Genomic DNA, 60,948 nt, shown 5'->3' with positions numbered 1-60,948 from the left:
TGCAGCAGGAGTGACAACAAAGGGTTAGGAGAAAGAAAACACCTGGTAAGAAGACGCTTTCCTCCTATTCAACCCTGCTCTTCACTGTGTTTCCACTGAACAGCCTGAACCTTTCAGTCCATCCCCCTCTCCTCCGTTTTTCCAAATGTTTTGGCAGGATCCAAGGTAGCTGCAGCGGCAGGGACTGCAAGTCAGTGGTAGTGTCCCAACCGATGGTCACCGCTACGCAGCTCTGAAACGGTCCGTGCTTCACAGGCATGAATTTATTTTGGCTATACGTTATTTTTCATCCTTCCTTTAAGCTGGCTCCTTCCCACGTCTTATCTTCATCTCCAGTCAAAGCCCCGGAATTCACAAAACCCGGTTATCAACACGCTGTTTAATGTGCTGTGTAGTCCCAGATCTGCATCTAAATCAAGAACTCATAGATCAGTTTTAGGCTGACTTTTCATATTCTGGGTAGCACGTTGTATGATTAGGCACCAACAATCATTTTGGAGCCAATGTAATATAAATATTTCCCTTATTTTCTCATGAGGAACCAGACTTTTAAAACTACATATCTAAAATAGTGCAGCAAATCAGTGTCAAAACTCAAATGATGAACCACTTCTCCAGGCACAAAGTCTTTGTATTGCAGGGTATTCAGTAATTACTAGCATTGTATAGATCTTTTATTCATAAATCTCTAAGCATGGGATAAAGCTATTCAGTTATTTTTATGGAACAATATACTATTAAAATTTTATAAGTCAATTAGAAGTTTGATGTAACCCTCCATGTTTTACTTGCATTTATAATACCAGATCTGTAGGAGAAAATAAAGGCAGAGGAAAATGATTGCTTAAGGAATTATTTACACCTTTATCGCTTGCAAGCTTTTTACCTAAATATAATAGTACTTCTTGTAGCTACAACAACAGCGCTTTGAGAAGGAATAATTAGCAAAGCTACTAATCAGCAAATGAACAGGCTTGCATAAATACTAAGCCTACATTCTTTGCTTTTGCATTCTCTGTACTTCCAGAAGAACTCCTGCAGCTTCTGGCAGTGGTGGTGGCCACGTAACCATTGGGTACAGTTTAATTATGCCGAATGTCACTAAAAAAAAGCAATTGCTGTAAAATTTTGTCTCATCTTTGTGCGAGACAGGGGCTCCGTGGCTCAGGATGAGAGAGAGGTGGGGATGGCCAACCCCAGAAGTGGCCCAGAGAGGGGCAAAGACGTGGAAGATCTGACAAAAGGCCTGGAGGAAATCTCTGAGAGCCCTGAAGAGGAGAAGAGCGACAGGGCTCTGCTGCATTCACACCTGGAACAGCAGCATCACTTCATCTGTATACTGAAGAAAAAAGCAGACGACGCACGCAAACGCTGCAGAGGCCTGGAGCAGCTCAACATGGAGCTGGAGAACCTGAGGACAGAAGATGCTGTGAAAATGAAAAGCCAGATGCAACGGATTCAGTATTTGGAGAAGCGCTTCATGGATCTGGCCAAAAACCATGAACAAATGATCCAGTTCGAGAATGAACACAGAAAACAGTATATGCAGCTGTGAGAGGAGAATAAGCGCCTGAGGCAGGAGAATGAGACGCTCTTCAGCCAGGCTGTGCGGGAGAAGGAAGCCAAAGTGCTCCAGCTCACTGCCCAGGCCAGAAAGCTCTTGCAGCAGGTCGAGTCCCTACAGGAGAAATGTGCTTAGGAGAGTCACAGAGCCCAGGAGCGAGAAAACGAGCTGCTGGAAGCTCAGAGCCAGCAAGCAAGTGCCTAACGCCTGGGAGAAGCACCAACAAACTCTTGCATGGGTTGAGCAGGCACAAAGTCAGGAGAGGGCTTGGGGCAGCGAGCTGCAGGCCAAGCTGGAGAGAGTGAACGAGGAGAAAGAGCAAGATAAGCAATGGGAAATTCAGCAGCTGGGGAAGAAGCTGGAGATGGCAGAATGAGCCAGGCGGAGAGCAGGAAAGCGCCTCGTGACAGAGGCGGACAATGATCCGAAGGTCCAAGAGCTCCAACAACAGCTGGAAAGCAGCAAGCGGGCTCACCACGAGCTCTCGCTGCAGTTTGATGCTTACAGCAAGCACAGCACAGGTTTACTGACTAGAGAAAAAGTGCTGAACGTCAAATTCCGTCATTTTATTGCATAACTGGAGCTTTCTCTTCTGTTCTCAGCTCGGCAGGTTCCTCTATCACAACACACTACTGCGTTTTGTTCCTCTCCATGAGACTGTCTTCTGATTTCTCTGTTATTTACCAGCTAACATCCTTCTCCAAGGACTGTTTTGTAGCCTCTTTCTTTGTTAGACTTTTATGTAAGACCTACACTGTTAAATTTGAACACAGATTGTTGCACTAGTCAAACCTTCGATACGAAAGATTAGAGTGGAAAACATAAAATTTCAATTTATTTGGTCCTAACCTCTGCTGTAACAAAGATTTTATTTTTTTAAAGTTAAAACCACATTATTTTCCAAGATGGACAAATGCTCAAACCCTGAGTCTTTTGCGTTTGATTCTCCCTTGAAGTTCAACAGAGGTTGGGCATTTAAAGGTAACACCGAGGCTCCAAGAAAGAAATCCCACCTTGCAGTGTCTATGTCAGGAACAGCCATGATTCAGCAACTTAACAGGTCAAAACTAATATCATACAACACCTAGTGTTCAAACAAATTATTGTATATAGTTGTCCAGTAGTCTTGTGGGCTTCTACAGTTGTTTTAGTCTTGTTTAATGTTATATTATGTCCCTGTCCAGCTCAAGTAAATTGACAGGTCTTTTGAGTGATTTCAATAGTCTTTGAAACAGGTTGAGATTCTAGATGTTCCACCAGTTTAAGTGTTTTCTGGTTTTTAGGTGTTTCCTGTAAATAGCGGTGATGCACAAAATGGAAGGGTGTAAGTCTGGCAGTTTTTGACCAAAATCTTCCCCTTACCTGTCAGCAATGTGGGACAGAGGCATCCATCCCCCCCCTCTCTTGCCTTTCTCCCAGCAAAGGAAGAGATTTTTGGCTGCTGAATTACAGCTCCTGCTCTTTAACTCTCTGACAAAATACCTCGTGATGGGCCAAGTGCCATCATCCCCCACACGGGTTGTAGGCAGCTGCCTTGAGAGCTCTCCAAGTTCTTTCCCATGTGTATAAATCATGGGGTGACTTAATGCTGTGCCCAGTTGTTCAGGCGGCTCTCGGTTCTGAGCATCTCTAAAGCAGCAGCACCGTGTCAAACTTTGTATCTCAAGCCCCATGCTCAGAAATGGCCGGAAGATCCTGCACCTTGCGACAAGTTCATCTGAAGGACTTAACGAACCAGACATGGTTTCTAAGGAAGTAGTAACTATCAACAGACTCGTCTTCTGAACTTCTCCGAACTCTCCTTGAACCCACACAGCGCCAGGTGAGAAGTTCTGCTCCGCTCCCTGCTGCACAACAAACCACAGCCTTTCCTTTGACCTGGCTCCTGCAAGGGTCATCCCACACCAGTTTTATGGACCACAGCCTCCTGCTTTTCGATGGCCTTTTTCCCCCTGACAGGCCCACCCTGCTTGCACATTGAATTAATCTAAATGCAGGCACCTGCAGTGTCAACAGCAACTGACCCAGGCTACATACTAGGCCTGTGTCCTGAGAGGAGGGAACGCAGTAGGACTCGAGTTGGCCGCTCTAATTATTAAGAGTTGATGGGAAGTGAGGAACGCCCATTTTCCTCTGGTGACTACACTAGTGCCTAAAACCAGGTAGCTAAATAGTCTAAATCTGGGCTGGGGACACCCACTCACTGTGACAGAACAGTCCCACACCCCTCCAGCCCAGCCCCTGCTGCCGTCAGGTGGGAAAACCCCCAAAACACCACCAGCCCCATGGGACATCCCCGTTCCCTGGCTGCATCTGTGGGCGAGAGACCCCCCCACCTCCTCATCGCCCCACATACACCCCCCCAGACACCCCCCCACCCTCATAGAATCACAGAATGTCCAGAGTAGGAAGGGACCCACAAGGATCATCAAGTCCGGCTCCTGTCCCTGCACAGGACAACCCCACAGGTCACACCGTGTGTCTGAGGCCGCTGTCCAGTCTCTTCTTGAACACGGTCAGGCCTGGGGCCGGGACACCTCCCTGGGGAGCCTGTTCCAGTGTCCAGCACCCTCTGGGGGAAGAACCTTTTCCTCATGTCCAACCTGAACCTCCCCTGGCACATCTTCCTGCCATTCCCTCGGGTTCTGTCACTGGTCGCCAGAGAAGAGCTCAGCCCTGCCCCTCCTCCTCCCCTGGTGAGGAAGCTGCAGCCGCCATGAGGTCTCTCTCCCCTCAGTCTCCTCCAGGCTGAACAAACCCAGTGACTTCAGCCACTCCTCATACGGCTTCCCCTCCAAACCCTTCACCAACTTTTAGCCCTCGTTACATCCCCCTTGCCCCCCCCCCATACCTCCCCTCAGCCGCCGTTTTCCCGCGCGCGGGCGCAGTCGCGCGGCGCCCCCTCCCCTCCCCTCCCGCCCTCCCCGCGCCGAGGCCGCCGCTTCCCGACAGGCACCGCGGCGGGAGCGCCGGCCCGCAGCCTCGCGCCGCTCTCTCTCCTCAGGCTCCGTCCGGTCCGGTCCCGCCGGGCCCCCCGCCCGCCATGCGCCACAGCCTCACCCAGCTGCTGGCGGCCTCCTCCGGCGGAGCCAGCCCCTCGGGCGCCGTCTGGCCGCTGGCCGGCGCGGGGCAGGCCCCGAGAGGGCGGGATGGCGGCGGGGAAGGGGATCCGGGCCCCGCGCGGCCCAAACAACAGCAGCCGCCGCGGCGGGAGGAGAAGGAGCCGGAGACGCCCGGGGTCCCGCTGGAGGTGTGGGAGCAAGAGGACTGGTTCCCGGGGCTGGAGCTGGGAGACCTGCTGGAGGCGGCGCGGCCGGACTGGGACCTGGACGCGGAGCTGAGCGGCTGTTTCTGTGGGGAGCCGGAGCCGCTGCCCCCGCCGGGCCAGGGCCAGAGGCCGGCGGCGCCCGGGCGGCGGAGCGGCGGCACCGGCAGCCGGCTGAAGGCGGCGGCGGCGGCGCGGCTGAACCGGCTGAAGAAGAAGCAGTACGTGCTGGGGCTGGAGAGCCGCCTCCAGGGCCTGGCTGCCGAGAACCGCCAGCTCCGGGACCGCAACCGCGGCCTGAGCCGCCGCTTGCGAGAGCTGGAGCGGGAGAGCGGTTACCTGCGGGCCGTGCTGGCGAACCAGAGCGCCCTGGGCCAGCTCCTCAGCCGCTTGGCCGGGATCCGCGCCGGCGGGCTGCAGCTCAGCACCAGCCTCTTCAGGGACACGGGCGGCCCCCGCCTCCAGCAGCACCTCCAGCAGCACCTCCAGCCCGCCGGCGAGAGCAGCGACCACGACTACGCCTTGCCCAGCGCCCGGCCCGCCGGCCCGGAGGAGGCGGCGGGGGCGGCGGAGCCGGAGGAGGAGTGGGTGTCCCCCGGCGGGATCTGCCTCCACGTGGACCGGGATCAGGTGTCGGTGGAGTTCTGCTCCATCTGTGCTCGGCGAGCGGCGGCCTCCTTCAAAATGTAGGGTCAAGTACCTGCTGCAAGTACTCGTGGGGTTCTCGTCCCTACAGGGGGGGCCTCGCGTCGTGGTGGAGGAAGCAGGCGATGGTGCGGAGGAAAGAAAAAATAATAATAATAAAAAAAAAAAGTACAGTGGAGATGGGGTGGGATTGGGGGAGATGCAGAGGAGGGGAACCTGGCGCTTAAGTGGCCAGGGTGACAAAAAAATATCTGTCGAACGGCGCATTGGGAGCCAGGTGGTGGCCTTGGGTTAAAGGTCACGTACACCTGGCGTGCGGATTGTAGCGGTCTGAGCCTGTTTGGCGTGAGAGTCGTGCGGAGCCGCGTACAGCAGTGCGATAATTGTCGTGCAAACTGACACGCGCGTGTACACGCAGAGGTGCCGCCAGAGCCCGTTTGCAGCACTTGGGTGGAAAGATCATGCCAACCTGATGCATGAAGGTGTGCTCGGTTCCACTTCGCAGTTGCCAGTAAAGATAACGCTGACTACCCGGTCTTGAGTCAGATAATGTCTAGCCTGCTTATCCTGAGGAGCCGAAAAATGCTTGCTTAGAAAACCAAACCAAAAACTTCATTAAGACATCGTCACTGGACAGACTTAAGAAAAATAATAGTAATGATCGGCAAAAGAAAGCATGCATGTGAAATTGTACTGCATCTCAGTTATACATTACTATTAAAACCTCTCTGACAGTTTCTCTTTTAGGTGCTTGCCCTGCCAGGCTCCGTTGTGTAGGGGTTAAAGAACAGTCGTTTTCCACCTCGCAACCTGGTAAGGATCAATATATTCCCATAATGCGGTATCAGACAGTTTGCTTTGCTTATGCCAGTCTCTTGTGATGACTGGTTCAGGAAATGATTTCTCTGGTCCTCGGCCTACTCTGCCAAAATGTTTCTAGCTCTGGATGATAGCTAACAGTGAAAATTACAATCATGTCATTCTAATTAGCTGTTTTCCTCTTTTCCTTTTTTTTAAAATTAATATGCACATAGTAGACAATATATGAGCTATGTTTTGAATTTAAAAATAAATGCTTATGCCATTTGAAATAGGAACTTTTCCATTGAACTAAATATCTGATGAGCTGAAAAGGGAAAATATGCTAATAAGGGGGATGTGACATTTACAGCCTTTTATCATAGGACACTGTCCCAAGAGTGTTAAGTAAGTTTCTTTTTAAATGGGAAAAAAAAAAATAGAATTCGTGACCTGTTGGTTTAAAATACTGTCTAGTGTTAGGGATGCACGGTACCTTTAAAAAGGCTTTCTTTAGCTTGCTCTGATTCATGGCGCAGAGTTTTGCCTGATTAAACAAAACCTGAACACTGGTTTTATCTGTACAGTGGAATCCTAATGCAGAGGAGTCACTTTTTTTTTGCATGGACCTCTAACGAGAATTGCGGTTTGAAGAATGCAGTGCATCGAAGTAACTCGTTACTTTAGCTTCCCATAAGTAATCTCTATGCCCATGCACACTGAAATTCCTGTTACTTCAAAGTAGCTTTAAATTTTAAAGATATTGCATGTATATGCATGTGCTTAATTTTACTGTAGAGTTCTTATTTTAGCCTCTTACAGTATCCAGAAATCTATAACTTTATATAATTAGGCACAGTTTGGAGACGAGCAAATACATATCTCGAGGCTCATGATTTGAAGAATGCTCCATAATTAACTGAGATAGGAGGAAAAATAGTTTGACAAACAATAGCGTGTGTTTTCTTGTACTAGGCAGTGTTTTTCCCTATCACAAAAATGAGAGGGTTGTTTTTTCAGTTGTATTATAACGTTTAGGTTGTTTATATGTATGTCAGTTGGGGGAAGAAGGATTGTGAAAATGATAACATGTAAAGTGAGGTTTCACAAAGAATAGATTTTCCTAAAACAGTTTCATTTATTAACTTATTTAAAAAAAAACATTCTATTTAGTGTTTTTTGAAGTCTTTGTTTCTTAAAGCCTTAAATTTTGGGTTTAAGGCTAAGTAGAAGGTGAAAGCGTTTTCTCCCAGTCATTTGTTTTGTTGGTGCTAGACCCAATCAAGTGTTCATCAGTATAAGACGAGTTTGATTCTTTGTGAAACATCACTGTGTGAAAAAGTATACGTGTATTTAGCATCCTTGTTTTTCTTTATGCTAAAGTGGATTCAGCTGTGTTGGGGCAGAAGAGACGGGACCAGCTGCTGGCCACATTTCCTGCTTTATTTTAAAAGGTAGTATCAGAAATGAGAATAAAGAGGTAACAGGGCTTTTGCTGTCTTTGGTTTAAAAAAAAAAGTTGAATGCTGGGATCATTTACTGTCATCCAAGATGATGTTTTTAAAAGACAATGTCTTATCAAACAGGTTTTACTCCACTGTATGCAGAATTCCAGCTGTTCAGGGTATATCGCCAGCACAAAAGAGACTTGGTGGGGTCTGTGTTACCTTACGCCTCTGTGGTGGCATCAACAGGACTGTTCAAAGTTTCAGTCTTGGGTTGGGTAACCCTGCGTTAACCGACGGGTTATACCAGTGCCCCAGGGGTCAGAGTTAACCATCCCGACCTGTACTGACTGATACGCAAAATGGAAATAATTGAGTTAAATTCAACCTAGGCTCAGTCTGCCTAGCACAGGCTTCGTGAACATCCTTTATTTTGAAGTTTAACATGCTTGATGAAAAGATAAACACTAATGTAGCAAGTATGGGATGTTACGATGGCATTTTTACAGTTACTTCAGTGTAGAAGTGGTTTTTAAGTTAACTTAAATATGCATTCTTTCCTTTTGCATCACTGCTAAATGGTGGGGGTCAGGGACCTAGTTCTGGTCTCTGTTGTGAACCTGCACATCGCTCCAGTCGTGAAACTACCTGTGAGCTGTGTCTGAGAGTAGCTGATTTTCTGACATGCAAAATGATGTATACTGGTACAAGAACAGAGTCGAGTCCCAAGAAAGTAAGTGGCTGGAGGCATTTCTAGTGCCTACTGAATCATATTTAAACCAAATAGAGGAGAGGAAGTTATTTGAAACTCTAACCAACTGTACTATCTGTATGGTGTATTATTAATGTAGCTTTTTGAAGTGGAAGCCTTGAAAATGACATAACTTAATACTTGAAAATATATTGTAAATGTTTCTTTGTAAGTATGTGCCATCCAGATAAGAATACAATATCATAATAAAATCAGACTTGTTGATCTTTCCATTTATGGGCTCAAACCTTTTTTCATCTTTTTTTTCTTGCTTTAATTGAGTGGTTCATTACAGTAAATGGGAAAACAGAATGGGGAAAATGCTGTTGCTGCTGTCTGGGGGGGTCATCTGTTGGAAAACAAGATAAAATGGATCAGGATATGCAGGAGAAATGTTCTTACTCATCTGTCTTTCAAGTTAATTTTGTGGTGAGGACAAAATGAAGGCGTTATTCTTTGAACTGAAGATAGAGTTGTACTCTCAGAATCACCACTCCTTGTATTTTACAGTTGTTTTTCTTTCTTAATATTTTATTAATGTGGATGTCTTTGATCAGTAATCCATGGAGGTGTAGAATACTTAGATAAATGCTTCTGTGGTCTGTTGGCATCTTCCTCGTTTCTGTCCCATTTTTAGGTTCTGAAGTTTGATGCCTAGTTAATAATGTGCTGTTAAACCATAATCTTTCATCAGATTATTTCCACACTCAACACTGGAGTGAGTGTAACAAAAGGTTTGTGGATGCCACAAGGACAGGACCTATTTAAAACTCCAGAGTGAGCCGTGCACGGTAGCCTTTGATTTCCATTAATCTTAAATGCTGTATCTGTAGAGAGCAGTTTAAATAGTGCGCTGGCTTTCTAGCACCCAGGCATTCTAGTCAAAGCAGTCTGCAGCTTGATAAAAAGGAGCATTTCACAAAAAACATTGCTTAAAAGTACAAAAACATGCTCGCATGCTCTGCCTTTTTGTCCTCCAGTTGTAGAAAATACAGTTCAGCATTGAAATTTGGTTTGTTGAACTGTACGTACCACAGAACCAAGTGCCGTCAGGGTTAAACTGCGTGGCTGCGCTACCTCCATTTAATAGTATTTCTTCACCTGACAGCCACTTAAAGAATATTTAGCATTTAAATAAGAAACAATTTCATGCACGGTTCTCTGTTAGTCCTTTACACTTCAACTCCAGTGCTGTGACTCTTAGTAGCCCTGTAAATTAACTTCTCTCTCTTTCCCCTGAAGAGTGTAGCAGCATCAGGGAGGAAAAAACAAATTGCTGTTTCTGCGTCTCTAGCTGCCTGGAGAGAAGATCTCAAAGGAAATGTGGGGAACCATCTTCCAACGCTTGGCACCTCTTGGTACTCCCAGATTAACAGATTTCTTATGTCACTTGTCAAAACTGCAGTCAGTTTTCCCTGTGAAACCCAGAGATCTTTTGCAAAACCCAAAGCCTTTTGTAAATTTACCGTTTTTTTTAAAAAACTGATGTTCTCTAGAGCTTGCAGTTAAAGAGATTTTCTGCTAGAATCAACAACATTGTTGATAGTGTTGTGTTTGCTATTAGACCATAGATGTCTCAGGGATATATTAGGTATGGGAGTTGTTCAAACGGGCTCTGTGTTTAAAGGATGTCTAAAATTGTACGTTGACAGTAGCTCATTCTACAGTTTTTCATTCAGTCTAATGGGATACACAGATTTAGAGAAATAATTCTGCCTTTGCTTATTAGCAGGATGCCAGGAGCTGGACTGGGATGGGCACGGGGAGATGAGGGTGTCATTTGCAGGGGGCTGTGGAATACATTGTAACGTTGAGATTCAGCATCAAAATTGGTACATATAGATGATACAAGTGCTGGTCTCTTGGTATTCTTTTGGCAGTAGTTCAGACCTGGAGTAGTCAGAAGTCCGTCAGTTGAGGTTGTATATTAGACACATGCCATTCTTCAAAAAAATGCAGCAAAAATTGTGATACGTGGTCTGTGACTGGCTGGTTTTCACTGAAACGGTAAAGGATGCAACTGAAACCTGTTCTAACTCAGATTTTCCAATGGGGAGAGAGCATTTGTGAGCAGTTTGGTACAGCTGGTAGGAGGCCAACAACTTGTAAAAGCTCGTCCTTTCACTTGTTGAGCTGTACAAGGTGCATTGTGCTCAGCCTATGAAATGGGGAATGGAAAGAGCGTTTCCACGTTTCTGTGAGGGCGCTTCTTCACATGCCAGCGTGCTGGGATTTACTGACAGCACCTTGGTGTCCTGCAGAATTTTGAAGCAGTTTCAGTCTTTATTCTTTAACTTACTTTCGAAAACTTTTTCTTTTCCTCCTAGTTATTTAAGGAGAATTAGCGTACAACTGAAAAGTTTCCTTTTTTATGAACGCACCATCTTTCCTGCCTGAGGAGTCTATAGGTGACCTTTGACATGACCAATGCTGAATACTTAAAATACCTACTTGCAATTTGTGTATTCATCAGTTATGATGGAAACAAATATTGGTCTTTGCAACTTACTAAAATCTTAGTAAAAACACTGTGATAACAGTGTTCTTTCCGATGCACAGAGTGACCTTTGGAAGAGCCTGAATGGGGTCATCTCATGCCAGAACTTCTGTGCTAGCAGAATAAAGTTCAGGGAGAAAAACACTCAGATTTTGACAAATCTCTAGAAAAACCCTGCCTTGACCCCTCCACCCCCCTTTTTTTTTTTTTTTAAATCACTGTGATTTGCATTATGAAGTAAAGACCCTTTTTCAATTATACTCATTTATACAGCTTCTAAAAGATGTAGCATCACCTTAGAGCCAAACACTAAGCATGCAATATAAATGGGGTTTTTTTTTCCTCATTTCCAAAGAAAAAAACCTGTCCTTACAAAGCTGTTATTTGTGTGTTTACTCTAAACTGGACATAATGAAAAACTTCACTTGCATTTAAGTTCAGAACTGAGAAGAATGACAATGCAGAGTCTTTAGCTTTTGTTTTTCTATTAAAAATGACTGCAAGCAACAACTTCTTTCTTTGTTTATTATGGTTACTTATCCAAAGCGGCTTAACTTCATGCTTGTAACTCTTCAGGATCCCTCCTGGTGTTCATCTGCTCCAGTATTTTGACATATATTCCGTGATGTTTAGTGGCAAGATATATTCCAGTTAGAGCCTGTACAAGTACAGCCCAACTCATCTTTCTAAAGACAGGCTGAGCAACTGTGAGCCAGAAGCGAAATAGATTTTCTTTCCCTGGCAAGGGAGAGGACGAATACCTAAACAACATAAACAGTGGTAGAAACTTACTTTTTTTTTTCCCCATCCAATTTAAGCACAAATAGTTAACATTAAAGTCATTACAAATATTTAGGTAGCTATTCATTCTCTCCTTCCAAGTTAAATTCACCTGGTGGGACTGAGCTCTGGATAAATGCCATAAACCATCCTGACCACAGTACTGATGTCTCACCAGGTTTCACCATCCCCTCGCTGCTCTGACCCAATCCACAGAATTCCACCTCCCAGGGAGCTGGGCTGCTGGGCTCTGCCCTGGGTCAGTCATGTCTCTTGACTGAGCAGCCAAACAGCACTAAGCAGCAATCAGCACCACTTGGCAGGGCAGCAGCAATCATCTGATGTACCCAGGAGGCCACAAAAGGGATCAGAGGGCTGGAACAGCTCTGCTGTGAGGACAGGCTGAGAGAATTGGGGGTGTTCAGCCTGGAAAAGGCTCCAGGGAGACCTTATTGTGGCATTTTCATAATTAAAAGGGACCTGTAAGAAAGATGGGGATAGACTTTTTAGCAGGGCCTGTTGCGAGAGGACAAGGGGTGATGGTTTTAAACTAAAGGAGGGGAGATTCAGGCCAGACAGAAGGAAGAAATTTTTTTACACTGAGGGTGGTGAAACCCTGTCCCAGGTTGGCCAGAGAGGTGGTGGATGCCCCATCTCTGGAGACATCCCAGGCCAGGCTGGACGGGGCTCTGAGCAACCTGATCTGGTGAAGATGTCCCTGCTCATGGCAGGGGTAGCACTGGATGAGCTTTGAATGTCCCTTCCAACCCAAACTATTCTATGATTCTGTGATCACGGGTGGCTTGTCAGGTTCCAGCTAAACCCAAGTGCTTTACAGTGTTATCAGTTTGCAGATCTTGTTGCACTTTGGAGGCTTCGTGTAGCTCTTACTAACCCTGCCTTGTAATTACACGACCTTAATGCAAATCCCCGTCCATGTACTAAAAGCCTACAAGAAGATCGGTGTGCATCAACTATAAATCCACAGAATTTAAACTGAGAACTGAAGATTTGACCAACAAATACCCTTCACTCATTGCAGGTTGACAAGACGTACCTGGCTGCCAGGCTTGCGTTCATGGGGAGAGCCAGGAACACCGGGTAGAGCCCACCAACAACAGCCCCTATCAATCCTCCTCTGACCACAGCGCAGACCTCGCAGTTTAGCTCACCTGCGTGACAAGCGATAGTTCACTGTCAATATTCACACAGTTCCAAGCCATGAAGAATTTATCACTTCAAAGTTGACCTTCAAGTGAAATCATACAGATGGGGGAAACCCAACTGCTTTGTTGCAGTCACTTTTACACGTGAAAAATCCTAAAAATCGGTGGTGCATAGCAGAATTTTTTAGTAAACATACATAAATGCACATACGTGTGTCCTTTCCCACTCAACTTCAAGGACTCACTGCCGCTCCTTTTGTTACATAACCAGTTTTTCAAACCCTGCTTTACAAACTGCTGTTTTTCAAGACCACAGCAGTTCAAGGCAGCTGTTCAGCAGAGAGGAAAAGCTCCTCTAGTGTTACATTGTGTACAAAAGCAAAACCGCTTTACAAATAGACAAAGAATAAAGAGGTTTTTACCTGAAAATAAAGGTTCACGCACAAAAACTTCATAAACTGCTGCTGTTGAAAGAAACGGAACAACAGCCATGGGCAAAGCAGAGATGAAGGCAGCTCGTCTGACGTGGAGGATGTTCCTGAAGAAGTTATTTCCCACTAAGCCACATAAGCTTGAGTTTGCCGCAAGGAAGTATGATCCATGATTACAGAGGTTCCTGTGAAAGAAGGAAAGTCGCTTCAGCAACTGAGAACTAAAAAAAATATTTGGTTTACTCAGCGCTACAATTCACTTCTGAATATCCTACAGTAAGAGGTCAGGGGTGTAAATCTCTCACTGGAGCAAAACAGAGAGTAAATACTTTCAAAAGCAACCAGTACAGCGACCCTTCTATATGCCCAAGTTTACACACACCTCAAGAATGAAGTGACAGAAAGGCTAAGCAGCTTCTTGTACATTTTTGGTTTAATTATGGCTAATGGAAACTTCATGAAATCTGCTCTCCTAATTAGCAAGTTTCTAAGGAGAATGTTTTCCCAAACGAAATTTTAAAAATGTACATATGTAATCCTGTAATCATCCCTGTTTCTAGCCTGCTTATGCAAAAGTATAGATTTAGTTTCAACAGAAGAGCTTACAGAAGAGATCAGGTGGGACAACGGAGACCTGGCAATAACCATCTCGGGAGCTGCTGGCAGAGCATTTGTAGTGACCCTGCAGCCTTCCTCACATGCGTGGAACATGTGAATTTAAGGTCCTACCTTGCTGGGAGGTCACACCAGTTAAAGGTTACATGCTGGTTTACATAACTGGAGCTTCTCTTTTTCCCTTGGTAACAGAGTGACTGGATTCTGTTCTCTACTGTGTGTTTAACACTGTGTTTAGAGCAGCTACTCCTGTTGCGATCTGTCACACGGTGAAGGCAGAACAGAATGAAGCCTGGTCAGAAACGGTCAGCATTTAATATCTCGACAAACAACTTCCACTTGAGTACATTCCATCACAGCAGGTAACGCAAGACAGGGAATCACAAACCGTGCCAATTTTACAAGCCTGATAAACAGCTTATGGTTGATTCCATTTGCCTCGCAGAAGGAAGTTGTGCATTACCTGCAGCGTTATATCTGCCATAAATGGTTAGTGGAAACAACTCTTTGCTTCAGTTTTCCACAAATCTGAATTTCCCAGAACGATAACTATTGCCAGGCAGAGCCATTAACTGGAAGGCACTCCAATTCTGAGGCTGTGCCAATATTACTATGTGAAAAGTGTATTTTTAAAATGCATCATAAGTTGGATTTACCACTAACACCCCAAAGAAAATAAAATGCTTAACCGGTCACAAAATTTACACTAGGCCAAACGGCATATTTATTTGCAAAATTGTCAAATGTGACAATCGCTAAGCCATTTAGCAATCAAAATACCTGATTTTTTAAAAACCCACCTATTTAAAACTCTTCCACATTTTAATGCTTAGAGTAACATTAAGCACTGACAAACCATTTAAAAAAGAGACTTCAGAGACATAGGTGCTAATTCTGCAAAATCTAAACCATCAAAACCACATGACATCAGTGACACCAACTATTTCTCATTTTCAACAGGAAAATACTTTCATTCTTGGTTCACAGCAGATTTTCAAACATGAAAATAGGCTACCAACAATACCATTCTGATACTGTATAGCAAAAGAACGTGTCTGGTCAGATCTCTCTTGCCCTTTTTTTTTTAGGAGCCATGTTTCTTTCCATGGGGTTTTAAAAAGAAATGGGCTTTTTTGCTTTTCGAATCACCATTCTCCCAATACTGGCTGTCACTCACAGAAATGTCCCCAGAGTACGGATTCTGCAAACCAGCCGTTTCTTTCCATTGGTATGTTTAAAATCACAGGCAGTGAATTGCAGATGTGCATATAAATACGTGTAAGGGACCGCCACTAAAATTTAGCAGCATATCTGAGAATCTAAACTAGAGCACACGAATGTACCCAGGACCAGCAGAATCTACTCAGGGTTACTGATGTACAGAACTGCTACACTGCAGGAAAGAAAGGGAGGATGGAATGATTGGGTGTGTGTTTTTGTTGGTGGTGGGTTTTTTTTGGGGGGGGAGATTTGTTGGTTTGGGGGGAAGTTGTTTGGTTTTGCTTTTTTAAAAAAAAAAAAAAAAAAAAAAGTTTTTTTTTAATACAAACTCCCTAGTTGTAAAACCAAGAACTTTGGTGAGCAGGAGCTCTCAGCCTGACTGCAGGATGCTCCTTCTTCACTTTCATCCACTAGCAACCTCCCCTCTGGATATAAAAACTTAAAATCCTGCCACGGCAGTTTGAAATAAAGCCACACACCCCGGCACCTATTTCCTTCCAAAGCTCAGCAGTCCCCAGGTACCACAGCCTCTGCAAAGATGTTCCCACCTCACCACTGAGGAATCTGCCTCCCCGTGAGCTCCCCAGCTCTTCTGGGGAAGGGGAAGTGTTGTAAGGTCAATGTGAGGATGGCAGATCCTACACAAAGCTCTGACTGTAATGGGAGGGATAAAACCTCAACCTTACAGAACCAGCTCAGGTTCAGCGAGGTTTTGCGGTGAAATGCAGTATCACAAAACACAACAAGGCTGTTTGCGAGGCCCAGAAGGCATTTAGCTGTTTCTGTGCTGCGCAGAACCCTGCCGATGAGCCCGCACGACTCCGGCTGACTCGTCCACTGCCACCTGGACACCTCAGCCTCACCTTCCTGAAAGGGAGAGCAGCGCAGAACGAAATGCAGAAACCGGCAGGTTGATGCTTGCTCAGTTCTGGCCCCAGGCCAGCCCTGTGGGACACAAGATGACTCCTGCAGCATCACAAGAGTATCTGCCTTATGCTCTCCAACATTTCAGTTTCCTGGAAGATTTATCAGCTCTAGCACAGGGCTGTACGAATGCTCAGAGCCAGTCTGGGCTGATCAGCCATCCCAGGACCTTAAGCACTGGGGAGCATGTGCCAGAAACCAGCCGAGCAGGACCAGAGATAACAGTGAACTAACCATATTTAAAAACAAAACAAAACAAGTTTTCTGTTCTGGACAGAAAAATGCATCTTCACAATTATATATTTTTATAACTGCAAGAAAGATTTGCAATTCAAGAGTAAGGGAAAAGAAAAGCCTCCAAAAGACTTGAAATGTTTCATGCACTTATCTTCATTTATTTTACCAGCACTTACTGATCTGCTTTAGGAAGCTCATTGAATATCTTTTGTATGATTTCCATCCGCTTAAATCTTTCCAGAAATAGTCTTTGCTGCGGAGTATCTACTTCAAGAAATTCTCTTCCTGTCATCTTGAAGTCCTGGATCATACGGAACAAACAAACAAATGCAATCAAAGTTACACAGCCCCAGCACGTATCAAATAAATATTCAGACTTTTTTTGGCACCAGGCAATCTCAAATGCATTTCCTATTTTTCATGGCAGACTTTCCAGATGCAAAGGGCACAATCCAGCTACAGGAATCTATGATATTTATGACTACACAAACTCTACCAAACTGCTTCCTTCAGTGATGTTGCAGCTGTGGTTTGGCAGTTGCTCTCAGCCAACTTAAGTACACGCTGTGATAAAAACGGACCATCTAACTCTGCAGATACGCCTGCCCAAGCACCACAGCAGCTTGGATCAGGAAACACGAAGGTGAAAACTGCTCAGAGGAACAACAGGCACTTTACTTGTTTTTTCCAGCCAGATCACCTTCTAACAAAATGAGCCCTAATGCCAGCAGCACAAGGGAGGACACTAACAGGACAATGGCTTTTGGCAGTACTCCAGGTTTAAATTGAATTAACTGTCGAATAGAACCATAAGGAAAAAAAAATCCATAGTTTGTAAAGATTTAAAGAAATCATGAAGATATCTCCTCTGCTTTTATATTCCACAGCTAAGGACACTTTTTATTGGTACTCTTAGCCAGAGATATATTGAAGTCAGAAAGTGTACAGCTGTTTACGTGGCAAGGTTTTGGTAGCGGGGGGCATACATGGCTGGCATCTGTGAGAACATGCCAGAAGCTGCCCCCATGTCTGATAGAGCCAATGCCACCGGCTCCAAGATGGACCCACTGCTGGCCAAGGCTGAGCCCATCAGCGACACTGGTCTACCACTCTGATAAAATATTTGAGAAGGGTTAAAAACTGCGGCAGAACAGCAGCTGAGAGAGGACTGAGAACATGTGAGAAAAACAACTCCGCAGACACCAAGGTCAGTGCAGAAGGAGGGCAGAAGGTGTTCCTGGCAGCCCGTGGTGCAGACCATGGTGAGGCCGGCTGTCCCCTGCAGCACATGGAGGTCCATGGTGCAGCAGATCTCCACCTGCAGCCCAGGGAGGACCCCACGCTGGAGCAGGTGGATGCCCAAAGGAGACTGTGACCCCATGGAAAGCCCATGCTGGAGCAGGCTCCTGGCAGGACCTGTGAACTCATGGAGAGAGGAGCCTACGCTGGAGCAGGTTTGCTGGCAGGACTTGTGACCCCGTGGGGGACCCAGGCTGGAGCAGCCTGTTCCTGAAGGACTGCACCCCATGGAAGGGACCCACGCTGGAGCAGTTTGTGAAAAACTGTCTCTCTTGGGAGGGACCCCACACTGGAGCAGGGGAGGAGTGTGAGGAGCGTGAGGAGTGTGAGGGGTGTGAGGAGGAAGGAGCAGCAGAGATGTGTGATGAACTGACCACAACCCACATCCCCCATCCACCTGCATCACTCGGGGGGAGGAGGCAGAAAAATCAGCAGTGAAGTTGAGCCTGGAAAGAAGGGAAGGGTGGAGGGGAAGGTGTTTTAAGATTTGTTCTTGTTTCTCATTATCCTCTTCTGTTTAATTGGCATAAACTAAAGAGAGAGACCGCATCTGGAATATTGTGTCCAGTTCTGGGCCTCTCAGTTCAAGGACAGGGAACTGCTGGAGAGAGTCCAGCGCAGAGCAACGAAGATGCTGAAGGGAGTGGAGCATCTCCCGTGTGAGGAAAGGCTGAGGGAGCTGGGGCTCTGGAGCTGGAGGAGAGGAGACTGAGGGGTGACCTCATTAATGTTCATAAATATATAAAGGGTGAGTGTCACGAGGATAGAGCCAGGCTCTTCTCGGTGACAACCAATGATAGGACAAGGGGCAATGGGGACAAACCGGAACACAGGAGGTTCCACTTAAATATGAGAAGAAACTTCTTCTCAGTGAGGGTGACAGAGCCTGGCCCAGGCTGCCCAGGGAGGTTGTGGAGTCTCCTTCTCTGCAGACATTCCAACCCGCCTGGACACCTTCCTGTGTAACCTCATCTGGGTGTTCCTGCTCCGGCGGGGGGGTTGGGCTGGATGAGCTTTCGCGGTCCCTTCCAACCCCTGACATCCTGTGCTTCTATTTTCCCCAAAGTCCGGTCTGTTCTGCCTGTAATGACAACTGGCGACTGATCTCTCTGTCCTTATCTCAACCCACGAGCTTTTCTTCATCTCTTCTCTCCCCATTCTGCTGAGGGGAATCAGCAGCTCTGTGGGCACCTGTTAAACCTCCTAATTAGTGATTCAAACGCGTTTTTCTTGATATTTTCTCCCCAGATGAAGGTCTCCCAGATTTACTTTGCTAGTCATACTCGCCTCGAGTTCCTTTTACAACCCGGGGCCGGCTCAAGCCCTCAGCTCTCCCGCTTCCACCCTGCCCAGGAGGAGGGTCCCCAAACCTGCTCTTTACGTCAACCAGACGGACATGACGTCACGGGGCTCCCCTCCCCCAGCCCCCCGGGTTTTAACCCCCACCGACAGCCGTTAGCGACCGTTACCGACGGCCGTTAGCGACAGTTACCGACGGCCGCTGACCCCCTGAGCGCCACCCCCGTACCACGTTCGCCCTCACGGCCTTCCCGCCAGGGCCGGGCTGTGACCTGCCCGCCCTTGAGCTGTCCCGGCAGCCCCGCCGCTCCCGCCCTTACCGAGCCGCTCCCGCCGGAAAGGCCCCGCCGCCTACAACATGGCTCCTCCCGCCTCACGCCCCCCTTGTGGGCGCCGCCATCTTACCCGCCCACATGACCCAGAGCCTTCAAAGAACACCTTTGATTGGACTTCCCCCGGCGGCCCAGCATGGCGGCTCCCGATTGGCTGTCGGCCGGCGGGGCGGGAGGTCAGCGCCCGGCCCGGCGCTCGTTGCTAAGGGCGGCGGATGGCGGCGGCGGCTCCTCCATGGAGACGGGGCTGAGCGGGGACCCTGCAGCCGACGGCCGGGACGCGGGGACTCCCCCTAGCGGAGCGAGGAGCCTTCGATGGGGGGAGGCCCAGTCCTCGGGGTAACCCGCTGACCCCCTCCCCTCAGCCCCGCGCCCCTTCCCGCTTCCCCCCCTCAGCGCCCGCATCGACCCCTTCCCTCTCACCCAGCTCCTTCGTGCTCCCCATCCCGCCGCCATCGCCCCGGTCGTGTCTCCCTTCGCCCCACCTCCACCCCCTCCCTCAGCCCCTCAGCCCCTCAGCCCCTTCCCGCTCCTCAGCAACCGGGGGGGAACCGTCCGGCCCGCCCCCCTCCCCGGTTCCCCTCAGGCCTCGTCCCGCCTCGGAAAGCAACAGCCGGTCCCTTTCGGGGCGGGAGAAGCGAGGTGGGGAGGGGACAGACCCGACAGAACCCAACTGTGAACGGGAGAGAGCGAAACCAGAGCCGCCCCCCCGCCAGTACCAGTTCCCATCTCCTGAGGAAGACGATGCAAAGCGGAGCCCTGTCCTGCGCGGGGAGGGGAAGCCTGTGGAGCTTGTCCGCCTTTTTCATACTTTTTCTTAACGAGGAAAATCCAAAAAATCCATCCCGTTTCTGTTTCTCTTTTTTTTTTTTTTTTTTTTCTCCAGAAAAAGGGGGAGAGAGACTGAGAGAGGCTCGTATTGAAACCAACCAGCTGCGCCTCCGAGCGGGAAACCCTGGACCGATCTCATGGCTTTTTTTTTAAAAAAAATTTCGCTAACACCGCATTATCTCTGCAAAAAAATGAACGTTTTGTGAGGCTCGTCCCCTCACTCTCCTCGTCCCTCTTTCACGAGGTGGCTGCTGGGCGAGGGAAGAAATGGCACGAAGTAAATGATTCCAGCAGAAAGCAAATCTGCTTTGCCAAAGTGCCCAGTGAGCAGCAGCGCTGTCACTTTAATAATTCCAGGTCAAGGGATTGCTTTCCTCGTCTCCAATCCTCTCTTTTAATACATGGGAGGATCAGAGGGACATTAAAGACCGTAAGGCTGGGTGGCTTGCAGATAATAAAAATGAAAGTGACTGGCCAGTGACTTCTGTTGGGTTAGAGGGTGATGTTTGAAGGCTGTTGTCTGGTGAGGAGAAAGGGACCTTTCCTGTCTGCTGTATAGTCACCTAATACATAAATAGCAAAATTCATTCAAGAAGTGAGAGAAGTTAAAGAATCACTTTGGATTGTTTTTGTCTTCCTCCTTATTTGGATTATTTGGGCGGTTTTGTCCTGCAAATAATATGTTTTTCAGCATGTACAGGTGGAGTATTGAGACAGCTGCCTAGAGATGGACTGTGCCTTAATTGTATTACATAAAATCTTTTAATTTTCAAACTTAGCTGCCAGAAGAGGAGTTATAATAAGGTTTTATATTGCCAAGGAACATTTTCTCTTGTATTTTTATAGATTCAAATATATTTTAAAGAAATTGAAAACATCTCAAAAAAAAATCAAAAAGCTTCTTTTTTTCCCTTTTTTATTATTTATGGGAAGCATCGGAAGACCAATACAAGAAAACAGCAAGTATTGATAGAAATGAAGATTGAAGCTGCGCTTCCTAACTGAACTGTAAAAGTGTTTTGCAATAGATAGCCAGTTCCTGACCTTGCAAAGTGTTCCAGTGTTACATCGTTAATACCTGTTAATAAGTGCTTGCAACCAGATTCAGAAGTAGGAAGAAGAATGCCAGTCAAGAAGAAAGGTGGGCTATGAAGCTTCATATCTCATTTCGCGTCTTCATTTTGTCAGAATGTTGATTTCTAGTACTTAGAGTTTCAAATTAAAAGTGTTTTATTGGGGGCTTGAAATTGTTTTTTCTTTTGCACTGAAAAATGGGAGAAAATTCTGCACGCTCACAATAATTTTAAAAGTATTTTTATGCCATGTTTTAAGACTTGTCATGTCAAATTTTGCCTCAAATAGTTATTTTGTAAAGATCAGCCATCAGAGATCTTGAACAGGCACCAAGACAAAAGCTTGGCATTTAATATTGTGAGAAGCCTTTCTTACAAACGCTAATGAATTTTAAAATTATGGGTTTAGTCTATTATCTATTCTCTACATGTTTGGCGGATAAACATCAGGCACCAGGAGCAGCATAAATAAATAACAAAGTTTCAATTTTAAATAAAAGTTATGAGAGTTGGGTTTTGAAGACGCTTTGAACGTGTTTTATTTAAACATGATTTTAACTAACTTTGATTCCCGTGCTTTAATACAATATAAAAGTATTAGTACTATATTTATGACGTCGTATGGCAGCGTTTAAGAAAAGATGACCAGCCTTACATTTTGCCTCCTAAAGCCTGTGATTGTAGCAAGTGTAGAAGCAGCTTTGGAAAATGTGGTTTCCTGTGTCCAGACAAGAGTTGGGGAATATACGAGGGCAAATTCTTACTCTGAAAACACTTGTAGATTTTAGGTTATTTCTGGTTCCCTGCAAACATGACACCGATTTAAAATTTCAGAATATGCTACTAGAATAAATGGCACGTGAACCTTTTCTATTCAGCTGATCTTTGTCTTTGGATCTGAAATATCCACGGATCTGATGATACCAAAACCTGGGGGAAGGAGGAAAAAGTGAATGTTACACAACAGAAATGGGGACATAGTTGATGTGACTATAAATTCTTTTTCTTTTTGGAATAACTCTTCAGTATCAGTTATGAGTTAACATTTACTATGTAAATGATGCTAAAACCACACGGATTACTAGAATTATTTTTGTGCAAAAAACCCGATACAATGGATTTTGTGGTGGTGTTTTAACAGATGACAGTGTAGAAATGAATTTTCAAAATGGGATTATTTTAATGAATCATGCTGTCATTCATGTAATTGCTCACAATTGTGTGTAGTAAAGACGGGAACATGTGTGGAGAAGCACCATCCCTTCATCATTCATCCTGCCGCGCTGTAAATGTGTCACCCTGATGTTCTGGTGAGGTTTGCATCCTCCACCTGTTTACGGAAGGAAAATTAAGACTGTCTTTTCATGTTTTAAGTCTTAATCCTGAATTAAGTGATTTACACTAAGGATGTTTCTGTGCGGGATGTTTAGCTGTAATTCAGTTTCAAACTATTTGCTGCAGGATTTTGGGGGTGAACTCTGATGGGCTCCTTTGTGCAGGAAGTTAAACTGGCAACCACAGCGGTCCCTTCTGGCCTGAAAAATCTGTGGATTTCCTGTTTGTTTCAGGCCAGTCTGGGTCAGTCTTAATGTACATCAAGGCTTTAATTTCTTCATCTGTCTTATGAGGATATATATTTTGACAATTTAAAAATATAAACTCAAGAGACCAAAATATCCTCCTTGAAATACTTAAAACTGTTGCATCAATGGGTATACTGAGGTTACCAGCGTGAATGTATTTGAGTATTAAAAAGATATTGCTAAAAATGTATTTAAGTACGTAAACTGCAGGGTTAAAAATGTTAGTGAATCAGCAACTTGACTGTTACTTTGAATGACTTTGTCTAGTCCATGCAATGGACTTGAACCTTCTAAATGTAATTAAAAGCATGCTGGAAACTTCAAACACTCTATAATTTTTTTAAAAATCGGCTATTGTTACAAGTAATCCGTAATACTCCTATGAATATTAGGGTGATGGAGGGGATTTTTTTCCTTCCCCCCCCCTTTATTTTCTTTATGTTTTTGACAGCGCTTTGTGTCTAACTGGTTTTGTATTTCTGTTGATTTATTTTCCCTTTCTGGCCTTATGTATTTGGGAATTCGTGTCTACTGTCTTCCCCACCCGTGCCATCTGCAGAAATCCCAGTGGGATATTCTTCAAGGCTGTGCTAAAGTGTGTATTTCAATAGCAGTATTAAGGACAGGATTATCCCTCTCCCTTTCTATGTGTTGCTATTCTGGATTTGATCAAAATATTCTCCTAAAATCAGTCTCGAGACAGAGAAAGCTGTGAAAACTAGTTTTAAAATACCCTGGTATTTATCACTGGAAGTTGTTACCAAACACTGCTTGCTTTGGCATTGACCGGTTCTGGGTCTTTCCAAAGAACAGTGAAGCATTTAGAGAGTTTGCTTTTGAAAGAGCTCTCACATCTAGTACTGGTCTTCACATTTCACATAAGTTTGGACCTGATTTATACTTTACTGCTTTATATGATGTCTGCCATCTTGCTTTTAAAAATCTAGGCCTGTTTAGTCAGGAAAAAAATAATTTACTTAAGGGTAAAAATATATAACTTTAGAGGCAGCATTGATTTCTTCTGGCTGTGGAAATAAAGGCTCCTGGTTCTGATCATGTTTGTGTCAGGATGTGATTGCCTGATGTGCTAGAGTGAAAGGATTTTGTTTTCTCACTTTGTTCTCGAGGGAAATAAGGCTCCACATTCCCTGGAATATTCACAAAGTTGGCAAGTTTGCTGTGAGTCTCAGGAAAAAAAAAAAGCAAGGCTGGAAAGGGAGAACGGAGTCCCTTGCAGGTGTTGAATGTGCTCCCTTTAGATAGGGAGTGAGACTTTGTATGGATTATTGCACTATTGCTGCGTGATCAAATAAATGACCATTCTCTTTGGCTTTTGGTTGCTCATCTTTCACTTAAGTAGACTTAAAATTTTAAATCGAACCAGGCTTTTGGTTTTAGTTACAAAATTACGTGTTGGGCAGTGCCATTTAGAGATGATAGGGGGTGAACAAATTTGAGAAATAAATTCATTATTTTCGCATTTTACTTTCAGCAACAGACTAGAATAAGTTAGAATACAACTATTCATAACAGATTGGTGGAACTTCTTGAGGAAAGTTCTGCTTCAAAGTAGATAGTACTACCATACCGAAGAAGTGAAGTTTTTGCGTGTTTTTTAGATGTCTTCTCTCCCTCCTCAAGTTATTTAGCTGATTTCGGTTAACTGCAAGGGACTATATTTAGATCTGTAATTGCATATATTTTGAATTCCTCTATGGAACAGTTAAAGCATAAAATGTTACTGTAATTCACTCATGTCTTTCATGGTGATGGAAAGAAATAATTAGCTCCATGCTCCTCTGTGATGGAGACCAGATTCCAGTTTTGGACCCCTGCTTGTGGTTCACATGGAGATGGCAAGAACCCCCACGTCTAGATGCCTGGTTGCACATGTGCTTCTAGACTAACCCTGTCATCGTCTTTTCACATCTAGTTATGTCTAGGCAGTAAAAGATACTTGAATGCTGGGATTTATACTGCCCTCATCCCACTTTCTCTCTCCAACAGTGAGAGGAATTGTCTCTTTAGCCAGCTGATAAAGGCATGCTGATTCTGTTTGTCATGGAACAACTTTTTTCATCATACCTCTTATATAAATACTTCCAAGGGTATGTTTTAATAAGCACATCATTGTCAAGAGTTAAAAAAGTCTCAAGCTGATCCCATGTGGACTTCGTCTGTGCCATTTAGAAGAATCTGACAGATAAGCTTTATGAAATGCTCGATTCTGTGGTGGGAATGCTAAATTTATGTGGCTGCTCTGTTGAAAGGACAGGTCTAAAACCAGCCCAGCAGGAACTTTTAAAGCTAGGACCAGCCAAAGCTAGCTCCCATTAATGCCCTGGAGTTCTTCACGCACCTGATTCTCTTTAAACTGGCAACTTCTTTTTAGATAACAAAATTTAAATTTAGGTTCATAACTTTTTATGGTCAAAAATCTTAGTGAATGTAATTGTGGGCTCCTTACAACAGAAAATCCAGCATGTTTTGGAGATTTTAGTTTCCCTTTTACTTCTAGTAAGTCATTGGTATTACTGGCTTTTTGTCCTTTCAGGTGCTGAATAAGTATTCTGAAATAAGTACGTGGCTAAAAGGCCCCATTTTCCACCCCAAGTTCAACTACCTCTGAGTTTTTACAGTGGATTGACGGGGAGCAGTGCAAAGCTGTAGGTTATGTTTACAGACTGTGCAAAGAATATTTTTCATTTTTCAAGGGTTAAACAAGTAACAAAATATTGCTATCTAAACTTTGCCAACTTTCGCCGTAAAGCTTTCATTTAAAGATGTAGCTGCTTTTATGGCAGGAGTCTTCTTCCAGCCAGACATTGTTCTCTCTGTGAGAAACAGAGAGATATTTATATTTATATGTATAATACAGAAAAAGTCCTTGTTATATCAGTGCAGACTGCAAAGCTAGGTGGACTTTGGACTGGGAATAGTGAAATTTATATTATTTTTCCAGCTGTACCATTGTCCTGGTATTTATAGAATCATAGAACCATTTTGGTTGGAAGAGACCCTCAGGATCATCGAGTCCAACCATAACCTAAATCAAGCACTAAACCATGTCCCTAAGAACCTCATCTAAACACCTTTTAAACCCCTCCAGGGATGGCGACTCCACCACTGCCCTGGGCAGCCTGTTCCAATGCCTGACAAACCTTTCCGGGAAGAATTTTTTCCTAATATCCAATCTAAACCAGATGTTACCAGATGTTATCGGCTGTTTAATGCAGATCCGTCCCATTTTGGTCAACTTATACCTATGTAGGTTGCCCAGCTTGTTGTCCTGGAGGGTTTCTTTGGTCAGCAGAGAGAGTTCCACCTTCCAAGGGCATTTTAACCCACCTAAGATTTGCGTTGTTTTCTTGACAGTTGTCATCTGCTCTTTCTCCATAGACCACGGAGGGAACACAGGGTAACCGCATTAACTCACTTGCCTCAGTCAGACGATGTCTCAGTCTCTCATATAAACTTCAGTGGAAAAACCATCTCCTTAGCTGAGATATTTATGAGAGCTGACGCTGTGTGTTCTGTGAGTGCTATAAATTAACACTATTCATTATTTTGCGGAGAAAAAATGTTATAAATTATTTTACTGTTCGTCACTAGAACTGAAGTCAGCCATAGTGTTGATACAGACACAAGAGACAGCTGTGCATCCTCTCCTTCATTCCTGTTGAGTGCATATTGCACACAGTAGAAACAGTGGTGTCTTGCGTTATAAGCTATTTTTTTTCCTGCACATCCTCTCTTCTGAATTTGTTCCAGATGGCCAAGTTCGATGTCAGAGGGTGACCATGGAGAAAAAGCTGAATTTGTAACTAGTGGCCAAATGCGATAAAAGATGATTTTGCAGTCCCTGCTTCAGCAAAATGAGAAAAATCTGCCTTACTCAGATTTGCTTATTTTGATCAGGTCATACCAGGTTCTTGCTTCTTACAGGTATTTAAGGCTTGTTTCACTGTGGTATGTTCTTGTATTTACTGTAGATTAAAACAATGCCAAACAACATCTTTATAAAATAAGGACCATGTTTTCTCTGGCCATATTCATCCCAGAAATAGCCAGCGAAGCTGCCTTGACCGGTTGCATGGTGACAGTAGTAGCCAACATACAAAATATGTGAAGAAACAACTTGCTTTTTAATGGCTGTGGTCCAGAGGAGATTTTGGTGGATTAAACTGACTTTGCCAGGACAAGTTAGTGCAAATGTCCTTAAATGTCTTCACTTTTGGGATGAAGAGGTCAATGCTTCCTTCAAAACACATTTATCAGGAAATTGAATCATGTAGAGTTTCCTGGAAAGAGAGAACCTGGACAATTTGTAGTTTTACAAACAGAAACCCACACTTTATGTTTTATACGCTCTTCTCCCCCCTGGCTGTGTGGCATATATCACTTTATGCTACAGTGGAATAATTCAAGTCACCTTCCAATTCCTTCCTAGGTGTTGTGCATGACGATAATCCTGCCTTGCAGGTGGATGCTGAGCTGTGCTTTTGGCAAAGAAAACCCCAAACCACCACAAACAACCCCCAAACCAAACTTTGCAGATCTACAGATTCAATTGTTTAATGTCCAAAACACAGAATTCATTTTCTGTTGTTGCTTGGAGGGGTTTGGTTTATCAACTCAGAGACTCTAGTCTAATACAAAGGTTCATAAGTGAAAAGTTCCCAATTGAGTGTCAGAAAATGTAAGACCACGATGCGTGTTTTGGTAATAAATAAAGGTGGTTTAATCTCATTCCATTTTGTTTTTCATCTGTAGAAAGATGTCAGTGTTACTGAATTTGTTCTGAATTTTCTTAATTCCACATTTTTTTTTCTTGCATGTGAAATAATACTTCTTTTGTATGAGCTTGGAAGTTATTTATTCCAGAACAGACATCTTTCTGTTTTTCCTTTCTGTCTCATTCCAGTTTACACATTTAGGATAATTTTGATGTTGAATGTTCTCTTAAAGTGAAAAAAACCCAACACAACAAAACAAGAGCAACTGTATTAAGTGTATCAATTCTGACTTTTGTAACTATATATCAAGTTCCACTAGTTTTGTGTGTTACATACAATTAGATTGTAAGCTCTTCAAAGCAGGACTTGTCAATAATTTTTCACTGCTAAGACGTCAATTTATATTTATTCTGCTGCATAAATAAGAGGTTTTCATTTGGTGCTACATCATTTTTGGTTTTTGTGGCTTCATTTTTCATTCTGTCTTCATATTTGCGTTGTTGATTTTAATATTAACATTTGTACACCTGGATTTTAATGTTGTGACACTTGAAAGGCAGAAACAAGAAGTTGAGGTGAAGCTACTTATATCTGCAGGGTTTGTGTAGTTTTAGGAGTCCCAGGGCGTCAGAATCTGCTCGCTCCGGTGTCTGAGACACGAACATCCTGTGTAGCCAGGTCAAGAAATCTGAGAAAGGATCACTAACGAACAGGCCCCACGTTACCTTTAATGTGGATGGGAAAAAATAGCTCACTGAAAAAAAGGAATGGGCCCGGTGGGGCGAGCAGCTGATCTCAGCAATCGCCTAAAGCCCTTCGGTGGTCCCTGAAAAGAGGTGATGTGGTGGGAAGAATCCAGGTCCCAGAGTGAGCCACCGAGACTGAAGGTGAACAGGTTATACACTAAATACTAAGAGGTGTTTTTCCAAGGTGTAATTGTAGTTTACAGGAAAGGGATGAGCAGAGGAGGGATTTCCGTGGGATTGCAGGGGTCAGGTATTCCTACCGGGGGCACTAAAGCAGGACAGGAATGCAGTTTGGTTTTCAAGATGCTTTCTGATAAGCCGAAATGCTGGAGAAAAGTTTGGGATTTTATGCCGAAGCAGTGACTAACTGTTCGTTATATAGTTATCTTGTTCCTTGAGTAAGTACAGTTAGTCGCGTTTAAAAGAATATATTTAAAGCGACAAAATACGTAAAGGCAGCGGTTTAATGGAATAGATTTATGGTTACATGTTGTAAAATCAAGTGTGAAAATACTTGGACAACAAACTTACGCTACAGCTAGTCATCATTGACAATTGAAATTTTTCTTAAAGAGCCACTTTTCCTTATAGTAAATTAGACATAAAGTCTGACTTTTAAAAAACAAGCAAAAAAAGAACCCAAACACATGTTTATTATCATCACTTCCCTGGTTGGTTGTGTGTGTGTGTTGTGTTTCATAAAGTTGACACTACTGTCCAGCTTCATCCACCAGTCTCTGCTCTGCGGCATTACTGGGTCTTCAGATGGAGTTTAGAGATTGTGCTTTAAGATAAATTTAATTCCAGAATAGAAAACTAGAGGCTTTGGAAATGTAAAACATATATAAAAGTTGCAGGAACTGGAACTGTTTAGCCTGGGAAAAAGGAGCCTGAGCAGGGAAGGGACATGACAAGTCACACAGCGTATAAGAGGCTATAAAGGGAATGATGGTGGTTTGCTTTCCACATCAGCTTCTGGAGGACAAGGAGTAGTTGGCTTGATTTATAACAAAAAAGATGCAAATTATGTAGTAGAAAAACCCTAGGACTTTTAAGCCCTGAAATTAGATGGTGAGGGAGCTTATGGACTTCATAGGAGGTACTGGTGACGTTAGACAGGTACCGAGGGGACGGATGTGAGTCTGGTTCCTTCTGCACAGCAGGGAGGTAAACAGGGCTCCTGCAGGCTCCACATATCCATAATTTCTCAGAGAATTCAGCTGACACATCACAGCCAAACCCCTGCCTTTCCGAGCAACCTGACTTGCAGAGCATTTAGCCCTGTTCCTTGCATCGTCTGCACGAATCATTATTCTGTAACAAGACCCCACCGGGCAACTTCTGCCCTTCGATCGCTGCCCTTTGCGCTGGCTCTTTGTGCAGCTGCACGTGAACCCCGCTCGGTGCAGAGCTGCCTGTCCTCCTCACCCGCGGCCAGTTTCCCCTGGCATTTGGGTTATTTATTTCACCTTAATATTCCTGAGCACATCCTATTGCCTGGTTCTGTGAAATCTGCTGTGGCGCTCGCATAGCAGTTCTTCACGTAGAATATCTGGGCCATTTCTTGTCTGCTAACAGCATCAAGGTTTAGAATAACAGCACTTCACAACTGAACTGTTCCTAAATTTGTGTTTTGCAGGAACACAGAGAATTTGCCGAGGCTGTGGCTAATTTGGGGAGGTCCCACTTCTTTTTACAGTTAGCAGAGATCGAGGGCAACTCAGAATGCAACCTTCACTTTAATTATCGTTCCTTGAAAGAGTCTGTCCACGGGCCCAAGATTAATCTTCACAGACCATGTGTCAGTGTCCTCTCTGTGCTGATCTGGTTCCTAAATGCTGAAACCCCAGAAATAAGCCCGCTTGGTAATCCCAGAAATGATCGAACCCCCCTTTTTCTGTCCACTTGTTTTCCCTAGCAGGACAAAAGATGGGTTTATGTGTCATGCATAGTTTTAGGAGCTGTTATTTTTAAGCCTTTTGCTTGTTTGTTGTCAGTGCTCGTCACGCTGGGCGATAGTATTATATTTGTTACATACGTAATGCCTTATGTCTCCTCAAGGTTGCGTAACCCACGTGTTGCCTTTTCTTGATAGTTCATCCAAGTCCTATTGTGTATATGAAGGGCCCGAGATGCTCAGAGCTTTTGGGTTTGTACAGGACGGCATATTCCCTGTCTGCCTTCCCTCTGTGCAATCTGGGAGATTAATTTGCGCCTCAAATGGATGTTTATATTTAAATATTTTATGGTTGTCATTTGTCTGATAGTTTTCAAGCCTTTTGAAGCATTGGAGCCTACAGCTTATGTTTTTCTCAACCGCCTTGGTGTACTTTTTCTTGTGTTTCTGTCTAAAATGTAACTGGCTTACACTTGCAGTTCAGAAACTTCAGATTTAAAATACAGTCTCATGTACGAGTTTTAAAGCTCGAGTGTATGTACAGAGCACTGCAGACTAGCAGGATTACTTCCTTTGTGTTTGCTGTTGTGTGTAAAGATTAAGAAAGGTAAATGAGTTGCTGATGGCTTTGGCTTGGATCAGTCCCAGGGCAGGTTGTCTGGCAATTTCTTATAAAATATTGCATCCCCTCCCTTTGAACTATAAGGACTTTTTTTTTTTTTTTTGAGTTTTCCAGAGCAAAGGATCGAATCTTAAAATTAAAAAAAAAAAAAAAAAAATCAGATCTTAAAATAATTAAGGCAGGGAAGAGCGTTTGTTCAGACCTCTGGCTCTGTTGTTGATGGTCATCTAAACAAAGGTGTGTACTCCAAAAGTAAAAGTAGTTTTTGAGATCCTTCTGAAGTTATCAAAGTTCACTGAGAAAACTTCCTTGCTCCCTTTCCCGGTGCTCTGATTGCATTTCTCACTTCTATTTTGGCTGCTGTGTTTTTCCTCCCCCATTCTTCATGCCTTTCGCAGCTTCAGTGCCCTACATCTTCCCAGTTCTGGGTCTCCAAAAGCTGGAAAGGGTCTCCTGAGATGTGTTGGTGTGTTTTTCTTTAAAAAGACACCTGTGCCATGGACTTTGCAAGTCAGAATATCATCAAAATACCTCTTAGAAAAGGGAACAGATGCAATTAGAAAAAAAAAATCAATCAAAATTAAAACCCCCTTAATCTTATAAACTCAGAGTTAGATCTCAACTAATTTTAAACATCTCTCACTGATGAAACAATAACATTTTTCATTTATTTTAAGTCAACATTTTACTGTTGCAGCCCAAACGTCTTTTCGTTCACAAATTCTGATGTGAATGGGAGGAAAGAAAAGCAAATATGATCCTAAACCTACCGACAGGCTGTTTTAAACTTCTGACCGAATTTTTTGTCCCCTGATACTACCTCGTGCTGGTGCGGGGCACCGTAAACCAGCCAGCTGTGATTTCTTGCATGTGCAAGGCAGAAGTTTCCAGTTCTTGCTGAGTTTGGAATCATATTTGCTTTTTTTCTCTCCATCTTCTGAGCTGCCTTGTTTCATAACAGGAGCTGGGAGGCAGGATCATACCCCCGGGGAAGGCGGCAGCAGCTCTCAGCAGACTTGTGTAGCAATTTGTCTGCAAAACCAGTGTTTGGTACTGGCCAGTATTGCATATGGGTCCATATAGAGTTCGGCCTATGTGGCTTTATTGTGGCCAGAAGGAACATTAAGGGCTTGAAAGTAGGTAGATCGCAGCATCTGCCTGAATTATGTGGCGCTTCCTTCATATGTTTCTTTGTTTTGAGTCATCATCATTCAACACACCATGGTTTGAGGAATTTCGAAAATGGAGCTTGTTGGAGACTGGTTTGGAATCAGTTCTACCTTTCTTGTATAGTTTCAATCAATCCTGTTAGTCAAATCCCTTCCCATTTAGTTCTTGAAATTCACAGGTATTCCTAAATTATCTTCAGATCTAATCTATTTAGTTCGTCTAAAGGACAAATGGTTTGAACAACATCTGCGAGATATTTAGGAAAGCTGCCTCCTGTATCCTATAGCTTGTTCCTATAGATGTCGTGTTGTGCCAACCGCCACGTGCAGGCACGGCTGTGCCCTCCTCTGTCCCATAGGAAGGCACAGTACTTATCAAAGCTGTTTTAACACAACCGTCTCCATGTATCAAAGACTTTTTAACAACACAACAGTCTCCACACCAGCAGAGCTGCACTCCTTCGACTCTACCAGTACTATACATTAAATGCTGCAGTAAGTACGGTCAGGTGAACTCAAACAGCGTGTAAGTCCAAATCCTCCTGCCTCCTGCCAAGCAAGTGCAATACCCAGGGGTGCTTATATTTTTCATAAGTAAATAGGTGAGCATTGGGTCTACAGGGTCCAACTAATACCCAGATATTTCAAAGTACACCATGGAGCTTGTTCCTCCGTAGTGCCGCAGCTATGTAGTTGTTTAGGCTGGTGTAAAGTGTACTTAAAATGATGGTATTTTGATTTCTCAGCACTTCCATACTTTCCTTTCCTCCCTCCGCAGTTGTATGGGTGTCCTCACAAGCACCGTGCACCTGCACCACATAAGCACGTAACTCAGGTTTTGTGTGCGTAACTCCCATAAGATTTCCAGTCACCTAAATATATTCATGTAATCAAAAGCAGAGTTACTCTTTTACTGAAAAAAATGAAGCTCATTTTTTTTTGGTGTCTCCTTGCCTATGTGGAGTTTCAGTGTTTCTAAAATATGCTTGCAAAAAATGGGAGCGTGGCAAAGACCCAGAAATAATCCAGAAAAGGAAGGGAATCCTGCTTTAAGGTGCTGGTTAGTATTACAAGTGGCATCCAGCTCTCAGATACGGACCTCGAGAAGTAGCTAAGGTAGAATTAATTTTGACATCATTTTATCAAAATAGATGGTAAAACATTAATTGCAGAGTTTCTTGCTTTTAACTATGTGTCATTATGACATTTAGTCTTTCATTTAAGAGCAATGCTTTAGGAAACAAATTTTTGTTGGTGAGAATTTAATTTCTCCTGATATATAATGCACATTACCCTCTACTGTCTTGAATGTATGGCTTCATTTCTTATTGACAGTATCCCTGGAAAACCTTTTCTCTGTAAGCTATGCTGAAGCTATGTTTCATTCAAATATAACTTGGGTTCTATTAACGGTGCATTTTCTATATATATATATATGTATTTTTTAAATTTCATCAGATGTATAAGCATTGGCCCAACAGATGTTCTGGCTCTATAGTATGTCTGTCTGCATATGGAGCTTTAAAAATCTATATTACATAAAAGTGTGTCTACAAAGTGTGCGGACTGCAAAGTATGGATTATTCTCTAATGATCCCATCTAGAATAATAACTCCAAGGAAAGGGTTTGCCTTTCTTTTGATTCTTATATAAATCAGTACACTATATTAATTAAGCAAAGACTCATTCTGTAGAAGAAAAATAAATAATTTCTTGTGTGGTAAAACTTTAGATTGTTTGAGGGAGAAAACTGTTTTCCAAAGAAATCCAATAAGCAAAGTTACTGATGTCCAGTTTTCTTTCAGTAACACATGTCTCTGACTTTTGGTGTTGCAGCAAATGCCCATTCCTTGATCAGTAACATAAACCACAAACATTTATGAACCAGTTAAAGAATTATGGAGTGATAAAGTAATAAAACTTACAGAATTGTTAGTTTAGGCTAACTGATAGGCTCTTGGATAAGATACTGTACGACCATAAAAGCTGTTTTATCCTTAAAGAAATTTTTCTTATTTTTGTATTAAGAATTTTGAGTATAATTCATTTAAACAAAACAGTAATGCAAATGCTGTCTAGAATATATGTGAATTTTTGTAGGACTGTGTCTTATCTTGTGAATGATTCTTATCAGAGTGGTCTTTCAAAGCCAACGGGATCAGTCATGTGAGTCAAAGTTTGTTAAACTAGACTTGATGCAATATTATGCATGATTGAATTTAACATCATGTGTTACTTTAAAAATAGTGTCATAATGTGCAAAGAAAGAGTAAGAAAAACTAGAACTATGTCCAGCAGACTTCATGGGGCTCAGCTGATATTGACTTTTTTGGTGTGTGCAAAGGACCCACTCAGGATCAAGAGGGATGTCCACGACTTGGGTTATTAAATTGTGCATTCGATGGATTTGTGGTCTTGCTTGAATTTGGTTTTGGTATGAGCACTGTAGAATAGTGGTACCGTAGAACAAAGATTTTCTTGGTTGTATTTGCGATACACTCCAACTGTAAGGTACAGCACTTACTTTGGCTGCTAAAAATCAGCTGTGTGCTCTGTTAGATGTTGTCATCTCATAGATACAGTGATCCAGGCCTTGATGAAAGCCACCAGTCTGCTGTTCTTGATGAGAAGAAAGTGTGGGAGTTCAGCTTCGGAAGCTTTGATTTACTTTGGGTGGCAGGGAATATAGTTCTTATTTGACTATTGTGCTGCAGTCCAGATAGTCAATTCTTGCTGCCAAATATTATTTAAATGTTATAGCTGACAGACATCCCCAAAAGGCAAAGTATTGGATGTCCCCATCTGCTTTGGCTATAACTGGGAGTTGAAGATGGTCATGATCTTGGAAGGAGTACTTAGTATTCTTCAGACATGCCGTATTATTGTATTATATCATATGTCTGTTTGATTGTTGTGCAGAGGTATGAATGTTTTGCAGCGGTGCTGAACAGGATTATGTTCTATCATGCTAAGTACTGTACAAATCCACATGAAGATCTGATCCCAAATAATTTATAACCACTAAAATTTGTCAAAAAGGCCAAAAGTTGTTTTTTTTGAAAGCCTAGTCTGCTGCCAAAATGACTGGAGATTCAAATAGAATTGTAGAACCATAGAATCATTTTGGTTGGAAGAGACCCTTAAGATCATCAAGTCCAACCATAACCCAACTCTGACACTAAACCATGTCCCTAAGAACCTCATCTCTATGTCTTTTAAACCCCTCCAGGGATGGCGACTCCACCACTGCCCTGGGCAGCCTGTTCCAATGCCTGACAACCCTTTCCAGGAAGAAATTTTTCCTAATATCCAATCTAAACGTCCCCTGGTGCAACTTGAGGCCATTTCCTCTTGTCCTATCACTTGCTACTTGGGAGAAGAGACCAACCCCTTCCATGCTACAACCTCCTTTCAGGTAGTTGTAGACAGAGATAAGGTCTCCCCTCAGCTCTTTTTCTCCAGGCCGAACAGCCCCAGGTCCCTCATAAACCCCAGTGGTGGTGGTTACACAGGCCCCTCCCTGACATGCTAAAATACGCTTGGGTCAAGGTACGTTTCTAGTTGACACCAGAACATCAGTGGTGGCTTTTGGCAAAAGCAGGACGGCCTGGGGGTGACTGGATCTCCCAGCACGTGCGACCCATCGCTGGTTATTTGGAAAAGTAGATATACTGCTACTGAGGGCAGTTGTGGGGGAAAATGCTACAACTCCATGCAGGAGCTTAAGGAGGGAGTGAAAATTAAGGTATCCTATTAAAGCTACAGAGGAAAATTAGCCAGGAAGATAATTACTTGATCTGGGATTTAGCCAGGATTTAGAATTAACACTAGATTCGTTCTTTGTTTCTGGTTGTTCAGTTTATAGAGTTTAGGACTGTTTTGGGGTCAACCACAAGTAGGCATTTTTCTTCTTGATGAACTGAAAAATAAGAATTTAAATGAAAATAAAAACTGTGCTCATACCCTCAAAGGATGCTACTTTTTCGTAGCTTTTTTTTTTTTAAAATAAAGAACCATACACTTTAGGGAAGGAATTATTAGATGCCCCATCCCTGGAGACATCCCAGGCCAGGCTGGATGGGGCTCTGAGCAACCTGAGCTGGTGCAGATGTCCCTGCTCATGGCAGGGGTGGCACTGGATGAGCTTGGAAGGTCCCTTCCCACCCAAACTATTCTATGATTCTATGAAGGAGGGAGGGGATGTCAGCACACTTCACCAAGTACTGAGAAAGATGGAGTGGTAGGGCATCTCACGGGTGTGGAACTGGTGTTCAAATCCCATTTTTCTGATTTCTCGGAGAGTCCACTTCTGAAAAGTGTCCTCAGTGCTGGATACTTTGCAATGGTTTTCCACTACTCTCTGCTGCTTCAAGTTAGTTTAAATATTAATGTATAATATATAATAATGTGTTCATTGCATATACCTGTCTATTGGGGGAAAAGTGAATGCCTGATTCCAACCCATGCTTTAAGTTATTTTGTCAAGGGCAGCCAGAACTCTCAGAATATAGAGGAAAGCCCAGGTGTTACAGGTGGGTCAGACACAGTCATGAGGTCAGTGAAAAGTAGGATGTGATTGGGGTTTTCAAGGCAAAAGAAGCTGAGCTCACATATAGAATTAATTCTTTATTCCCAGCCATTTGTTGGGAATACCCCAACCATATCCCACTTGGACGCAGAACTTTGTTTTGAGGCTGTACTTTTGATTCGGGTGATCCAAGGTGTTAAGCCCAGCCCAGGTATTGTGACCTGACCTATAAACCCAGCCCAGGTATTGTGACCTGGCCTATAAAAGAGCTGATCTCTCTTTGTAGGTTATATACATGAGCTTCTTAGTTATTTAAATATCTTCACTGTTATAAAACACCACCTAATCTTCATAAATATGTGATTTATACATATATTTTTATATGTGTGTGTGTATATAGACATTTAATTCCAATTCCTTTTTATTTATGATGCTTTTCATTTCTCTGGTAAAATGCTTGTGACCATCCAGAATTTCTGTGAGGAGAAAGAAAAGAAATTACATCTTCTTAAAAATTAATCCTGGATTAAATATTTCCCCTTTTTAATTTGAGAATGTTATCAACTTACAGAATACAAGTTGAGTCTCTACCCTTACTCTGAGCTATTTGAATTGTCATGCCATGAATCCCATGCTGCAGGGATCGTGTTCAAGATCTTTGGATGAATAAAGACAATCAATTTTTATTTAGTGAAAAAAAAGTTTGTTTTCAATCATTTAGGAAAAATACTGATAAAAGCAGTCTCTTTTGCTTTTCCAAGCATTTTAACAGTACTTTACTTAGTTTAACTAAAGAGTCCAAGCCTCTCTTGGTAATGAAGCTTTCATTGAACTCTACTGTAAGAGATTTATATTAAGGCACTTGTTTCAATATAATTATTAATTTGTATTTCTTTTACTGTTTGGGAATCTTATTGCAAACTTGGTGGCAATATATTATAATGACAAAAGCGTGTGCAGACATCTGAGGGTCATATACATATTTATGGACATTTCTGTGAGCTACTTATGATGGGGAGAAAGGAAGGTAAAGTCTGATTCTCCATTTTCCTCTGCTTTCTTATATGTGGGATGGTGACGTTTGGATTACATACAATTTTATGTGTCACTCATGCTCTTGGCAGATGACAACGCAGAGATAATAGCGGCAGGAGAAACGGAGCTCTGCATCTCTGGACTCTTACAGAAAGGCTGGATTGAGACGTTTGAGCCAACACATGAATGGAAGTCTGCTCTCAAAGTCTCATTTTCACCAAAGGAATAGATAGCAATTTTACATAGTGAGGGAACAAAAAAAAACCCCAAACGCCACCCTCTTGGACTCTTGCCTTTCAGATACACATTTGCTATTCAGAGAACAGAGAACTGAGTGCTGCAGATGCCAAGCAAACATTTTCATGTCTTCCCTGAATATATTTTAAGGCCAGTTTTCCTGCATGGGTATCCAGAAAGTTTATTGTCTATAATTCTGTAGCTCCTGCAAACTGTAAATTGGTCTAAACCCCATAGCTTCCAGCTGCTTTGGGATAAATGGAAGTTAAACATGTGTTGTAGATGCCATTCAAAAGGTCATTTTTCCTTTGCAGGGAGATCTCAGATAGGCAGTAATCTGTCTGTTGTGGTGTTGGGTTAATCTCCCGTTTTGCCCGTGTTGCTCATGGCACACAGCTATCGACAGAACGCAACAGCATTTGGTGCAAATGTTCCTTACATGTGTGAACAATAGATTTAGAAATGTGGAGCTAATATTTGAGCATTTAAATACTTTCCAGAGCCAATAAAAGACTTTTTTTTTTTTTTTTTTTTTTTTTGTGCTTGTTCATTTTTAGATACTGACCGAGCTTTAGTGCTGCTGGAAGAATATTGTAAAAAACTAAGGAAGCCAGAAGAGCAACAACTGAAAAAAGCCATCAGAAAGGTGATGGGCATCTTTAAAAGCAGCTTGTTTCAGGCACTTCTAGGTAGGTACTAATATTTAATATTAGATGTACGCTCTTGAAGGCCAGAGCTGGGTCAGAACCAGTAACTTTTTTATTGCTCACTATTTAATATGTGTTTACAACTGAACAGTTGTGATGATCCTTCCAGGTTCTCTGTGGGGAAACTTCTTGTCCTGATATTTCAAAGGTATTTGCTTATTTATAGTGAAGGAAAGCGTAACAAAATACTCTTGCAAGACTGGGCATTGAATGGTTATTTCTAAACCTTGGAAATTACTGAACAACAGTAGGATATAAATGGGTTTTTTTGCGAAGTTGAAGATTAAGCCATCTCCACACAGGTAAATGGTCAAAGTTTCATTGATTTCACTGTCACCAAATAACATATAAGATCTTTGTGTCTTTTGTGCTAAATTTTTGTGAAAAATGTCAGCCAAAGAAACTCAGAAATCAGTCAAGAAAAATGCTCAAAGACACAGTGAAACTTTGGCAGAATGTTCAAATCCATGCATTCAAATACGCTGAGCATCACTCGGTCTTTCTTCAATTCCCTCAAAGGTGCCCATTTCACCTTGTAAATGACAGTATTTGTCAAAATCGAGCACTTGGTGGTTTGGAGCTTTATATAAAATCACCTCCATAAGTTGTTATGTTATCATGTTTTGAAGGTCATGAGCGTACCCGTGTGCTGTAGCATCCCTGTTGTCCCTTGTGCCGTGTCTGTGCTGCCAGCCGTGGAAAGTGGTGACAGTAACTGTGTGTCACCCTTGCTCCACCTCCCTCTGCCCTCTCCCCCATGTTGCATTGACCTCTTGGTGTTTTATTCCTTCACAAACGTCTGTAGATTTTGTGCAGAACTAGGCTGAAGGGCACATTTCTTAATGATGTTTGTAGAAGCACACATACCTTCAAGTTGCGGTTGTTTGAAGCCTGAGTACCAATTGTGCTCGTTGCAGAGCTACAATCATTAACAGGGAAAAATTTTGATTATACGTCATAAAGGTGGAAGCACGTCAATACTGCACTATTGCTGTGAAAACGATGGAGGTCTGGGAGGAGTTCCAGTAATTTCTATAGCATTTGTGAAAAATCTGTGTTAACATTTCCTGCAAATGGAAGTAACTAATGTCGATGCTATTTTACTTGTAATTTCTCTCAGCTTCTTTAAAGTGATTAACTTTATTTTATAAACCTTACATAATTGTAATTGCTGCGTATTCTTTAAAAAGGTAAATGGCTTCATGACTGAATGGTATTTACCAAATAGTGATAAATAGATTTGAACTAAAGAATGAAAAAAGGTGTGATGTTTCTGTGCCATTTTTATGAAGAGAACTATGGATGTAGACTTATGCGCTGAAGAAATACACAAATCACAGAATCTACATTAGCTGCACATTTACTGCTGCGGTACTTTGAAGTGATCTTTCAAAGTGTTCTAACAACAAGTGCGCTTTGTGTGTGGCTCCACTGCAATATTTGTTGCATTGCACATGCCAGAAATGGAAAAGTTTCATTACATGCATTAAGGCTGAATCCAAAGAATACATGAAATCTTTTGATTACCGCAATAACTGATTGAGAAGTGTGGTGTTACAGAATTTGGATTGCATTTTCATTTGTAGGCCTTTGGATGTCTTTGTTTGTAAATGCTTCTTTTTATAAAAAAGATATGGGAATCGCAAGGCATGTTCAGAATCTCTCACTGTTACATTTGCTTTGCTCTTCGGTTGGTCTAGATTCTGCAATAATACAAACGACTGACCTCCCATCAGTGTTTTAAGTGTGGTGGTTGGTCTTATTACACAATCAATAATGAGGTTCTTGCATAATCGCTATGTCAAAAAACCCACTTCCATGACATCTGTTTTAGCTTCCCGTCATAGTTTCTTCCATTCACCATCAGAACACCACACAAAGAAGTACCTAAGGCAGAGCTTGTCGTCTCTTTTTAAGTTCTGTATTGCTAGTGCTCCTTTGTCTTTTATATTTATGGAATGTCTAATTGCCTTGAAAGTATCTATTTTTGCGTGCCTAGTCTTAATTAGACTTAATTTTCAGAGTCTGAGTGTCCATCGCTTTCCAAAATTTGATCTCATTTACAGATGTCAAAAATTGGTTTTATCCAAACTTGATTGACCTTTTGAATATTTAGGCTGTAACTACTAATGAAAAATGTAGTTTTGGTACAGAATTATTAACCTGGATGCAGACGTGCATGTTGCTACCAGGCATAAAGTGAACATAATTTTATGTGCCAAATTCAGTTTTTGTAGGTCCTACAGCTTCAGTAAAATTTGGTTCCTTTACAAATAAATTCAGCTCTTATAACCGTCCCTGCCCTCCAAGTGTGTGTTCAATTCTTATTAACTTCCAAAATGCTTTTAAAATCTGTAGGATGTCTTAAATTCAGTATAACAAGAACAGATAAAATAATTATAGAGGCACTTTTCAAGGCTAGTGTTGTCTAGTTCCTTTTGTTCTCAAATTTATGCTTGTGCGATTTGATTCAACCAGCCGTCTTTGAACTTGGGCTCTCAGTGTGTGCGTGATTTTTTTTGTCCTCAATGTGTTTCATGAATATTAACTGTTGACTACTGAACGAGGGAGTAACATGAGAAAAATGAGGATTCAATATTTTTCGTACGTACATGCTACACATGCAAGAAGTGGCTTCTGTAAGTGATTTCCAGAAGGATTACTGAAGGATTGTCCTTTTACGTGTTAATTTGGGTTCGAAAGCATCTTCTCCCTTTGGGGTGTTCTTGTTGCTGGACTTCTTGCTGGAGTCGCTGTGCTGAGTTACAGCTGAGTTAGTTGTGAAAAGGCACGTTTTGAAAGCAACATGTGGAGCCGCGGTCTCTGGAGACCCATTTACACTCCAGCGGCCCAAACACAATGCTTTGAAAATCCAGCCCTAAGAGGGAGGATGAGGAGAAACTCTTTAGAAGGAGCATGCAAGGGGAAGAATGCATATTTAGATATCGACATTGCTCTTAACTCCAAATTATTTTCACCAAAAGGATTGTACCAATCCTGCTACGCGCGGCAAGGAGCTACGCGACTGTTATTACAAGTTTGTAAACATTTTTGCTTTTTGTAGGGCCATTTGTAGCTAAATGATATTGAAATCATAAGGTCCTTTCAAATCGTAGCACGTGTTCTGATGTGAGCATTTATTTTTATAACCCTGTGAGGAAGAGGAAATGAAACCTGCGGAAATCCAAAGGCCTTGTTTGTTGGGATTGCCTCGTAATGGGGCATCTTAGAGGCGTTGTGCAGAGATAGAAAACCACGAAAGAGAGTAATAATAGTCGTGTGGATAAGTCAAAATGACCAAATATTTTTTTTTTTTTTTTACAGTTCCGTTCTTTATGAAACTTTATCAGTTTTTATAATGCAATACATAGTTTAGAACAATTTCTTTCTAAAACCCTCTGCTATGTATTTGTCTAGCCTTCATTTCATTAAGAAAAGTGCATGATTTTACAGCTTAGAAGGCCGTTCTGTGGAATGAAAATGGATGAAAGAGGTTTATGTCAGGGTCCTGGGTTCTGTGTGGTTTTTTTGGTTGTTGTTGTTTTGTAGATATATCTCTATAAAACATCATTTTGTTTCTAGCAGGAATTAAAGTGCCACAAATAGCTGTAATCATCTTATGCAGTATTAGGTAAAAACTAATCTCAATAGGTTTTTCTAAAATTTGGATAAACCCAATCTGCACTGGATGACGTATTTCCTGAGGACTTTGAAACCATGTCTTATGTTTTTTTCTTGTGGTTGTGTAACTTTGCCTGAATTTTAAGATGGCATATTTTCAACTAAAATCTGCCTCGCCTTTTTTCTTCGTTTGTTTGTTTTGTTCTGTTTTTAATGGTATTGTACCATTTCTGCAAAATAACGTGCATGTTATAAAACTGCTATAAAAGAAACCGGAGAGGAACCTATCACAGGAGTAATGATGGGATGTTAAAACGTGCCCCTGTCACAAAAGGAAAATGCTAAGAATGAAAAATGGTAAAGATTTTGATAGATGTAGCCATGCATGTCAACTAAGGATAATAATAAAAAGTCCCTCCATTTGTCAGGTCTAATCCTGAGAAGACGAATTATGCTGTTGACCATGTAGAGAGAAGAAGAATGTAGAGGCAATTAATGGAAAGACATGGAATTTGTTTAGGCATGTTGCGTTTAAGGAGAAACCCTTTAAATAGTGACAGGAGGAAATGTGAGACTAGAGGGAAGGAGGTGGGTCAGGACTGGGGAACAGATGTGTGAACAGCAGGATAAATGGTGAGAAAAGCACGAGACCTGCAACACAATCCTGGGCTGGAGATGGAACCTGCACCAAAGTAGGTGTTAAGAACGATTATAGAGGTCAGGGGAAAAGTCAGGATCATGCAACACCTCAAAAACCCAGTGCTAGTCATACATGGTGACGACGGCCTTCAGAGCTTATGAGATGTTCACAAAAGCCACAGAAATAATATATAAAATACCACAGGTTGCTATTTTCTGCTTCTATGATCTAACTTTAAGAAACACTGCAGTCATATTTTCAGGCTTTTCTCCACAACCACCAAGAATACTTTTGTACTTCTTCTTTCAAGTGAACGTAAGGTTAGATGTTCATGGCACCATGGAAAACAAGGCAACACCAAATTTCAGAAGGCTCCTGATAAAGCTGCTCAAGTTGAGAATATCAAAATGGGGAACGTGATTGACAGTCACCGTTCTAAGGCAATGGTGGCCCTCACTGGTACCAATCTTTCTCAGTCCACAGGAGGAAGCATGTTCATAGAATCATCAAATCACAAATCATAGAACAGTTAGAGTTGGAAGGGACCTTCCAAGCTCATCCAGTGCCCCCCCTGCCATGAGCAGGGACATCTGCACCAGCTCAGGTTGCTCAGAGCCCCGTCCAGCCTGGCCTGGGATGTCTCCAGGGATGGGGCATCCACCACCTCTCTGGCCAACCTGGGACAGGGTTTCACCATCCCCAGTGTAAAAAATTCCTTCCTCATGTCTGGCCTGAATCTCCCTTCTTTTAATTTAAAACTGTCACCCCTTGTCCTATCACAACAGGCCCTGCTCAAAAGTCTGTCCCCATCTTTCTCACAGGCCCCTTTTAAGCACTGAAAGGCCGCAATAAGATCTCCCCGGAGCCTTCTCTTCCCCAGGCTGCACAACCCCAGCTCTCTCAGCCTGTCCTCCCAGCAGAGATGTTCCAACCCTCGGATCATCTTGGTGGCCTCCTCTGGCCCCTCTCCAACAGGTCCACGTCTTTCCTGTACCGATGTCGCAGCACTTAGTGCTGTGTCAGTGTTTCAGGAACCAAAAGGATCTTAAATGAATTGCTGTACTGGGAAAGTTTTCAGTAGTAAAGCCCAGCCAGGTGTTATCTATTCACACTTGCCAAGCTCGCCCTCAGTAGATGTTTTTAACCTGCTTATGTGTTCGGCGCGCTTAGCTCCTGAATGTAAGGTCACTGATCTCATATGTCATTGTTCTCTAAACTTAATCTCAGTGAGCTGGTTTCTGGTCATGTCAGGCTATTTCACCTCCTGTAACGACACTGAATTCCTGGGGGGTTAATCCTGTGCAGCCAAGCCTGTGTCTGGCCCAGGGACTCTGGGCAATCCTCTCGCCCAGGGCCTGAGTCCAGCATTCACAAAGTCAATAGAAAAAACTCCCATTGACTTCACTTGCCTCGCATCATGTGTTGGAGTGATTCTCCCAGAGATTTATATTCAGACCTTCCCTGACTGAGAAATCAAGATTCTTCTACAGCCGTATCTAAAAATATTGAAACCCTCCCTGACTGTTACAAATGTCGAGGAGCAAAAGAAATGTGCAAAAACCCTTCAGTGCTCTGTCACATTTGAGAAGTGCTCAGATGAGATTACTGACAATGGGGAAGCCTGTTATTACTCTGCACAGAGCCCTACTTTCCCAAACTGGCATCTTTCTTTGTTGCCACATAAATCACAGCAGAGCTGAAATTTAAATTCAAGAGCAGCTTTTGTTTTGCCTGAAGACAGCTGCAGCTGCTTTTATTCTTGAAGTCCAATTCTCTTAGTAAGCAAATTTGCGCTTTCTCTCAAAACAGCTAAAGGTAGCAGTGCTAGATCTTTGGGATGGTTTGAAGCTGTGTGATTTTTTTTTTCTTTATGAACTAGGGGCTGGACTGCAGCCAGCTCGAGGAACTAACCCTCATGGTTCTCCAGCAAAAGTCTGGTTGCACAAAGTGAACCATTTCTTCCAAAAAAAGACAGATCTAACGTGACCGTTTTTCTGTGGATTTTGGCCCACTGCTATTTTTGCTTCCACGGCAATGAAATTTACTCTGCAGTGTCTTCATTTCTCTCCAACTCTTCTAATTCTCCCCACCTCATGGTACCTGCAGATCTTTTGGAGGAATTGAAGCTTCTTCGCTTCTATCAATCAACTTCTATCCGGTGGGCAAAGGGTTCAAAGTTAGTTGGTGAGAGCTGGCAGACGGATGCACTTGCTGGGAAAGGACAGACAGACATCACAGTACTGTGGGGAAATCAGGTATCCAGAAAGGCGAATTCAGAAATGAGGTCAGAAATGTTACCCTGTCTTTCTTAGTTGTGTCTGTGATGGAGGAGCTGAAATACTTCTCTGTCTCTGAAAATCTCAGAATCGCTTTTGCCTTTGGGACTTACTGGGGGTTACAGTGATGCTTTACTGGGGAGAGATGAGGAGCAAACAGAGCCAGGGCTTGGCGCTCCCAGTTCTTGCTGGCCAAACTGGAAATGTGAGTAGCCCTCCCACAGCAAGTTCTTCATATTAAAGTAATTTGGTTATTTTCCACTTTGAGAGAGTGTGTGCTAAGATGTGGGAATCTTGTGTGTGCACCCCAAGTTGTTTTTTATTTGAAATAATTTAAATATTATAAGCTTGTGATTTACCAGAAAAGACCTGAACCCAAAAGCAAAGCTCTGATACCTCTTATATTTGTGGGAATTTTGACTGGGACGTCATCCTTGCTGTTGACCTTTTCCTTTAAGAATTACACAAAACCGTTGCATATGGATGCTGATGGACTCCAAAAAATTCCGAATCCCAGCCCAGGTCTGTATTTGGCTTCTCAGCCTATCTGTGTACAAGAAGAAACCGATTACAGCACTGATACAACCTAGGTAATACATAATCACTTGTAATCCTGATGCAACCCTCTGCTCCTGTTTTGCTGCCTTTTAACCAGTGAATGGCAGCATTTACATCTCAACAAGGAATTCAGAAGCTTTGTGGGCTTTTCTCATTCAAAATGCAAAAGCTGTGCACTGGAGATAAACCATTTCTAAGATGAGTTTTTAATATGAGCAATGTGATAATTGTTGAGCTTGTTAGATTTAAATATCCAGCAAGGAATAAAAGCCCTTTTTTGTTCCTGTTTTTAATTTTTTTTCTAAGTGTATCTTGGCCATATGGATTCCATGTATAATTAGAAGTAATAAAATGCAGTTGCAGCAGCTGTTGCTGTGTGGCTGCTGTCCCAGTGTAAAGCTTTTCATTCCCTGTGTTAAATAGGGATAGCCCGTTATTATTGGTTTGCAATGAGAATTAGAGACAAACTATTAAGAGATGCATTTAGATAATCTAGTTTTATTTTAAATAATGTATTCTCCTATTTCAAGCTGAGGGAACATAAAAGGACAACGAGATAGATGATTTTTTTGGTGTTAAATAAAGACTGGATTTATATCTTGCTAATGTAGTTTGTACATCGACTAATAAAATGGAAGAAAATAATCTGGAGCAAGCTGTTCCATCAGTAATCCCAATGTTTATTTTTGTCTCTAAAATAGCAGAGCTGTTCTCCCTCTCTAATGTTTTGGTTTGCCGAGTCACTTTAGGCTAGACTGAGAGGTGATTTTTGTTTAGCAAGTATAACTTCTTAAGAAGCCGCATGTCAGTTTTAAAATCGCAGAAATATTTTAGCCTTGAAGAGTGTTGTACCTTATGGATTTCAAAGCTGCTATAAATGAGCCCAATCTGTCGCCTGGTGCCACTCCTGTGACTTTTCTGGAATTCCAGGCTGCTTTTTCTTAACCCTGGGCTTCCCGTGTTATGGGAGTCAGTGAAAACCACTGATTTAAGTGATTTAAGTGCAATTAGGATTCAGCACTTAATAGTAAGATACAAAAAAATAAACTAGTCAATCCTGCTTATACATATATGTATGTATTTGTGTATATATAAATATATATAGTACTTATATAAATGGATATATATATGAACAGGTAACTGTGGATATCATATTTATCTCCATCTTCTACTGTAGTTTACCCAGGTATGATTCTGTATTTGCAGCTTTGTTGGGCATTAAAACGTGTCTTGACAAGAAATGCTGCAGACTGTGTTGTTCATTCCCATCGTGTATTTGTTCCATCATGTGGTCCATTTTCTGTCACTGTGTTTGGGCTCTGTCACCCTGATCCGCTGCTGAGGTAATTATGGGCCCTTTTCAAAGAAGACCGAACTTACGCCTTTCTTTTGTTCTTTCCTGTCTCCGTTTTGTCATCACAGTTGTGTGTTTTGAGTTTCTGCTGATGTAGCTGATTAAGGCACTATTGCAAAAAGTCCCAGGCATTGGAAGTAGAAAATAGCTTTTGTAATAATTATCATTATGTTATGTTTTACAGAAATTATGTGAAAAGAAAAGAATGAGGTCTGTAGGGCAGTGCTATAACTAAGGTAGCTTCTGTGAATTGAACCGAGTTAAATTCCTGTACATTCATACAGTGTGGTACTTATTTATTTGACCTCAAACTGTTTTCCTTAAAAAAATCCTGCTTTGTTCAGTGTACAGAAGGAGCAGGACTTATCTCATGGGCAAGTATTTAATCCGTTGCTTTCTCATCACTGTTTCCTGTGTGATGAGGGGATTGTAGTTCTGTGCTACTGGGGTGGCGCTGAAGTCTTGAGAAACAGCGGTAAAAATATCTACTTATTTTGAAGGCCCAACTGGAGACACTTCTGACCTGATACATCACCACATAAACCACTTTTTATGTCTGACCACAGCTCCAGCTACAACAGGAGTATAACTATTTTGACAAGACTGTCTCAATGTCTTGTTTTGGGCAATTAAAACATGAGGATCATTTGATGGGTGATCATTTTGGAAAACTACGGCGTACGTGACCTCCCGACCATCACCGAGGCTCTCTGTAGGAGTCAGAGGTAGGATTTAATTCCCAGGGTGGCATTTAATGCTCTTAAGCTAAAGAACCTTCAAGAAATCTTCTTATCGCTCTCAGCCTTTCGGCTCCTGAGATAAATGGTGCCAAGGCTGCTCAGGCAGCTCCCCCAGAGCAGACCCGTTCCATGTACTGAATAAAGTGTCAGAGCAGAGAGGAAAATGCTACGTGACCATATACTCAAATTGTGACACTTTTAACTTTGGGAGATACATTCACAACCTTATCGGTGTTTTGTAGTTAATTATACATGGTGATTTCCTGGCCTTTAAAGATAGTAAATAGAGCTTCTCATCGCAAATTCCATTGTGTGATGATATCAATAATACACATTTTAAAGCGAGGCCAAAACTGTCAGACACTTCGAACCAGCCTTTGCTGCTTGAGCTAATGGAGATGCTGAGACTACTAAAGATATCGTTTCCTATCTCTTAGATCTGATTTTTTAAATCCCAGTGTCCCAATAGTTAGATGGTCTAGATTTTCTTCTGCGAAATAAGAATTTTGGAGGCATATTTCTTGGAGGCACTGGGACTTGGATCACCATCATTTTGAATGTGCTACTGATAAAGGAAATGTCAGAGCAAATGGTGTTTCCACCATTTCCAATGTTTTCCACTCGTTTCCAGCTCCTGGCTCTGCCACTGCCTTGCTGCACACCCTGGGAGGTGGGGATGTGGCCCAAGAGCGTCCTTGTGGCCTTCTCCCACCATAATTATGGTTATATATACATATTTACATTCAAATTACATATATTCACAATATTATGTATATAGGTACATGCACACATATATGTATACACACACATACATGATGTAATTGCATATTTTTCCATATTCATAGATATGAATGCTCATATTCATCAGATAATTCGTTGGGAGATTGACTGTCTTCCCAGAATCTAAGTGCCTGCAGGTAGCAGGAGGAATTGTTTAGGGAGAGTATCTTTCAAAACAGTAATCAGATAGCGGGAGAAATCTGACCTAATTACAGTGAGACAGAGGGATAAATATAGAGTTGCACTGTATTTTCTCCCAAGTCTTACTTTTTCTTGAATTATTTTTAATCTCCTGTGTTGAGCTGCAATATAAAACTATAACTTCGTTATTGTTCTTCTTAAACCTCTAAAATCAAAAGCCTGTTCTGTTTTTATTCTTGTCATCATTTCATACCCAGCTGGCCTTCTAAGGATTTACCAATGAGTTTTGGTGGGGCAGACTGTATTTCTCATGTTAGCTTGGTTGATTTTTCCTTATAAGCAATTAATTTATCTTTTAAGTTTTGTAAATACAATTTGGAAGGGAATATACTCAGAAAAACGTAATTTTGATCTCTTCAAAGTTAGTCAAACCCTTTCTCTAAATAAAGTTTAGAGTGACATCTTGTGGTAACATTGATTTCAAATATATCCTGCCAATATTACTTTGTTTTGTCCACAGGAAGTGTAGCATTTTCTGTTTCAAAATTTTACTTAACGAAAGGATATAGTGACTTCTGAGTATTATCAGCGTTTTTGTGAGACTGGAGAAAACATTGCTATGTGCTGTAAGGGTCCTACAGGTATGGTTTATCTTTTACTGCATGAACTTTATCCCGTGAATACCTGTGAGTTCCCAGTGTTTTGAACTCCAAAATGTTTTAATCCGCTTCCAGCCGTTGACTATCCTGGATTTGCTCAAAAACTTTCAACTAGCCATGATGCCAAAACAAAGAGGAGCACAACATCTCTCAGCAGTATCGGTTGGTGGTAATTCATGAGCTGTCCAAAGATTTGCTTTGTTTTAGGTAAAGATAAATAAGTCCAGGAAGCTGGCATGGAGGATTTGTTAATGTAGAAATGAGTAAATCCATTTAAGATTCGTACTGCAGTAGTGTGTACGCTCTCTATCTATGGGTCAGGCTCCAAGGTACCAGGTAGTGTAAATGCACCACCACCAAACCTCATCCGCATGCCTAGCACATGCTCAGACTACAGTTTTGTGCAGAATATCTAACCAAAATACTGATCTCTTCAATTCAAGGTGGGGATGTAGGATGGTTTTGTGCTCAGAGGCTTAAAGGAATTGGGAAAACGTGTAAGATTTGTTTTCTCTTTTGGGATGCCCTCTACAGAAATGCAGGAGTAGTGGCTCTACAGGGAATTTTGTTCAGGTCAAGCAAAGTACTGCCTGGTGCATTCTCTGTCAAATCACCCATACAAAGGTCTATTCCTGTTCCTCAACACTGAAAAGGAAAAAGATGCTAATACTCTGCTAAGTGAAGTTTTAACTGTACAAAATGTCGATTAACGTTACCATAGTGCCCATCTGGCAGGCTGAATACCCGGTTGCAAAATTAACTGTTTGGTAAAAGACGCTTGACCTTTCTAAGAAATAAATTCTTTTTTAGGGGAGGAGATTTATTAATGCATGTTAAATGGAGAGTCCCTCTGCCATTGCTCCATGGCATATCTCTCTCTGCTGTCGTGTGTTGTGAATATGGGAGACGCGATTCAGGAAAGGATTCTGTGTTTGTGTGATTCGGGTTTTTGCTGGAACGTCTGAGGGAGCTGGGGCTGTTCAGCCTGGAGAACAGGAGCTGAGGGGAGAGCTGATCGCTGTCTGCAACTGCCTGAAAGGAGGTTGGAGCGTGGAGGGGGTTGGTCTCTTCTCCCAAGTAGCAAGTGACAGGACAAGAAATGGCCTCAAGTTGTGCCACGGGACGTTTAGATTGGGTATTAGGAAAAATTTCTTCACGGAAAGGGTTGTCAGGCATTGGAACAGGCTGCCCAGGGCAGTGGTGGAGTCACCATCCCTGGAGGGGTTTAAAAGGTGTTTAGGTGAGGTTCTTAGGGACATGGTTTAGTGCCAGAGTTAAGTTATGTTTGGATTCAATGACCTTAAGGGTCTTTTCCAACCACAATGATTCTATGATTCTGCAGTTGCATGAGAGTGCCAGTGTTGGGCAAATGATTCATGTGATGTGCTGGCAGAATTAAGGTTTTTTAGCTTTGTGGTGAAGCACATAATGAACATGAGACCTAAGAAGCCCAACCTGATGATCCTAAAAGGGCCATCTGGTGACCTCATTTATTAATTTGATGGAAAAATAAAGACGTGATGTTTTCAATTAAGAAGAATATTTGGTTTGCCTGCCAGAATTGTTTCTGCTTAATAACTAAGTAGAAGTTAAGCTGTTAATATAATCCTGATACTGAAACTGTAAGCGTTGATGCAGATTTGGTGTAAAACTAAGCAAGTATAATAATTTGGATAGGCTATAAGAATGGGCTAGCTGGTTGAATTTCTCAAATATAATTTCGGAAAAACCTGTTAAAATTGTATTTGAAGTGCACAAAGTGTGTTTAAGTGACATATTTACAGGGACAACTCTGGAGATTTCCTTGGCAAAATGCCTCCACCCATTCCAACAGACACAGGTGAAATAATGAAGAAAATTTGTAAATATAAACTGAGATACCAAATAATGCTGATCTTATGTGAATTGCCCTCTTTTTGTCACAACAAGAAGCAACTGGTGACATTTCATGGTGAAGGAAGGCTGTTCGCTCTTTCTGTATCATTTCTGCTGTACAAACGGCAACGTCCCTGTTGCAGTTTTTGAGCGGCTGCTTGGCAAATTTTGACTTGTTACAAGTCTGAATCTTCTCTAACAGTTTTCATCTGCCTGAGCGAGAACTTCATCTTCATGCTGAGATATTAAGTAGATGATGCACTTTGAGACTAAAAAGAGGTTTCTCTATGGTGTGGGACATAAGGCTGAGATGACGTTGTGCAAACCACAGTTTTCCCCAAAGCTGTGACTTCCAGGTGGTGAATTCTCCACACTGGCAGGAGATGTAACCTACCACGTACAATCTGTCCACCTTTGATGCAACCACCAAGAGAAATGGGGCAGAAACCCCGAGCCAGCCGCTGACCATTGCTCCTGGGCACAGAATTCCATACTGGATGGGATGTGTTGAAAATAAGGTCGCAACACTTAGACAGTGTTGGGTGGGAGGAATGAATAGCTGTTTGAAGGCTTAATTGACTCCTCTGAACTCCAACCAGATATTCATATCTTCCTTCAGCAGTGTGAAGCCAAAATCCTCCTGTGCTGTGATCACTTAAGTCCACTGGCTCATTTCGTCAGAATAAAAATAGGTTTCTACCAACTCTGGCCCAGATTTTGTGCCAGTGTTCCTCTCTCTGCAGCTCAGAGGTGACAGACTCCCTGCAAGATCCTCCGATATTATTAACAGCCACAACAAATTTAAATTTAAAATGGAGGTGGCTGAAGGAGAACAAAGTCACCCACGGAGTTTGGGGGCCGTTGCTTTAAGTAATTGGCTTCTACCCATGTAAATCCCTCTGGGGTTTTGTTTGGATTAAGTATTCTTTACTTCTTCTCTAAAACTCTTGTTTAATATTAATGTGTGTTGTTAAACAGCTGCTGCATCCTGCTCAAGAGCGGAAAGGGAGAATGCATTTCAGAAGCAAACAAAGTGATACTTAGATATATCCCTTGCCTACTTCAAAGCAGCAGTATGGAAGTTAATTAATATTTATCAAATGCATTAAAGTCCTTGAATGTGAGGCACTAGGGCTGTGCAAAGCATTGTTTATTTAGAGCTCTTTTCCTGGCCAGTTTGACCATTTACTAAACTCACTTGAGAGTGATCACACAAAACTTGCTATAATGCTGACTTGATTTCTCTTCCCGTCTTCAAATGGGAACAGAATCAGGGCAGACTTTCTAAAGCTATAATAATTGCAGAAGTGTAGGTACTCTACTTAACCTAAGAGAAACACTCTTGACTTAATTAGTTGCACGTATGGCATTTTGCAATCGATGGTAATATAAAAAGGTTGTATTAACACAATGCAATATAGAGAGACCTTGTTAGATTTTATTACATTTTATGCTTGGTAATTTATTATGATTAGAAAGCCTAATTCTTTTGCTTATCTTGTAATTATAGCAAGGTGTTTATGAGCAGGAGCTCCAGCTGCTTTTCTGTATAGAGTCTCATTAGATGAGGAATTAGAAGGCCCTTTTAGACTGGTAATTTTTCCTCATAAGACAGAGTGTATAAAGAATTCTAAAATTGATGTGTTATACGGGGTCAACATTATATTTCATGAGTTGCTGCCTGAGTTTGCAACAAGGGCAGCCAATCTGAGAGATTTAGGTGGTCTTCAGAGGAATGCCTCTTTATTTTGAAGACCACATCTTCACAGCCCTCCTCCGGAACAGGGAGATAACTAATAATCCCCATTTCATCCAAAAGAAGTTTTAGGTGTCTGTTTGTACAGTGCTCCCTAGCCCTGTGTCTGGCTACACTCCAGTGTCCCCATTTGGCAACTGAGCAGCATCCCAGTACGTGTGTTTGGTGAGAATGAGACATCTCATGTCCATGGCTGAATAACACAGAAGCCCCCCGAGGAGTCCCGTCCATGCGGCGTGGTGCCCAGCTGACCACCGCTCTGCTGGGACTTTGTTTGCAGATTGCAAAACCCGGCTGATCACAGAATCACAGAATGGTTGGAGTTCACCCCGAGCAGATTGCACAGGATCACGTCCAGGTGGGTTTGAATGTCTCCAGAGAAGGAGACTCCACAACCTCTCTGGGCAGCCTGTTCCAGGGCTCTGGCACCTCAAAGTAAAGAAGTTTCTCCTCATATTCAGATGGAACCTCCTGTGTTTCAGTCTGTGCCTGTTGCCCCTCATCCTGTCATTGGGCACCACTGAAAGGAATCTGGTCCCATCCTCTTGACATCCACTCTTGAGATTTTTAGAAACATTGATAAGATCCCCTCTCAGCTTCTCTTCTCCAGGCTGAACAGCCCCAGCTCTCTCAGTTTCTCCTCGTAAGAAAGATGCTCCAGACCCCTCATCATCTTCGTAGCTCACTGCTGGACTCCCTCCAGTAATTCCTTGTCCTTCTTAAACTGGGGAGCCCAGAACTGGACCCAGTACTGCAGATGCGGCCTCACCAGGGCAGAGCAGAGGGGAAGGAACAACCTCCCTCGACCTGCTGGTCACACTTTTCCTAATGCACCCCAGGTACCATTGGCCTTTTTGGCCACAAGAGTGCATTGTTGACTCATGGTCAACCTGTTGTTGACCAGAACTCCCAAGTCCTTCTCTGCAGAGCTGCTTTCCAGCAGGTCCATCCCTGACCTGTACTGGTGCCTGGGCTTGTTCCTCCCCAGGTGCAGGACCCTACACTTGCCCTTGTTAAACTTCGTTAGGTTCTTCTCTGCCCAGTCCTCCAGCCTGCCCACATCTCGCTGGATGGCAGCACAGCTTTAGTTACTGACCCAAGACCTCGTAACACTTGTGACTGAACATGGAACTTAACTGAGGAATCCAAAGCTTGCATCATACCGTGAGATCATCCAGATTTAGGCCGTCAGGCTCAAGTTATAATGGAAAGCGTCATCTCACTTCATTCTCTTGGAGAGAATTTAGACTCAGTCAAGGCCCTATTCTTGGTCAGTTTTGTTGTCTTCACTGTAGAAGACGGGGTATGATATCTACCTAGAGCAAGAGTGGGTTAGAAGATGGCAGGAGGCAACTGGAAATTGAAATGTGAAAATAGGAAGGGACACGAGCTATTATTGGTGTACAAATTATTAATAAATACGTGACTCTGTATTTTTGCATTGTTTATGATAAATTGTTATTTTAAAAAATCTGTTAATTACTAAGAATTATTTGTCTTACAGTTTGGACAAATGTAGGTCTCTATCTGTGGATGGAGCTGCCATCTATGAGACTTTTTACTGCCAGTCTTGCTCTGGGTGGTACTTGCTCATAACATGAAAGCTGAGTGATTATGATTGAATAAACCAGCTTCATGGACTCTAATGCAATAAGGATCAATATTTTAATTGGAATACATAATTTAAACCAGATATTTTTTTATTAATATTCTGCTAATCTTGCTATTATCCCAACCACCTGTGAGTGAGAGTCCACTGATTTTGTTTAGTTGCCACTCTTCTGTGAGCTGAGCTAGGAGCAGAGCTCAGCCTAGATGACTGTAACCTGCAGTTGTGCATTATCCACAGGCCAAAAGAAGCTGTGGGGTGAGATTCAGCTCACATGATTTGCACCTCAACTGAGTCGGCCTTTGGAGTGAGAGTTATACCAGTAAATATAAGGTTATAACTCTGTAGACGATGGAAAGAGGTGGTGCCTTTGAAAGTAGGAGATCCTGTTTGCCTGAACTGATGTGACCTGGTTAGATTTGCTGAATGGTGTACTAAAAATTCAGGTGAAGCGGAACAAAAACAACAGCAAACATACAAGAACAGTGAAAACAACTACTGCTTTAAAACGTGCTTAAAAAAAAAATCTGTTTCTGGCTGGAGCTGGCATTGCTTCTGAAATATCCTTATTTTTCTGAACAAGCACTCCTGAAGGAGAACGAACCATCTTTAGTTGGGTGGTTATATCTAGTTATGTGATGGGTTTTTTTGCACCACTTTCAATATTCTTGACTTAAAGAGTCTGAGCTGGAGACATACGAAGCACCAAACCAAGAAAGTCTGTTCCGTGTGTGGTGCAAAGGTTGCATGTCAGAGAGAAGGTCAAGAGCTCTCAAAAGCTTTGTTGGTGATTCCTGGGGATTAAGTGAGGGGTCTTGATGACAACAGAAGAATCGCAGTTGATACGCCACACAAATTAAAGTATATGCATCTTCCATTGGCTACTTATCTGGGACTATAAAAACTTAGAGTAAGCTAAAATCAGGACTGTAAATATTGGATAAGAACGTCCAGTAGTTTAATGAGAGAAAGCCACTGCTAGGGCTCTGGGGAAGGTGAGGGACAAGCTCTGGGTGTTTAGCTTTGCTAAGTGTTTAGTTTATCCTGTCAGATTTTTGGCTTGGGACTTACTGCCAAGCACCAGTTTCCCGTTGGAGTGACTTTCTATTATCTCTTATGTCACTCGTGACCTTTTCTTTCAAGATCATTTCTTCCTTTTAAAATTTCAGTTGAGGAGAAAATCAATAGAATGAGTTAGTAAATTAAAAAAAAAACAGATTGTGAATTAAGTATCTTCTTCACTTGACTACATGTCCACCTTTAGCCTCTGCAGTTGAAACAGAAGGGTGGGATTTATGCCTTTTTGGGGGAATTGCCTCTTCTTTGACATATTGGTCCTCAGCCCCAGGATATAAACTGTCTCCTGAAGTACCAGAGTGCTGTGGGATTTCCTTCAGCTTTTGCCTACAGAATTTGGGCTTTCCTGGTGTAGCATTAGGATATATTGTGAAGGTCGCTGTAATAAGGCCACACAGCTGGAGGATTGCTGGGTTTCTCTTTTGTGCCCTGTTTTCTTGCAGGTTGGCTTTACTTTCACTAAAGAGAAGTCTAAGAAATTAACTCCGATGACCTTTTGTCAAACACCGGATTTGAATTTGTGCCTGTAGCTTCGTATATTGATTTTCATGTGGTGACGAGATAGATCTCTGGACAAAGAGGGAAAGGATTGTGAGGCACGATACAGTAATAGTGCTGTAATGATGTTATACCAGGTGTATTTTGCATTTAAATGGAGAGTTGGCATTAAATCAAGACAACGCTGAGGTAGTGGAAGACGTGGATAAGCAGAAAGGCCACTCCTGAACTAAGCAGTGTGAGTGGTAAGTAAAGGATTAGAGATAAAGACACAGGAGTGCTAGGACATGTATGCTCAATTCTCAGGGGGATAAACACGTTTTCGAAGTGGATTACGAATTTGAATAGACTTATAAATAACTTGTTATAGGAATTGTGTCGTGTGGTTACACCAGCTTTGCAAGAAACCTGTGCTGGCAAAGTGCTCTCATCCGGCACCACTTTTAAGGATAAATACAAGAACTGCAAGATTTTTCAGTCAGAATTCATATTCTGCAAGCTTTGCACTCAAGTAGATTTGATGTGAAAGTTTCCCGAACAAGAAGTTTCTCTGAAACAGGACTTGTGTTGTTGTGGAAGGCAAACACATGCTAAGCCCTGCCAAAGGACAGGAGATTTGGATGTTCCTGCCTAGAAATCTTCTCTTCAAAATTCTCAAATGCATTTTTTAGGATTGTCATTCATTTAAATTGTAGACTTCCTCCAGCTTCTTCAGTGCCAGTCCTTATCATCTGTTTGAAAAACAACAGTACAAAAATAGTCAGGATGAAAAGGAAAATGTTATAGCTGGAGGTAGTTGCTGTGCCAGACCTCTTCTTTTTGCTACCAAAGAGCCTCAGAGAATATTACAATTTCTCTTCATTGCCTTCCCTGAAAATCACTGGACATGAGAGACATGGTAGTCATCTCTCTCGGCCCCATTTTCATCGCGTTTTACTATATACTAGCACTGTGTCACAAACTGTGATGCTTTTTTTCCCAAACCAGAAGCTATTTGACAGGTGTTGGGGAAAGAACAAGGTTTTGGGGAGGCCTTCACTAAACAATAGATTTACAATAGTTCTCAGCTCAAACACAGCATTTTGCTTGGAAGTGCAATTTCCATAGTGCAGCAAAAAGACCTGAAGAAACCGCTGTGCATAGGTTATATTCTTAAAGGCTCTCAATGGCACTGTGAGTGAATTTAAAACCTTTGGTGAGGGACTGCACAGCTGAGGGTGATGGGGAATTTTTGCTCCTTCTGAACCAGATAATGTTCTCATAAAACAGCATCCAGTAAAGTGGTGCAGATCTCGTGTGCAAGCAATATACACAAGTGCTAGGACTGAACAGATGGCTCACGGATGCCGAAGAAGCTGCAGTCAGCAAATTCTCAGTAGTTTCCTTCAAGTGTGGCTACATGACAAACTCACTGGAAGGCGAGCAGGAGGATGGATTTCCAGCAAGTTAAATTACTGCCAATGTGCACACTCTCACCATCCAGTAAACCACTCTCTGAGAACATACCGACAGCTGAAATATATTTGGAAATGTATTTATTAGTGGATTAACCTGGGAACAGAAGTTTCCACACAGGGGGACTCAATCACCTATACTTTAAAATTGCTTGAATGGTTTCTTACAAGGTTTTGGCCAATCCGACCAGCATTGTCCCAAACAATTCACAGCCCAGGGATCATCCTCATAAATCAGAGCATGTACCTGCTTAGTTCTGGAGGTTAAGAGAGTTTTAAAGTGTGAATCCAAGCTTGGTACTAGAAGATGGTCCAAAGCATGTGTCATTTACATGGTAAAGCTTGTGTATTGAGGGTATTGGGAGAGATATAACAAGCATTGTAAGAAAATACCTTCAGACGCTTCTTCAGATGTTGCTGATTGTCCCTATTGACTTAAGTGTATCATCTTTCATCTACCTTAAATTATATGCCTGATAACAGTCATCCCAAACCTTGTTCTTGTGACTAAATTTCATTTTAGTGGTTCCAAGTAGAACCAATGACCTGTTAGCCTCTATGGACAGATATTGTGTTGTCTGTTCAAGAACCCTGGTTAACTGCTAGTCATCGCACACAAAATAAGGCTCATATATTCTTAACAACTACATGAAAATGAAAATATTTGAAAAGAAGTTGTTCATCTTTGAAAAGGAGTAATGGCTCATATGCTAAGTAGAGTGAAGCCTTGCCACAGCCTAGAAGAACAATTGTATCTTGGGCTGCATCAGAAGGAGCGTGGGCAGCAGGTCAGGGAGGTGATTCTGCCCCTCTGCTCCGCTCTGGTGAGACCCCACCTGGAGTCCTGTGTCCAGCCCTGGAGCCCTCAGTGCAGGACAGACATGGACCTGTTGGAGAGGGGCCAGAGGAGCCACAGAAATGATCCGAGGCTGGAACAGCTCTGCTGGGAGGACAGGCTGAGAGAGTTGGGGCTGTTCAGCCTGGAGAAGAGAAGGCTCCGGGGAGACCTGATTGTGGCCTTTCAGTGCTTAAAAGGGGCCTGTGAGAAAGATGGGGACAGACTTTTGAGCAGGGCCTGTTATGACAGGACAAGGGGTAGCGGTTTTAAATTAAAAGAGCAGAGATTCAGGCTAGACATGAGGAAGGAATTTTTTACACTGAGGATGGTGAAACTCTGTCCCAGGTTGGCCAGAGAGGTGGTGGATGCCCCATCCCTGGAGACATCCCAGACATCCCTGAGCAACCTGATCTGGTGAAGATGTCCCTGCTCATGGCAGGGGTGGCACTGGATGAGCTCTGAAGGTCCCTTCCAACCTGTTCTATGATTCCACCATGTGAACATTTGCCATATTCACCATGAGAAAGCTTTCTGGATTGCTCTGGTGTAATTCCCCGAGCTTGCACCAACCTCTCCTTCACTGTCAGTCCAGCGGGTGAGTAATTTTGACAGCCACTGCTCTTTTCTGATCAAAGGATGTAGTGACTTCAGGCATGGAACCTCATCTTGACTAATAGTCCTTCTACATGACCTTTTCAATATTGTAAAAATCTTCATTTGACCAAACAATCAAATCTTTCCTGACTGTATTATCTCCAGTTCATTGATCCAAGAAACACCAATTATTTATATTAAACACAAATACTTTCAATATGGATTTTCTACATACCGGGCAAAAGTTTAGCATTTAAATATGTAGCATTTTACAGATAATTTTAGTGTTCTATAACATTTTGGTGATCTTTCTTCTGCTTATTTGCTGTGTTGAGAACAAACATGAAAACTGGCTTTTTCACAGCATCTGCACCACTAGAGAACTTGAATTATTTTAAGGAAGCAAAATCTTCCTGTCCCAAACGGCAGTAAAAGTCCACTTTGTCACAGCAATATCACAGTGATGAATGTTCAAGGGCAAAGCTTTGATTAATGACAGCTGCAGTTTGGATTTCACTGATGGTGATTTTGTACCTCCTTCCAGACAGCTGCACACTTAAAGCAAGCATCTAACTAGACATATTTATTATGCCAGTTTGGTTAAATAGTCTTATAAATTAAGCATATGGATACTTGTATAATTTGCATATGCAGCATTTGTCTGTATTATGTGAAGCAGGCTTCTAAGAGAAGCATGTCCATAATGCAGCTGACATATTCCTATTTTGTTAAATTAAAGAGATCCATGATTAGGTTCCATACAAGGGAAATTCCAGTCTGTAAAGGGTCCTGGGGGTAAAGGGGTGCAGTTTTCCTCTCTTTAGGAGCACAGATTATCATTAATACGCTTAAAGTTATCCAGTGTTTTCACACGCCCTTCCAACATGCTGATTTTAGAAAAAAAATTAGCAAATTTTGGGTGAGCACGGTGAACCATAAAGCAAGTATACCACCTTTAAATAAGCCTTTTTGCTATAATACATTCTCTTTTTTATACCTGTGAAGGACTAGTCAGCATTTGTGCTGCTGAAGTTGTGCAGGTTTACAACTCTAAGTGTTAAATAGGATTCTGTGGCAGCTGGGTAGGAGCAAAGCTGCAATGAGACTCCTAAATGACTGGTTTCATCATTACCGTAATGTAATTAAGCTGGTGGTTGTGCAGTGATTGTTGGGAACTTGTATTTTGCATATGAGCAAAGCTGTAGATAAATCTTCAATATGATCCATAAACCAAATCCTGAGTATTTTATTGTACAACTATTATAACAACTGTAAATTTGATGACATGATAGTAAGCTTGTCTTTCTCCACTTCATGCCTAGGCATGTCCTGCAAAATACAAGCTCCCATCTCCATTTCTATTGCTCTCCTCTACCCACTTCTTTAAATATTAGCATTTTAAAGGTATCCATATATAAAATGCTTGTTATTTCATACATATGACAGAAAGTAATATAATAAGGTTGGTTATACACCTCGGAGATACCAAACAGGCTCCAGGTCTTTGCTGTGCTCCATCCTCTGACCTTGCCTCTCAGCAAGGATTGCAGCCCTGCTTGGCGTGACCACGTTTGTCCTCTCCTTGCCCTGGGTTCTTCCCCCACCACGTACTGTTACCTGCATTGTAAATCCCGATTTACCTTGAGGAAACAGGGCGAGAGTCTAACCTCGTAAAAGGAGCCTCCCCTTACATTCTTTTGTGATCATATTCAGCAGTGTCGCAACGTTGAGAGAGGTCCACGGAGCGATTTATGGCTTCAGGAATAATTTCTCATGTGAGTTATCACTGACAGGTAAGGTACAAAGAGCACATGGCTCAAACACTCATGTTTTTTTGTTTGAGGACTGCAGTCATGGTGGTAGTAAAATCCTATCAGGTGGTGCTAGAATCTTACACACACTGCAGCAAACAAGACGTTTTTGAGCTAAACAGAATGCCCTGCTCCCCATCACCAGCAGATTCAGATAAATCAATGTCATTTCTCCCTTTTTCTTTCGTGTACTATTTTGTGCGTTCTCTTCACGAGCTCATCACTCCAAGTGTG

General features: G+C 42.5%; 3 protein-coding genes across 5 annotated transcripts; 2 read left to right on the top strand and 1 right to left on the bottom strand.

Annotated features, from left to right (window-relative positions):
• The first annotated feature begins 601 nt into the window (after positions 1 to 601).
• On the top strand, positions 602 to 2,141 carry CCDC89 (coiled-coil domain containing 89). Its single transcript, XM_065653473.1, is given in 3 exon segments — positions 602 to 648; positions 1,153 to 1,764; positions 1,766 to 2,141. Coding segments are annotated over 3 exon segments (1,035 nt in total).
• Positions 2,142 to 4,560: 2,419 nt separating this feature from the next.
• CREBZF (CREB/ATF bZIP transcription factor) lies at positions 4,561 to 8,678 on the top strand. 2 transcript variants are annotated; one of them, XR_010606751.1, is made up of 4 exons: positions 4,575 to 5,515; positions 6,210 to 6,287; positions 7,656 to 7,726; positions 7,859 to 8,678. XR_010606751.1 is itself a non-coding variant. In XM_065641891.1 (3 exons), the coding sequence occupies exons 1-2, from the start codon at positions 4,608 to 4,610 to the stop codon at positions 6,256 to 6,258; spliced, it is 957 nt and encodes a 318-aa protein (XP_065497963.1). In that variant the 5' UTR covers positions 4,561 to 4,607; the 3' UTR covers positions 6,259 to 6,287; positions 7,656 to 8,678. The 2 variants fall into 2 exon arrangements, 1 of the variants encoding a protein (XP_065497963.1); XM_065641891.1 differs by having other exon boundaries at positions 4,561 to 5,515; positions 7,656 to 8,678.
• Positions 8,679 to 11,473: 2,795 nt separating this feature from the next.
• Positions 11,474 to 19,338, bottom strand: TMEM126A (transmembrane protein 126A). 2 transcript variants are annotated; one of them, XM_065626940.1, is made up of 5 exons: positions 19,258 to 19,338; positions 16,516 to 16,640; positions 13,334 to 13,527; positions 12,803 to 12,917; positions 11,474 to 11,726 (listed from the first exon to the last, which is right to left on the bottom strand). In XM_065626940.1, the coding sequence occupies exons 2-5, from the start codon at positions 16,629 to 16,631 to the stop codon at positions 11,522 to 11,524; spliced, it is 630 nt and encodes a 209-aa protein (XP_065483012.1). In that variant the 5' UTR covers positions 16,632 to 16,640; positions 19,258 to 19,338; the 3' UTR covers positions 11,474 to 11,521. The 2 variants fall into 2 exon arrangements, with proteins under 2 accessions (XP_065483012.1, XP_065483013.1); XM_065626941.1 differs by lacking the exon at positions 19,258 to 19,338 and adding an exon at positions 19,167 to 19,244.
• Positions 19,339 to 60,948: the final 41,610 nt, after the last annotated feature.

The sequence above is a fragment of the Caloenas nicobarica genome, chromosome 1 (assembly GCF_036013445.1).
Source record: "Caloenas nicobarica isolate bCalNic1 chromosome 1, bCalNic1.hap1, whole genome shotgun sequence".
In the NCBI taxonomy this organism is placed as follows: domain Eukaryota; kingdom Metazoa; phylum Chordata; class Aves; order Columbiformes; family Columbidae; genus Caloenas; species Caloenas nicobarica.
Note: the sequence above shows the minus strand (reverse complement) of the source record. Positions and strands in the feature narration are given on the sequence as shown.

Bases quoted from the DNA above. Each gene is read 5' to 3' on its own strand.
- TMEM126A (XM_065626940.1), bottom strand. From the start codon at position 16,631: ATGACAGGAAGAGAATTTCTTGAAGTAGATACTCCGCAGCAAAGACTA. The intron at 13,528-16,515 runs GTAAGTGCTGGT...CTTCTTTCACAG, and splicing joins GAGCTTCCTAAAGCAGATCA to GAACCTCTGTAATCATGGAT. The intron at 11,727-12,802 runs GTACGTCTTGTC...TATGTTGTTTAG, and splicing joins AACGCAAGCCTGGCAGCCAG to GTATTCGTCCTCTCCCTTGC.
- CREBZF (XM_065641891.1), top strand. From the start codon at position 4,608: ATGCGCCACAGCCTCACCCAGCTGCTGGCGGCCTCCTCCGGCGGAGCC. The intron at 5,516-6,209 runs GTAGGGTCAAGT...CCTCTCTGACAG, and splicing joins GCGGCGGCCTCCTTCAAAAT to TTTCTCTTTTAGGTGCTTGC.